The sequence below is a fragment of the Arachis stenosperma genome, chromosome 1, assembly GCF_014773155.1.
Source record: "Arachis stenosperma cultivar V10309 chromosome 1, arast.V10309.gnm1.PFL2, whole genome shotgun sequence".
In the NCBI taxonomy this organism is placed as follows: domain Eukaryota; kingdom Viridiplantae; phylum Streptophyta; class Magnoliopsida; order Fabales; family Fabaceae; genus Arachis; species Arachis stenosperma.
Window position 1 is genome coordinate 47,223,852 of NC_080377.1, and position 72,089 is coordinate 47,295,940.

General features: G+C 38.1%; 2 protein-coding genes across 4 annotated transcripts; one reads left to right on the top strand and one right to left on the bottom strand.

The window, feature by feature from the left end:
• The first annotated feature begins 10,605 nt into the window (after window positions 1–10,605).
• LOC130946823 (mitochondrial thiamine diphosphate carrier 2-like) lies at window positions 10,606–15,084 on the top strand. 3 transcript variants are annotated; one of them, XM_057875692.1, is made up of 8 exons: window positions 10,606–10,906; window positions 11,046–11,200; window positions 12,279–12,395; window positions 12,813–12,924; window positions 13,235–13,362; window positions 13,572–13,724; window positions 14,371–14,511; window positions 14,594–14,957. In XM_057875692.1, the coding sequence occupies exons 2-8, from the start codon at window positions 11,072–11,074 to the stop codon at window positions 14,597–14,599; spliced, it is 786 nt and encodes a 261-aa protein (XP_057731675.1). In that variant the 5' UTR covers window positions 10,606–10,906; window positions 11,046–11,071; the 3' UTR covers window positions 14,600–14,957. The 3 variants fall into 3 exon arrangements, with proteins under 3 accessions (XP_057731675.1, XP_057731667.1, XP_057731684.1); XM_057875684.1 differs by having other exon boundaries at window positions 10,607–10,906; window positions 11,046–11,193; window positions 14,717–15,084; XM_057875701.1 differs by having other exon boundaries at window positions 10,787–10,906; window positions 14,717–15,083.
• A 230-nt stretch (window positions 15,085–15,314) lies between these two features.
• Window positions 15,315–16,023, bottom strand: LOC130946838 (uncharacterized). The gene is made up of 3 exons (XM_057875714.1): window positions 15,985–16,023; window positions 15,536–15,781; window positions 15,315–15,427 (listed from the first exon to the last, which is right to left on the bottom strand). The coding sequence occupies exons 1-3, from the start codon at window positions 15,987–15,989 to the stop codon at window positions 15,349–15,351; spliced, it is 330 nt and encodes a 109-aa protein (XP_057731697.1). The 5' UTR covers window positions 15,990–16,023; the 3' UTR covers window positions 15,315–15,348.
• Window positions 16,024–72,089: the final 56,066 nt, after the last annotated feature.

The window sequence follows — 72,089 nt, forward strand, 5'->3', positions numbered from 1 at the left end:
ATTTTTATGTCATTTACTCATCTCTGTACACCCTAGGCTACTAGTTTTCTATAAGTAGGACCTTTTACTATTGTATTTTCATCTTTGGACATCTAGTTCTTAGATCAGATCTTGGTTCTTCTGGTTCCCTCTCTGGGGCCGAAACCAATGATCACTCTTGTTCTTATGTATTTTCAACGGTGGAGTTTCTACACACCATAGATTAAGGTGTGGAGCTCTGCTGTACCTCGAGTATTAATGCAATTACTATTGTTCTTCTATTCAATTCCGCTTGTTCTTTGTCCAAGATATCACTTGTTCTTCAACTTGATGAATGTGATGATCCGTGACACTCATCATCATTCTCACTTATGAACAAAGTGACTGACAACCACTCTTGTTCTACAAGCATACGAGGCTCTAGTGAATATCTCTTGGATTCTTTAACCGGAATCTTCGTGGTATAGGCGAGAACTGATGGCGGCATTCAAGAGAATCCGGAAGGTCTAACCTTGTCTGTGGTATTCTGAGTAGGATTCAATGATTGAATGACTGTGACGTGCTTCAAACTCCTAGCAGGCGGGGCGTTAGTGACAGACGCAAAAGAATCGATGGATTTTATTCCGGCCTGACCGAGAACCGACAGCTGATTACCCATGCTGTGACAGAGCATAGGCAACGTTTTCACTGAGAGGATGGGAGGTAGCCACTGACAACGGTGAAACCCTACATGAGCTTGCCATGGAAAGGAGTAAGAAGGATTGGATGAAGACAGTAGGAAAGCAGAGAGAGGAAGGGAAGGCATCTTCATACACTTATCTGAAGCTCTCACCAATGATATACATAAGTATCTCTATCTTTATCTTTATGCTTTATTCGTTTATCACTATACCCATTTGAGTCTGCCTGACTGAGATTTACAAGGTGACCATAGCTTGCTTCATACCAACAATCTCCGTGGGATCGACCCTTACTCGCGTAAGGTATTACTTGGACGACCCAGTGCACTTGCTGGTTAGTTGTGCGAAGTTGTGCTTATGCCATGGTATTGTGCACCAAGTCTTTGGAGCCATTACCGGGGATTGTTCTGTGTAAAAATAGTGATCACAATTTCGCGCACCAGTAACCCACCTAATAAAGTGGGACTCTTGCTAGTCCAAGAGTTCTATGTAAACCCTACAATGGATAGACAACTAGAATCCTCTTATATGAGCTATGTAAGAGGTAAACCTGTGGACTTTGGACTCAATGCGATATGAAGAGTTTTAAAACTGGGAGATCCATCTTCTTCTTCTTTTTCTATAATGAGCTGTGAGCAGAGACTAAGTAACTATCCAAGGTACGATGATATCATAAATGATATTTGCGTATTGGGACCCAATAAAAAATGATGTCGAAGGGAACCCAAACCAATTGAAAAGAAGTTATCTTGTTCTGGCAGCAAGAGCTTAGTTTGAGTTTGTGAGGAGGTTCATTATCCTTTCTTCTAACAACTCTAAAGTGGCTAAAGAAAGAGCCATTGTAATCAACTATATCATGACCAAAGAGGAGGTGAGTGTGGAGGAAATAATTTTCCCTCCAACGCATGGTTGAAAGTGTATTAAAGAAAGTAAAACATAGATCCCCAAACCTCATTCATAGACTCTATGAAGAAGCAGGGGTTGAGTTTGATGAAGATGTGTTCAATCAGATTGGATCACCCAATTACACACAAATGAAAAGAGTGATGCTCATCCCACGTATGCAAAGGCCAAGGCCACTAAGAAGGGAAGCTCAATAACTGCCTCCACCGCAACTAACTCAAGAAGCAGAATCCTCTATCCCTCAAGTCTTATCGCTACCACCTCCTAAATATTGGCAACAACTGACCATATCACTTGAGCAACTTAGGATGGAACAATTGAACCAAGGGAGACTCATCAATCATATCATACATGAAAAAGAAAATCAATGGGCTATACTCGAAAATTTCAAGCAAGTCATGGAGTGCAAAGTGAACTACCTAGCTATGTATGGAAATACAAGTATCTAATCTAGCAATGGCACCATATCCAAAGGTTGGTGATTGAATTCATAATTAACTCTTCCATGAGAATGTCAACATCAATTAGCAATCTCTTGACCCACAACAAGAGATGTGGAAAGCCAGAGAACCACACCAAAGTAATGATGATGAGGATGATGAAGATGATTAAGATGAAGATGATGATGAGAAAGATGATAGAGATGATAGCAATAACAATTAAGGTGGTTGAGTTCTATTCTATTTGCTATATGTGCTTCTTTCCTTTTAATTGTTTGCATGTATGTTATTTTATTTGTCTTATCTAATGCATTTGTGATTTCTTTCCTTCAATTACTTATTATGTCTTGTTTATTACCACCTATCAATGTAATTGTGCTTATTACATAAAGCAAGCAAAGATCATGTACCAAGAACGAAATAAAAAGAAAAAAGGGGTTGAACAAAAAGAGCATGACTATTTAAGTTTGGAAGGTCAAACTAACTCAGAATGTTCAACACAAACTGAGCAAAATTGCTTGAGACTTTAATCTAGAGGACTATTATAGAATCCTTACAATTGACAAAGCCTTGAAGAAGCAAAATATATTGAATAACACTTAATAAAAAAGAGGTTAAAAGAGAAGCCAAAGGCTCTGAGTACCACTAACTGGAATGTTGAAAAGAAACATAAGCTCAAAGAGCCTCCTAGTCAAGTGCTTGTGGTGTTTATGCATTAAGCAAAGTTTGAAATAAAGCATTTAGAAGTCACAGCTACACTCAAGATGCAAAGCACCCCCAAGAAAGAGAAGTCCAAGGTTCTGAGCACCACTGATTAAGGAAAGTAAAAGAAATATAAGCTCAAAGAGCCTCTCAGTCAAGTGTTTATGGGGCTTATGTATCAAGCAAAGCTTGAAAATAAAGCATTTAGATTCAAAGCTAAGCTCAAGGTACAAAGCTTGAAAACAAAGCATTTAGCCTCTCTTAGCTTTCGCTTCAGGGTCCTTTCAAGTTCAGGGTCAGCCTCAACAAGAATGCTTTTGTCTTTGCTCCTGCTCATATGAAAGAGAAGAGAACAAGAAAATATGGAATCCTCTATGTCACAGTATAGAGATTCCTTAAGGTGTCAGAGGAAAAGAAAAATAGAAGGAGGAGGTAGAAGAATTCGAACTTATCACCAAAGACAGAGTTCGAATTGTGCATTGAGGAGGAGTGTTAGTCCATAAATAGAAGGATGTGAGAAGAGGGGAAGAAATTTTTGAAAATTAAGTAAAAGATTTTAAAAACATGTAAAAAAAACTAATTGATTTTCGAAAACTAAGAGTGAAAAAGAAATCAAGTAATTTTTGAAAAAAATTTTGAAATTAGAAATAAAAAAGATATGATTGAAAACTATTTTAAAAAAGATGTGAGAAAAATATATGATTGAAAAGATATAGTTTTAAAAAGATATGGTTGAGAAGATATGATTTGAAAAACAATTTAAAAAGATTTGATTTTAAAAATTAATGACTTGGCTAACAAGAAAAGATATGATTCAAACATTAAACCTTTCTCAACAGAAAAGGCAACATACTTGAAATGTTGAATCAAATCATTAATTGATAGCAAGTATTTTTGAAAATGGAAAGAAATTGATTTTGAAAACATATGATTGAAAAGATATGATTTGAAAAAGATTTGATTTTGAAAAATTTTGAAAACTTGAAAAAAATTTGAGTTAAAAACAAAATCTTCCCTCTTGTGCCATCCTGGTGTTAAACGCCTAGAATGGTATCCATTCTGGCGTTTAACGCCCAAAACACTACCCTTTTGGGCGTTAAACGGCCAACCAGGCACCTTGGCTGGCGTTTAAACGCCAGTTTGCCTTCTTCACTAGGCGTTTTGAACGCCCAGCTTTTTCTGTGTAATTCCTCTGCTGTATATTCTGAATCTTCAATTCTCTGTATTATTGACTTGAAAAGACACAAATTAAAAAAAATTTGGATATTTAATAATCAAAATGTAACTAAAATCAAATAACAATGCATGCAAGACACCAAACTTAGCAGTTTGTATACCATTGACACTAACAAAATGAGAATGCATATGAGAAACAACAAAACACTCAGGTCAAGAGAATTTAAAGATCATAACAAGGAAATCATCAAGAACAACTTGAAGATCAATTAAGACACATGAATGAATTCGATAATGCAAGAAGAACAGAAACATGCAATTGACACCAAACTTAAAATGAGACACTAGACTCAAATAAGGAACATAAAAGTATTTTTGATTTTTATGATTTTGTGAATTTTTTGGATTTTTTCAAAAATTAAGTGGAAAAGAAAATAAAGGTATCAAAATTCTTAATGAGAATTCCAGGAATCATGCAATGTTAGTCTAAAGCTTCAGTCTAAAGAAATTAGACATGGCTAGCCAAGCTTTAGCAGGACATTGCATTCAAGAGCTAAATTGATGAAAATCAATCAGCTTTGGTGATGATAAGAACATCACCTTAAAATATTAGAATTCATTCTTAAGAACTCTGAAGAAAAATACCTAATCTAAGCAACAAGATGAACCGTCAGTTGTCCAAACTCAACAATCCCCGGCAACGGCGCCAAAAACTTGGTGCACGAAATTGTGATTCATTCTTTTCACAACTCAAACAGTCCCCGGTAATGGCTCCAAAAACTTGGTGCTCAATACCATGGTCTAAACATAGTTTCACAACTTCGCACAACTAACCAGCAAGTGCACTGGGTCGTCCAAGTAATAAACCTTACGCGAGTAAGGGTCGATCCCACGGAGATTGTTGGTATGAAGCAAGCTATGGTCACCTTGTAAATCTTAGTCAGGCAGATTCAAATGGTTATGGATGATATATGAATAAAGCATAAAGTAAAGATAGAGATACTTATGTAATTCATTGGTGAGAACTTCAGATAAGCGAATGGAGATGCTTTGTCCCTTCCGTCTCTCTGCTTTCCTACTATTTTCATTCAATCATTCTTACTCCTTTCCATGGCAAGCTGTATGTTGGGCATCACCGTTGTCGGTGGCTACAGTTCCGTCCTCTCAGTGAAAATGTTCAACGCACCCTGTCACGGCACGGCTAATTATCTGTCGGTTCTCAATCAGGTTGGAATAGAATCCATTGATTCTTTTGCGTCTGTCACTAACGCCCAGCCTTCAGGAGTTTGAAGCTCGTCACAGTCATTCAATCATTGAATCCTACTCAGAATACCACAGACAAGGTTTAGACCTTCCGGATTCTCTTGAATGCCGCCATCAATTCTAGCTTATACCACGAAGATCCTGATTAAGGAATCCAAGAGATAAACATTCAAGCCTTGTTTGCTTGTAAAACGGGAGTGGTTGTCAGGCATGCGTTCATAAGTGAGAATGATGATGAGCGTCACATAATCATCACATTCATCATGTTCTTGGGTACGAATGAATATCTTAGAATAAGAACAAGCTGAATTGAATAGAAGAACAATAGTAATTGCATTAATACTCGAGGTACAGCAGAGCTCCACACCTTAATCTATGGTGTGTAAAAACTCCACCATTGAAAATACATAAGAACAAAAGTGATCATTGGCTTCGGCCCCAAAGAGGGAACCAGAAGAACCAAGATGAAAATACAATAGCAAAAGGTCTTATTTATAAAGAACTAGTAGCCTAAGGTTTACAAAGATGAGTAAATGACATAAAAATCCACTTCCGGGCCCACTTGGTGTGTGCTTGGGCTGAGCATTGAAGCTTCTATGTGTAGAGACTTTTCTTGGAGTTAAACGCCAGCTTTGGTGCCAGTTTGGGCGTTTAACTCCCATTCTTGTGCCAGTTCCGGCGTTAAATGCCGGGCAGTTTTGAGCTTATTTGGAACACCGGTTTGGGCCATCAAATCTCGGGGAAAGTATGGACTATTATACATTTTTGGAAAGCCCAGGATTTCTACTTTCCAACGCAGTTGAGATTCCGCCAATTGGGCTTCTGTAGCTCCAGAAAATCCACTTCGAGTGCAGGGAGGTCAGAATCCAACAGCATCTGCAGTCCTTTTCAGCATCTGCAGTCCTTTTCAGCCTCTGAATCAGATTTTTGCTCAGGTCCCTCAATTTCAGCCAGAAAATACCTGAAATCACAGAAAAACACACAAACTCATAGTAAAGTCCAGAAAAGTAAATTTTAACTAAAAACTAATAAAAATATAATAAAAACTAACTAAAACATACTAAAAACAATGCCAAAAAGCGTATAAATTATCCGCTCATTAGCTCCCATGATTCAAGATTTGAGGTAGTGTGCAACACGCTAGCAAGAGGGCATGCCACACGCCGAAAGAAGAACCAAGGGAGAAGGTGGCATACCACATGCCATTGCAAGGGCATGGCATGTTTAACTAACTTTTCAGAGGCTCAATACAAGGCAGTTCAAGCAAGAAAGTGGTCATGCAACACGCGAAGGTTGGGAATGCTATATGCCTAAGGAAGGGCTCCCAGGCCAGGAAAGGAAGTGAGCATGCAACACACCAAGGCTAGGGCATGCCACACACCCAGGGATGGACCTCAAGGATGAACCAATTTATGGCGTGCCACACGCCAATCAACAAGGGTGTGACGTTTCTACACACCTTCGAAGCCTCATCCAATGTTAAAAATTGGCGTGCAACATGTCAAGAAGTGGGCGTGCCACATGCTCAAGATGGTTACTCCCAGGGACTTGAAGAAATTGGCGTGCAACATGTCAAAGAGCGGGTGTGCCACACGCCCAAGGAGCTGCTTCCTAGGGGCTTGAAAAGATTGGCGTGCAACACTTCAATGGGTGGGGGTGCCACACGCCCAAGGCCCAAGAATCCACAAGCACTTTAAGTATCACCCAAGCCTACATTGCATGCAAAAAGATTGAATCACTAAGTTTTGGACCTAAATCACAATGAGAACTGAAGATTAATTGTGAAAGATTTGATTTGATTCTGTTTTAATGAAGTTTGAATTTGAATTTTAGGTTTTGTTTTAGGTTTAGTATAAAATAAAGGCTTCTAAAAAACTTGGACAGGACCTTTTGGCCATTTTTTAGATATTGTTTTTTGTTTTGAAGCTTAATACGAGTAATCTCCTTGGTTAAGGTTAAGAGCTCTGTTGATTCTAATGACTAATGTTATAGCTTTTCTACTTTTGATTAATGCATTGATAATTTCTCAAGAAAGAGTCTTTCGTTCTTCATCACAAGGGTTTGAATCTATTGAAAAATAGTTCTAATCTTAAATAAATTCTAATGATCATATTGGAAAACTTAGTTTTTGGAATTAAGCTTGAAAACTCTTTCTCACAATTCTTTAAGTTTTTGAAACTAGACTTGATAAGTGATATCGAATCAACTAGGGTTAACTCTTGTGAATTGTGTGGTTTATAAATCAATGAACGTACTTCACCTTTTTTCATAATCAATTAATCAAAAAATTGGTAGTTTATTAAGTTAAGAGAAATTAAATTATCAAGGGATTGGGATTTGATTACTAATGATTTGCCATAGATACATCTTGCATGATTAAAGTAAAGAGTGAAAAGCATTCTTCCTGAAGTTCAACATTTCTGAAACGTTAACTCTTTTAATCATATTACTCTCTCAATCATTTATTATTTACTGTATTTTATTTACTGTTTTTTATGTTAAGGAATTCTAAAATCCTAAATTTTGATTGTCTGACTAGATTAATCAATTGACCGTTGTTTTCTTAGACCGTTAATCCTCGTAGGAACAATAACCCATTCCTGTAGTATTACTTGATACGAATTGGTGCACTTATCGATAGTAGTTTCCGAAAATCCGTATCAAAATGTCACCATATACTATTTCTAAAGGTGCAAAAACATTAAAAGAATCAATAAAGAAGGGAAGGAGATGCATTTTAGCATTGCAACAAAATTCACATACATTGGAAGGAACAATTTTAGAAGAAGAATTCACATTGTATTTATTCATTACATTGAGAATAGTCTTGGATGCACATTGTTCAAGTCTGTGATGCCAGTGTGTGTAAGAGTCAATTTTCGCTATTAAGTCCCTAGGAATTGCTAGAGTTGGAATCAAAGAAATAAAAATTATTATTTTTATCAGAAATAGGAGCAAGATTATAACAGGTAGAATTAGAAGATGTCACAGCCACACAATCAAAAACATAAATGCCTTGCTTAGGTGTGCTCCAAAGAAGCATTTTCTGAGTTTTCCAAAATTTTATAAGACAAGCATCATGATGAAATTCAAAGTAGCAATGATTATCAGCAGCAAATTTTTGAATACTCACAAGATTATATGTGATTTCAGGAGAGAGAAATAGTTTATCTAATAAGAAAGCTTTTTATGTATAAGGCTAACTAAAAATAATTTTTCATAATGTGAAATTCTACTACCTTTGCCATTACCTAGCAAGATTTGATTTGATCCATTATATGCAGATGATGTAAGCATATGATGTGCATCACCAGTGATATGGTGGTTTGCACTAGTATCTGGCAACCAAGAAGAATCAGTGAGAGTAGATGGAGTAGCCAAATATGCTCGAGGTGTATGAAAGATTGATAGAGGAGGTTAAGGTTGTCATGTTGTTGATGAGTTGAATACAAGAGGAGTATGTTGACAAGAAGAATCAAAGTGATGAAAGCATGTCATAGTTGTATGGCCAAATCTTTAGCAAACTTGACATTGAGGTCTAGCATCTATATTCGAGAACCTACCTTCTCTACCAAAGAATCTTTCACTGCGTCCATTCCACCAAAGGAGTTCTTGCAAGTTCCTCTACCAAATTGTGATGGAGCTTGAACATAATTTGCATGTATAGCCATTAGTCCCTAATTTTATTTTTTGGACTCTTTCTATGTGCAAGTAATATAGTAATATACCTTCAATCTCAATCAAAGACAATGAATCATATTTAGGCATGATGAAAGAAATATACATGGCATACTCTTCTGTTAAATCATCTATAATTACAGCAAATCTTTTTTCAGATATTCAGCTGCTTCGATACCTTGTTTGCGAATAAGTTTGAGTTGTGCTTTAAGTTGTTGTACCCGAATCTTGGAAATCTTTGTAAAATATTCTTGAATTATTACCCAAGCTTGATGTATATACTCACAATCAAGTATTTGATTTTTGAATGACAGATCCATAAAATTAAAAATTCATATCATTAAGTTGTGATCTTTAACCTTCCAATCAGTAAAAAAGTAGATTCAATACCTGCAGTTCGTGCAGCATCATTCTCAAATTGTGATGGAGTTTTTGAGGAATCAAGATGATTACCAAGTTTGTTGGCATGAATGACGTGAAATGCAAGCTTCTGCGATGTTCTATGATTGTCATCATTGAGCTTGTCAATGACGGGTACAGAAAGAGAGGTGGTGGAGGTAGAGGATGAAAAAGAAATGATAATTGATAGATGTCATGGATCTTTTTCCTAAACTCTGAATACCATGATGAAGTTTGAATGAGATAGAGAAGAATAATTTGAGATAAAATTTTGTATTGCATGAATTGTTATTAGTGTGTCTGTCATAATCAAAATTGCAACATTTATGCTCATGTACTAATGCATTAGGCAAAGTTAATTACACAAGAATAGATTACAATTTTATAAGAAAGAGAAACAACTTAACTAACTAACTGATTTTCTCTCTCTTTATCTAATTCAACATGATCATTAACAAATATTAATTTCTATTTTTTTAATCTTGCACAAAATATTTATCCTTAATAACAAAAGGCATATAATATTTAACAAAAAAAAGCATATAATTTATCATAAAAGAAAACTATTTTCTGAAAATGCATACAAGTTATCTAAATCTCTTATTAGTTATCACCATATCTCTCTACGTAGCTTTATAAGGAGGTGGTTACTTTAACAAAAATATTTTTATATAAAAGTAATATTATAAATTGTTAAATAATTTAAAAGTAATGCAATATTATCAGTAAATGTTATTATTTTTATTAGCACTGGACTATTAATAATTTGTACTTATATTTACAGAAATTTTATATACAAAAAGCATATAATTTTGACTTATATTTACTAAAATTTTACACATATAAATTAATACAGTTTGCACTCATAATTTACATCTATAAATTATATTTACTAAAGATAATTTAGTATTTGTATTAATCAAATATTAACAAAAAAATACTAAAAATTATTAACCTTTAAAAATTTTTCATAATTTAAAATATTTGACTAAATATATTTAACTGCATTATCTAACTATTTGTTATATCATTTTCATATAAAAATATTTTCATAAAAATATCACTACAATTTGTGCTAATGTATAAGTATACTAAATTATTAATTTATTTTGAAAAAATTTTAACCTTTATTATATTTTAAACTTAGTAGATTATTTATTCTGACCAAAATAGGGATTGTCTGTGTGCATGACAGGATGACTTTTGAATTTTGATTTTGACTAGTTTTAACAAATTTTTTTTTAATCTTCTTTTTTGGGTTTTGAGTTTTGACGCGTGATAAATTCTCTTGTTTAAACTTTGAAGTCTCTCTTGTTTTTCATGCAAGTATATTATTTTAAATTTTAGTTAAAAAAAAAACAGAAAAATAGAAAAGTATAGAAGATTGCAAAGTAGGAAAGAATCTTGACCCGTACCAAACAGCAAAAAGAAGAACAACTAAAAGCTTGACTTCATTCCCAGAATCACTCTCTCCATCACAACTCAACTCAACCCATAATTTATTTATTTTTTTAGTTATTACAACAAATAAATTAGTTTCTTTCTTCCTTGGACTCTTCTAAATTCCTTCAAACAAATCTCTTAGACAGTCTTCAATTCAATTCAACCAATCAAATACCGTTTTTCTTTCTCTCTCTAAATGCCTGCGTCCTTCTCCATTGCCTCCTTCCCCGTCCTCGATTGTCGGTGAGTTCCCCTCCAAAACGTTGCCGTTTTTACCCAATTAAGAAAGAAACCCTAATTTTCTCAATCCATGTCCTCGATTTTTTTATTTTTATTTTGTCAATGGGTCAAAAGAATGAACTGTTTTGACGATTTGTTGTAGGTGGTAGTTGGAAAAGGGAAGAGAGTATGGCAATGGAGGAGGAAGAGCCGAGCCAGCTGAAGAGAGCGTTGATTGATTCCTCTGCTGGAGCTATTTCTGGTGCTATATCAAGAACAGTTACCTCTCCCCTTGATGTTATTAAGATTAGGTTCCAGGTCAACTCTTTTTCTTATCATGATCATTTTTTTTGTCATATTCATACTTGTGTTTTATGCTGCATTTACAAAAGTAATCATAAGAAGATTATTGCTAATTTTGTATGATATATAGAGGGGTATGAAATAGTGGATAGAGTAATTAATAAGCAAGGGGAAGTACAAAAACCGGTACATTGAGAATTCAAACACTATTAAAACTTGCTTCTTCTAGGTTCTAGAACTATTGAGTATTGAAGATGGTGTCTCATATACAGTTTGGTAAGAGCTGCTGAAACTTCACTAAATAGAGACAGAATGGAACTTGGGGACAAACATTAGCCTGGCAATTTTTTTATATAGTTATTTTTTTAAAAAAATATTTTAGGGAGATGTATACTGCTTGGCAAAGACTCATGTCACTGTCAAAATTTTGCTGGAAACCAGTTTTTGATTTTGTAACTAATGAATAGCATATGGCAGAGAATCAATTTCCAGGGTGTGCCATTATATCATTTATGTCACAATGGGCTTTGTTTTGGTAATCTGTTCCACTTTTACTTTGATGTGATGCGGCTCACCTAAAGTTTAACTGGTTGGAATTTGGAAAGAGTATGGCTAAATGACTATGTAGTTCTTGTTGCAATCATGGGTGTGATATATACAATCTGGTGTGAAATGTATGGAGTATAATTTGCTTTGTTGTTGCTTGATTATAGATGTGTGGCTGGAAATTGAAAATATGGCTTCATGTAGTTATTTTCCTTTCAACATACCCTCAGCAAACAAAAAATGGTCTATTGACCATTTAGAGAATTATATTCATTCATGGCCATCAAAACATTTCCAATTACTTAGTTAATGTACCATGGATTTCTCAGTGGTTGCCATTATTGTTCTTAAAAAATCATGTGACGTTAGGATAATTGCGTTAACATGGGGTTTGGCATGTTTCAGTGTGATTTGTGTCTATGCACTATGTAATGTTTTTAACTTTTATGAGATATAGGATTCTGGAGAGTCATGGCTATTCATTATCTCCTGCTCCGTTATCATATCAAGTATTGAGCTGAAGAATGCTTTTCCCATTTATTTTCAGGTTCAACTCGAGCCCACATCTTCATGGGCTTTACTACGCAAGGAAATTTCTGCACCATCAAAATATACTGGCATGCTTCAAGCAAGCAAAGATATCTTTAGAGAAGAAGGCATACGGGTAAAATAACTAAGCTTTTATAATTATGGTTAAATTGCCTACTGCTCTTTCACTGTTAATTCTGGTGCTGCATTTGTAGTCCCCTTGAACTGTTACCAAATAGTTGTTGGTGAAATTATTTTATGTGATAGCGCTTGCTTGCATCGAGAGGAAGAGCTTTACTGTAACAAGGTTGCTGCCTTGTGGCCTATAAGTCATGGGTTGGAGTAATAGAATAGTTTGTCCATTAGTGGGGGTTAAGAATACACACTTATATTCTCCCCATATCACATTAGGTAGGAACCTTAAGCACTAGGCTACCCTTTCCCGATAATGCTTATTCTTAAAGTAGTTTCCTAGAGGTTTTTTGCCAACCATTTTTCGATGGAAAAAATGTGTAATTGTGTATTATCATTTTTTGTGTGCGACATGTTACAGGGTTTTTGGCGGGGCAATGTACCAGCTTTGCTCATGGTTATGCCATATACATCCATACAGTTCACAGTTTTGCACAAGTTAAAATCTTTTGCCTCTGGTTCTTCCAAATCAGGTATTCAGTTTTGTTTTCAACTGTTATTTCTTAGCCCAACATATTAGCCTGATGAGCAGTGTGAACCTATCTCCTAGATTTCTCACATTATTATCGATAATTTTTGAAAATGTAGGTCCGCATATTTTACCATAATGTCAAACTTCATTTGCTGAATTATTTTTGCAAGTCACTTTAGGGTAGGATGCTTTCTGTAGCATAAACTATATATGCAGACCAAAACCTGCGTCCCTGTGCAGTTTATAAATAATTATCATAAATTTCCTGTTGTAGGTGTATGTTGCTCATTGCTTGCTTTCTGTTTCTGCAGAGAATCACATTAATTTGAGCCCTTATCTATCCTATGTGAGTGGGGCATTAGCTGGGTGTACAGCTACTGTAGGATCATATCCTTTTGATCTCCTTCGAACCATATTAGCTTCTCAAGGTGAACCGAAGGTATCAACATTATTAAATGAGGATTTGAAATAAATTAATGTAATGTAATTTTGTGTTTCACCCTGCAGAGGTCAGAAAAACAGAAGAATTGAAAAGACTGAGCTCCTGGTCTTTGACAATAGAATTTTTAACCTTTTGAATGCATATAATGAGGTTATTCGTGATTTGAGTTAATAACTATGCTATGCTAATGTTTTCCCATCATCTAGGTTTATCCAAACATGAGGTCAGCATTCGTTGACATTGTTAAGACTCGTGGTTTCTCTGGCTTGTATGCCGGACTGTCACCAACGCTAGTTGAGATTATACCTTATGCAGGCCTACAATTTGGTACTTACGATACGTTTAAACGTTGGGCTATGGTAAAATCTCAGTCCTTTTTCTATTTGTTTTCTATTGACATGATTGTTCCCTGCATGCATTAAATGCCGCCAATCATGTTGAAAGTTGAAAACAGAGTAACTTAGTTTCATTTTTTTGGTTCTCTAATATTCAGCATTTTTGTCATTCTAGTATGTGTGTCTCTTCAGTGCTGTAATATTACAATCTTGGTTTAAGTGAAATGAATCTGTAAGATCTAGAATTATATGAAATGCATTGATAAGCTATTTGGAATCCTATGATGAGTTTATGCAGATATGAGGTTTACAGTTTTATGTCTCACTTTCCTAATGTCTACCTTCCACATGTTAGCACATTCCAGATATCTAGACATTTGATTCCGTCAGTTTTACATATGGAGGCCATTATAGAGCAATGCATCTAGGCATACCTTGTGTCAGGTGTATTTCAGCTTGTTTATAACAATTGTATGGAAATAGTAGAATAAGGTATATGTTAAAATGGGACTGTACAAAGTTGGGACTGTACAAATTTGGTTTATATAGTTGTAAAATTGAATTCCTTGACATGCAGCCAATAAATGTTTTGCTTTATAAGTATTCCTTATAGTGAGAGATTCTTTGATATCTCCTCATTTGTAATTGTCATATTATGTGAAAATTGTAGGCATGGAACCACACTCAATACTCAAATGCTATTGGAGAAGATAGCCTATCTAGCTTTCAACTTTTCCTGTGTGGGTTGGCTGCTGGTACATGCGCTAAGCTTGTTTGTCATCCACTTGATGTAGTCAAGAAAAGATTTCAGGTAGATTTTTAGAATCTGACAGACCCTCTTTCTTTCAGGGTAATTATGAATCTATTTTATTATTTCTTCCCTTCCCCTTTAGAACTAGATCCTGAGCTCATACCTACCCATTGAACGCATGCTGAACAAATGGCTTCTCATGCCCTATCGTTATGGACGTCCATCGAGTATGTAGTTATGGATCTTCATGCTTTCTTTCCTCCAGATTGAAGGTCTGCAAAGGCATCCAAGATATGGAGCTCGTGTGGAACACCGTGCGTACAGAAACATGTTTGACGCCATGAAACGGATATCACAGGCAGAAGGTTGGGCTGGTCTGTATAAGGGGATCATCCCATCAACTGTTAAAGCTGCACCAGCTGGTGCTGTAACATTTGTAGCATATGAATTGACATCAGATTGGCTCGAGTCAATTTTGACTTGATTTTTTAACACTTAAATTGAGGGGAGAAATTTTTTGTGATTTTGTTTTCTGGGATCTCATTCTTTTGTACTCAAATAATTCCCCTTTTAATATACAAGAAGCAGGTATATGCTAATATATTTTAACTATTGATCATGTTGATAATTGAGATTTAGAGATGTACAAATAACTTCAAACCTGACTAAACATTCGTATTTTTGGCAAAAAAAAGTTTTATTTTTGGTGGGTGGGGAGGATCCTTAGGGCAGTGTTTGGTTTTTGTAATTCTTGAGACAAAGATATAAACATTAAAGACATAGACACAAATTATATGTATTGTGTTTGGTAAAATATTTAAGTATTGAACAAGACACAATAAAATTAAAAAAAGTCCATATTATCCCTATAATAAATTTTGTTTTAAAACAAAAAAATTAACCACCATTGCTGCCACTACTATCCATCATTTCCACCACTAGATTTATCATCACACATAGTTCATCACAAATCAGCCTGCAAAAATTTCACAAGAATCAACAAAAATATTTACTTTTCAAAAGAAAAAAGAAAAACGAAAGGAGAGAAGGTGACTGAGGAGCAGATCTGTAAAAGGAGAAGAACCGAGGTAGAGAGAAAGGCGGCAATGGCAGACTAAAAGAGGAAGAGGGAGAGGCGGTCCTGGGTGCTGCGAAGGGGGGAGAGGCGACAATCGCAGATATGGACAAAGGAAGAGACGTAGCAGCGGCGGCAGATCTGGATGAAGGAGGAGATGCAGTGGCAGTAACGGTGGCAGAAAGAGTAATGATTGAGCGAGAGGTTAGTGGCGGAGGAAAGATGGAGGGAGGACGGAGGATGGTGAGCATCTCTCTGGATAGAGAAAAAAAATTAGGATTTGAGATAAAATAAAATTATTATTTTAAAAATTAATAAGGGATAAAGTGTAAAAAATTGTGTCCAATTAATTGTATATGTGTCTCAACATTTTGGAGAAACATTAAATACATGTATTTTATGGGCATTTGTATACTAATGTGTCCATAAATATGTGTTTCAACAAAGTCTCAGCTTACTCCATTAACCTTACAGATAGTGGCTTGAATAAAAGAATTGTTGTGGTACATTGGAAAATGAACAGATCAATTCCAAGTGCAAGCACTTATATTAGTACAATCCAACTACAAAAGTCAATAACTACTCACAGCCTTGCCTTCATGCAAGAGGATGATCTGCCGTAATTGCACACTTGCAGGAACTGGCCTCTCCCCATAACTGCCAGAATCTAGCTTCGTATTCCACAATCTCGGCATGGCCCTATGTACGTTTCAACCACAAAGGCCTGCAGCAGTATTGTCAAAAGTAACCCTTGGACGACCATCTTAAGCCAAGAACAATAACAGCACATCATATCCAAATAATTATCATAGTGGCATCAATAAATCCTCACACAAAAACCAGAATTACAAGCATTATCTATGCAGCAACCACATTTGCAAATGCAAGTTAAGACTGGCAAGCTTCACAGACAAAACAATAGCTACTAAAAAGACTAAAAAATGTAATGCCATTGTAATTATGGAAATAGGTTGAGTCCAAAATCACTGCTTCCAAAGTCTCTACCCACTAACATTTTCCGTTTTCTAATCCAGCAAAATACATAAAAGAGAGAATTTATCAGCATCAAGTGGTTCTCGTTCGAGGGGTGGCTTCAGCTTCAACAATGAAGATGATGAGGTCTGAGGTGTTTGGATTCTACCAGATGCTAGATGAAATGCGACTTTATATATTTTAAATGCTTAAAAAGCTTAAATATTGTTGTAAATATTGAATTTGGCATATTATACATAAATACTTTTTTAAAATAAATTAGTTTTCTAAATATTAAAAAAATGACCAGATCTTTTAACAAGTTTTAGAGACAGACTCAAACCATGTAACTGCATTGCAAGCCTAACCTATTAAGAGTGAGACACGGTCTAACTTTTCTCAACTTTTCAGTTTTCACCCTATTGAGAAGAGAAGGATGCTATAAATAAAACCTGGCACAGGATTCGGTGGTCCAGAAACCTTTGGACTACTTAGTGGTCCAAGTAAAAAACATGTTTTTAGAATTTTTTTATCAATTGTTACGTAGTCCTTGAACTAATTTTAATTACAAATCAACTCCATATATTTTATTTAATTATAAAAATAGTTTTTTATTTTATAAATTATTATTTTATCAATTATCTATTATATTTATTAACAATCAAATACAAAAATAACAACCAATTATATCCTCCATTCATCCTAATAATTTCAATTGATTAAAAAATTAACTTTGATCTCGTTACGTTCGTCCATGGCTTCCAAATCGTGTTTCTTTGAAATTCAATCGATTGGTTTTTCAAAACAATCGATTGAATGATAACTCAATCGATTGGTTTACACTATATCACAAAACAATCGATTGAAAGTTGTAAGGTAGAATGGTAAAAAGCTTATACCAATCGATTGTTTATACTTTTCCAATCGAATGAATGCCTCAAAACAATCGATTGAATTCACGAAAACAACATGGATTTGCCAAATACAATCGATTGGAAAGTGATGACATTGAAGTTTTAGCCAAATTCAATCGATTGGTAATGTAATCCAATCGATTGGAAGGTGATGAAGTTGAATGTTTTGCCAATTTCAATCGATTGGTAATGGTACATAAAATTAATTTATAGATTGGTAATTTATAAAATTAATTTTGCCGATCAATAGTACCTTTTGCTTTTATTCAAATAAGGCAGAGTAAAAAATACAAAAAGTATATAATATTGATAAGGTAGCAGCGTATCAAGTAGTAAGTATGCTTAATTTATTTATTTGTGTTATGCACAAATTTAGTTTCGTTAAAATATTAGTAATCAGTGCTCTAATTTTTGTAAATATGTTTGGGATAAGTGTTTGCAATTAGTTAAATGTTAGAATATATTGAGTAAATTCTTTTAATATATTTAGAGTTAATATAAAACTGAGGGTAAAAAACGTATTTAAGCCAAGGAGAGAAGTTTATTACGCATATAAGCCAAATAAGAATCTGATACAAGAATTCACCAAAGCACACTTTAATGTAATTCGAAACAACTTTATTCGAATTACATTCCTTAATAATTCGAATCAATACAGCTCCAATTATTCCCAACCATTGCATACAAGTAATTCGAATCAACTTAGAACGAATTATAAAAGCATAATTCGAATTGTATCAATTCGAATTAGTAGGAACGTGAGTAGGAAGAAGTTCGAATCAAATTGATTCGAATTACTCACATTTCGAATCAAATGGTAATTCGAATTACACATTGTACAATAAGATACTAGAAAAAATACTATAATATAAAAAAATATACTAAAAGAAGTATAAAACAAAATTATAGTAAATTAATTTTAGTATAAAATTATTAAATATAAATTAATTTTAACTCCTATTAGTACATTGAATTAAAAATAACATATAAAAATGTACTTGTATTTATTAAATTTTAATAACATATAAAAATTTAATGACTTTTTAAATATTTTTTTATAATAGGAGTACATTTTTAAATACTTTATATAAAAATGTACTTATATTTATCATACAAAAATAAAGTGTTGTGCCAATATAATAACATTATAATATTTTAAATCAATTTTTTCTAGGATTTTAGATTAAAAGCAGCACATGAAAAAGTATTATTGGTATTTTAAAGCTAACTTAATTAAAAAAGATAGAACTGTATTTTTTAGGATTTTATGTACATAATTAGGCTAATTTTTTTTTAATATTGATCAAAGATGTGTGTTACACTATGTTATTTGGTTTCAGCTAAGTTTTACTCTACTATAATTTTTTTTTTACTTTTCATAATACACAAATCTAAAAAATTTTATAAATTAATTTTAAAAAAATATCATTGACGTTTTATAAATTTTAAGTACCATTACCAATCGATTGAAATTGGCAAAACATTCAACTTCATCACCTTCCAATCGATTGGATTACATTACCAATCGATTGGATTACATTACCAATCGATTGAATTTGGCTAAAACTTCAATGTCATCACTTTCCAATCGATTGTATTTGGCAAATCCATGTTGTTTTCGTGAATTCAATCGATTGAGTAACAACAACAATCGATTGTTTTGAGGCATTCATTCGATTGGAAAGTATAAACAATCGATTGGTAGAAGCTTTTTACCATTCTACCTTACAACTTTCAATCGATTGTTTTGTGATATAGTGTAAACCAATCGATTGAGTTATCATTCAATCGATTGTTTTGAAAAACCAATCGATTGAATTTCAAGGAAACACGATTTGGATGCCATGGACGAACGTAACGAGATCAAAGTTAATTTTTTAATCAATTGGAATTATTAGGATGAATGGAGGATATAATTGGTTGTTATTTTGTATTTGATTGTTAATAAATATAATTGATAATTGATAAAATAATAATTTATAAAATAAAAAACTATTTTTATAATTAAATAAAATATATGGGGTTGATTTGTAATTAAAATTAGTTCAAGAACTACGTAGCAATTGATAAAAAAACTCTAAAAACATGTTTTCTACTTGAACCACTAAGTGGTCCAAAGGTTCCTGGACCACCGAATCCTGTGCCATAAAACCTGTTATTTGAAAATATTGGAAATGACTTTTGTCTTTGAAACCGATAATCAATATTTTTTAGGGAAAAAGACAGATATGTCCCTGACTTTTCAAACTTTTGACAAATACATCCCTGACAAAATTTAAATACAAAAAAGTCCCTGACTTTAACAAACGGAGGACAGTTTAGTCCTTCCGTCTATTTGTCTCTCATACACCTAACGGAACTGGCTGACGTGGCTGAAACGGTATACAGGTGTCCGTTACGGTGCCACGTTGGAAGGGGAAAAAAGTTCGAAGGACAAATAAGTCATTGACGTCATTTTACAAATAAAGTTCGAAGGACAAATAGGTCCTTGAGAATTTTTTTTTCATTATACTTCTATTATGCTTCTATTATGAGAATTTAGTTTATAAAATTAGGCTAATTTTTTTTTTTGTATGGAAAAAATATTGGTGTTTTTGTTGAAAATGGAATAATGTGGTGTAATTATAGATGGGTGGATTTTTTTTTAGGAAGTCAACACGTGGGGGACGTGGTGAACACGTGGCATCATTCTGGCCAACACGTGGGGGCGTGTTGAACACGTGGGGGCGTGTTGAACACGTGGCAGCATCTTAGCCAACACGTGGGGGCGTGTTGAATAATTTCCACAATACTGTAATACACTTCAAATGTCAATATTCAACCAAAACACCAAATTTCTTTCCATATTAAAAATAATTTCTGATAAAATTATGCTTGTATTTTGAAATATAGTTAACTTGTTTTATTCTACAATTTAAATTATTTGTATTAAAATTGTAGAAATTGGGCTTGTTATGTTTCTACTCTTTTCTTAAATTGCATTAGTTTAGTTTTAGTGCATTTGTGTATTATATTAGAATTTGTTAAATTGCATTAGTTTAGTTTTATCATACCAGTGGCATTAGTTAGCATCAGTTCATTTATGCATCAAGTTAGCATTAGTTCATTTGTGCATCATTCATGTATTAAGTTAGCATTAGTGCATTTGTGTATTATATTAGAACTAGTATTTTTATGCATAATAACATTACGAGAATATTTTTTTTAAAATTATAGTTCACTTTGTTCTAACAGTATAAATTATGCATGACACAAAAGATTTATAAAATCAAACTACTTTTACAAAAAAGTCGTAAGTTGACAAAAGTTTCTAACTAAGAAGACCAAGATATCTGCAGATAAAAAATTAAATAATAAGATTTTTAGTTATTATTTTTATATGAAAAAGTCTAATTTTTTATTAGTAATTAATTTTAACATTCGTTATCTAAAATTTAAAATAATTTAATGTGTATAATTTTATATTTAAAATATTTTAATTGTAAAAAAATATCAAATGACATATTTTGATTTGTCAAATTACTAATATAAAATATAATTATATATAGAGTAAAAATAGTAGAGAGAAATATAAAAATGGAGAGAGGTAGATGAGAGAATTTAGGAAATGAGTTTATTAATTTTGAAAAAAAAAATTATCAAGGACCTATTTGTCCTTTGAACTTTATTTGTAAAATGACGTCAAGGACTTATTTGTCCTTCGAACTTTTTTCCCCTTCCAACGTGGCACCGTAACGGACACCTGGACACCGTTTCAGCCACGTCAGCCAGTTCCGTTAGGTGTATGAGAGGCAAATAGACGGAATGACTAAATTGTCCTCCGTTTGTTAAAGTCAGGGACTTTTTTGTATTTAAATTTTGTCAAGGATGTATTTGTCAAAAGTTTGAAAAGTCAGGGACCTATTTGTCTTTTTCCCTATTTTTTATTTTCTATTTATCTTTTTTTCGACAAGATCATAAATCAATTTTTTTATTTTAAAATAAATAGAGAGTTTTATTTTTATATTTTTAATACATGTCTCCGGAACATTAGTTATCATTTTTTAATACATTGCAAGGGTTGACAATTAGTTTCCAATAATTAAAAGCAATGAATTCAGTTTTTGGTTTTGCACTTTGACACTTGACAATCAAATCAGTTCTTAAGGTAGCATATTATAAAACTTATGTAACTAAATTTGACTATATTTTTGTGACTAGGAGTTTTATTAGCATTCAACTGAAAGCTTTGTTAAATTAAATGTCAAAGAGAGTGACATTGCTGTCTAACCAATCACATTATGCTATTGTATCCAACGATTTCAAACTCCAAAGAACATGCTCATGTAGATGGTTTCTGAGACAGATTACTCATCATGTATAATACAGAAAGCTTAACTTATGACGTAAATTGAAATAATCAGGAGAATGCAAAAAGGCAAATTGGAATCAAAGTATCAAACTCATTCTATGATGATAGTAACTTATGCTCTATGTTATTCACATGATCATGCTGCAAATAAGAACATAACTTCTCTTACATATTGAAAAGAATTTTACTGAACACCTCTAGAGAGGAAAAAAATAAAAGAAATAAAACGGCGAAAGCAAGCTATGTTTCTTCAATATATATAAAATCTAGTGAGTGAACTTCAAAACTGAAAAGAAGAAAGATCTTGATCTGTAGTTAATATCTTATCTGCAACTAAACATAAAAAAGAACTGATGGATGAACAACTATCCAATCAATCAAACTTTGCTCTCACTTGGTCATTAAAGAGAACCTTGAAATTTCCAACTCCACAATCATTAAGAGAACCTTTGATATCTTCACCTATCTCGTTAGCACAATGAGCTAACCTGCACCTAAAATTGAGATTTAAGAAGAACTAAGCACTAAAGATCCTTGCACGGACAAAACACTAAACACGCATATTGCCCAGAATGGCAGCAACAACATAATGGTAGTGTCATCTAGGTTACAAACAAATATTTGGATACTAAAGAATCTGTAATAAACTTATAATGCATTAGTCATTTCTAAAGCATCAGGTAGTTGATAGTTGATATACATGACAAGTGCACGGGGAATTGAAGAATGCAACAATCAATCGTAATTTACGCAATGACATATCTAAGTTACCTACTAGGCAGTTATCATAAACATCTTTTTTTCTCATGGTATATCTTCAGTAGTTGAGACATATCTTCTGTAAAACTTTCCACAAATCTTTTAAGGAACATGTCTTCCGGAATAAAAAACGGCACACACAAATTGTCACTCTTGTTTCTCAAACCTTTTGCAAGTAAATACTGGAGAACAAAAGCCCTCGGAATGATCCTTCTCTCCAAATTATATCCAAAAAGCCATGGAATCACTACAACATTTTCAGGTTGAGACAACATTTAAAAAGTATTGCCTAAAGATTGACAAAAGGTTGCTTTTGATATATGACAACACTTTTAGACTTAAGGCAACATTTTTGGGTGGCATTGCATATGCAGCCGTTGCCTTAGATCAAGGTAACACTTTTTTGTTTTAAAAGCAACGCTTTTGAGGGTAACACCTAGTAAGTGTTGCCTTTGATTGAAAAACAACAACATTTCAAAGGTGTGTTTGAGACAACACTTTTGCAGTGTGTCTTTTCTCTCATATTCTGGCTACTACTAAAAAGTGTTGCCTATTTGTAATAAATGCAACCCTTTTAATTTACGCGTTGCTTATAAGTTTGAATTTGCAATACTTTGAAGTGTTACCTATTAGTTATGAATATGCAACCTTTTAAAGCATTGCCTTTCTTTTAGATATGCAACCTATACAAGTGTTGCCAATTCTTTTAGATATGCAACTTATACAAGTGTTGTCTAATATTCAAAATATACATCTAATAGAAGGGTTGCCTTTTTGACAAAAGTAAAAGTTGCTTTTGTAGTAAAACTACAAAAAAAATAATAAAAAATTCACAATAGAATTTTTTGTCATACATGTATAATCATTTTAATTAATAAGTAAATTTGTGTACAGTAGAAAAAATTTAAAAAAGAGACAAAACAACTAATAATAAAGTTCTAATTAAAATAGATATTAAAAGGTTCAATTAATATTTCAAATACATATTTGTCAATAATTCTCGACAAAATAATAAAATTTTTGTTTGACAATAATTATCATAACAAAATAGTAATTAATATTTGTCAAAAAAACATCAATCTACTTGCATATTTATATCCATGCTTGACTTGTTCCATATGCTAAATCTGCAAATAATACACAACAAAAATGAACAACTTATCATTAAAAAATGAATGAATGGCAAAAGATAACGGAAACAAAAGTGAAGAAACTGAAATTGAAATAATAGTGCAAGGAGTTCTTGTCAAAACTGAAACTGAAAATAATGATAGGGTTCAGTGTTTCTTAATTTGATTTTAGTTTCAACCAGTTTGACAAATTGAAGAACCAAACCAAAGTTCAAAACAAATAAATAACAAAATTGCACAGCAAAAATAGAAGCATACCAAACCGAAAAAGAAACCGTCTTTGCTTAGCTTCCCAAATTCTTTCTCTGTTCTATCCTTGCCTCCAGCATGAAGGAACTTAGAATTGTCAACAATAGAGACAAGCTTAGAGGCATTGCTTGAATCTGGTTCTTCAGGCATGATCATCTCAAAGATAATCACTTTTCCATTCTCTTCAAGTTCTTTATAACAGTTTTTCAGCACTGTTACCCACTTCTCATCTGACCAATTATGACAAGCAACCTGCCACAATTTTATCATTAGCATCACGATTTATCATTATATAAATTATAGTTGAAATATAGTCAAACAAAATTATCACTTTTCATGAATATATAGCATTCTTATTTTTCTTGTTGAAATATAGTGTTAGTTATAATTCTTATCAGATATATTTCAATAGTTGGTGAATATATAGCATTCTTATTTTTCTTGTTGCAAAATCTTGAAAACCAATTTATTAGTTGAAAAACAATTAGTTCTCTAACTTGTTCACTAAACAATTAGTTCTCTACTTGAACATAAAAATAATCACCAGATCTTCTTTGACAAAGATTGCAGGCAGTTCTGAAAAGGAAAACTTGTTTTGGTATTTTGACCTTGAAAATGGTAGCTAACTTATACTCTTATCCATTTTGCATATCATGATAGGAATATATGAACAAGTTATGAGGTATATAAAATAGCATAATCAAGTTTGAATATCAAATAGCAATGATCATTATGCTGACAACTGCATTTAAAACCTCATTGAAAGTCAAATTGCACCAACTGCTTTAATCCATCAGAAAGATAGATATAGTTGGGGCTATAGTTATAAGTTGTCCAAAATATACACTTGGAAGATTAAATTAGTTCACAACTCTCATAAATGTTACCGTAGCTTTACCAAATACTGATGACGTTTGAGGGCCTTGGTGGTTCATGAAGAGCTTACCGTTTCAAAATTTATAGGATCTATTTCCTGCAGCTTATGAACATGGCCTCTAGTGTCAGGATCAAAAATGCTTCCAATAAAGCTGTAAACTTCAGCAAAATCCGACAAACCTGTAATTTTAGTCAAGTTGAGCCGGTCACCCCTAGTTAAGTACCGATTTCAATATGATTAAAAATGTAAAACAAAAATCTAACATAAATAAGATCATTACCAGGAATTACACAAGCTTGTTTTCCATGATTTGGCATCTCAGTAGCCGCCAGCATTCTAATCCCCCTTGATCCAATATCATTTGAATCACTAATACAATAAGTGGTGAAAAATTCCAGTTAGCACTAAATTATAGACTATTAACATAAACCAAACAACAAAACAACAGAGGGAGTAATATATGCATGCCTTCATTTCCATTAAGATTTGTGATGAGTTCATCCTGGCAGGGCATGAGTTCATCCAACAAAAACTTAATCATTCAAGTGCTATACTGGGCAAGCCAATCACATTTATATTATTAGATTATTGTATCAACAAATATGTATGGCTTAACTTCACCAACACTACTTGTCTAAAAAAACTAACACATAAATTTTGGCTTACAAGGAGTAAATTTAATTGAGTTGTTGATCAAATTTGCAAAACTTTGGACTACTCTAGCAAAGTCACCGCAAATTAGCTTTGGCATATCATCTGCAAGGGCAACCAATTAACAAGATGCATCAGAATCATTGTTGAAGAGATTTCTAGTCACCAAAATTAGATTTTAGATTCATACTAAAATATAATTCATATTATACTAACCAGATAGGTCTAAGATAGTCTCTAGATTGTTGATGAGCGGATAATTTGTATGCTTTTTGGCATTGTTTTTAGTATGTTTTAGTATCTTTTAGTTAGTTTTTAGTATATTTTTATTAGTTTTTAATTAAAATTCACTTTTCTGGACTTTACTATGAGTTTGTGTGTTTTTCTGTGATTTCAGGTATTTTCTGACTGAAATTGAGGGTCCTGAGCAAAAATCTGATCCAGAGACTGAAAAGGACTGCAGATGCTGTTGGATTCTGACCTCCCTGCACTCAAAGTGGATTTTCTGGAGCTACAGAAGCCCAATTGACGCGCTCTCAACGGCATTGGAAAGTAGACATCCTGGGCTTTCCAGCAATATATAATAGTCCATACTTTGTCCAAGATTTGATGGCCCAAACCCGCGTAGCAATCCGGCCTCAGAAATTCCAGCGTTAAACGCCGGAACTGGAATAAAAGTTGGAGTTAAACGCCCAAACTGGCATGAGAACTGGCGTTTAACTCCAGAAAAGGTCTCTACACGAATTTCCTTCATTGCTCAGCCCAAGCACACACCAAGTGGGCCAGGAAGTGGATTTTTCTGTCATTTACTCATTTCTGTAATCCTTAGGATACTAGTTTACTACTTATAGGACCTTTTTACATTGTAATCAGTACCGGATGTGACCTTATGACATTGTACACATTTTCTTCCACAGCATGAGTTTCTAAACCCCATGGTTGGGGGTGAGGAGCTCTGCTGTGTCTTGATGGATTAATGCAATTACTACTGTTTCTTATTCAATCATGCTTGCTTCCATTCTAAGATAACACTTGTTCTTAATCCGGATGAATGTGATGATCCGTGACAATCATCATCATTCTCAACCATGAACACGTGCCTGACAACCACCTCTGTTCTACCTTAGATTGAGTAGTTATCTCTTGGGTTCTTTCATCGAAATCTTCGTGGTATAGGCAGGACCTGATGGCAGCATTCAAGAGAATCCGGAAGGTCTAAACCTTGTCTGTGGTATTCTGAGTAGGATTCAATGATTGAATGACTGTGACGTGCTTCAAACCTGTAACCTACTGGGCGTTAGTGACAGACGCAAAAGAGTGATTCTATTCCGGTAGGGGAGGGAACCAAACCGGTGATTGGCAGCACTGTGACAGAGTGTGTGCATTAGCTTTCACTGCGCGGATGGGAGGAGGTAGCTGCTGACAACAGTGAGACCCTACACGAGCTTGCCATGGAAGGAGACATGCGTGTTTGATGAAGAAGACAGTAGGAAAGCAGAGATTCGGAAGATGGAGCATCTCCAAACCTCAACCCATTCTCCATTACTGCAGTACAAGTAACCATTACATGTTCTTTTGCTTCTTACAATCAATCCTGATAATTTCTGATATCCTGACTAAGATTTACAAGATAACCATAGCTTGCTTCAAGCCGACAATCTCCGTGGGATCGACCCTTGCTCACGCAAGGTATTACTTGGACGACCCAGTGCACTTGCTGGTTAGTTGTGTGGGATTGCAAAAGTGTTATTGCAATTTCGTGCACCAAGTTTTTGGCGCCGTTGCCGGGGATTGTTCGAGTTTGGACAACTGACGGCTTATCTTGTTGCTTAGATTAGGACTGTTTTATTTTTGTTGGTTTAGAGTCCTTTAGTTGAGTCTAGTTTCATATTCTAAGTTTGGTGTTAATTGCATGCTTTTGTTTTTCTTTTAAATTTTTGTTTTTGCATAGTCTTAGTCCCTTTTTTGATTCATAAAAATTCTAAGTTTGGTGTCCTCTTTGTGTTTTTCTCTTAAAATTTTCGAAAAAATTAGTGTTTGATTTCTAAAAATTTTAAGTTTGGTGTCTTTTTGCTGTTTTTCTCTTTCCTCTTTTTAAAAATCAAATCTTTTTCATAAAAATTTTTCAATCATATCTTCTTAATTGCTGTTTTCAAAATCTTTTTCTTCACTAATTGATTCAGTTCTCGATTTGCTTTGATCTTATTTTATTTTAATTTTCGAATTTTCTTTTATTTTCCTTTTATTTTATTTATTGAATTTATTTTTTTCGGTTATTTCAAAAAAAAAAAATAAAAATAAACAAAATTTATCTCTTTGCAATTATTATCATTTCCCTTTTGTCCATCATGGACTTAAGTGGAATTAATCAGTCCAGAAGGACTCTGGGGTCTTATGCTAACCCCATTACAGCTGCATATGGGAGTAGCATCTGTATACCTCCCATCAAAGCAAGCAGCTTTGAGCTAAATCCTCAACTCATTATCATAGTGCAGCAAAATTGCCAGTATTCCGGTCTTCCACAGGAAGAACCTACTGAGTTTCTGGCACAGTTCTTACAAATTGCTGACACAGTACATGATAAAGAGGTGGATCAGGATGTCTACAGACTATTACTGTTTCCATTTGCTGTAAAAGATCAAGCTAAAAGGTGGTTGAATAACCAACCTACAGCAAGCATAAAGACATGGAAACAGTTATCAGACAAATTCCTGAATCATTTTTACCCTCCAAAAAGGATGACACAGCTAAGGCTGGACATCCAAGGCTTTAAACAAGAGGATCATGAATCCCTTTATAATGCCTGGGAGAGGTATAGAGGTATGCTAAGAAAATGTCCCTCTGAAATGTTTTCAGAGTGGGTACAGTTAGACATTTTCTACTATGGGCTTACAGAAAAAGCTCAGATGTCTTTAGACCACTCAGCTGGTGGATCTATACACATGAGGAAGACAATTGAAGAAGCTCAAGAGCTTATAGACACTGTTGCTAGGAACCAATATCTATACTCTAGCAATGAGTTCTCTCCAGAAGAGGAAGTCATGACAGTAGTCACTGACTCTAATCCTCAAGAACAGGTAATGGAGCTTAATCAACAACTACTCCTGATGACAGAACAGTTAGCAGAATTTAAAGAGATGCTCAATGAAACTAAAGTTGCTAATAAAAGCATAGAACTACAGTTGAGTCAAGCAAAACAGTAAATATCTAAACAGATAACAGAAGAGTGTCAAGCAGTTCAATTGAGGAGTGGAAAGACCTTGAATAACACTGTTCAAAAGAGCAAAAAGCCAAATAAGGAACAAATGACAGAGGACAACCAAACCACTGTTCAAAATCCCTCTGAGGACAGTAAGAGCCCAGAGAGGAATATTGGCGTTCAAACGCCAGAAAGGGAAGGAAAGTTGGCGTTAAACGCCCATTCCTTGCCCAGTTCTGGCGTTCAAACGCCAGAAAGGGAAGGAAAGCTGGCGTTAAACGCCCATTCCTTGCCCAGTTCTGGCGTTCAAACGCCAGAAAAGGAAGGGAAGTTGGCGTTTAACGCCCAAACTTCACCCATTCCTGGCGTTCAAACGCCAAGGGAGGATCAGACGCCTGAGAGTGCTGACAGTAATCCCTCTAACAAGGCTTCTTCAACCACTTCTGTAAGGAATAAACCTGCAGCATCTAAGGTTGAAGAATATCAAGCCAAGATGCCTTATCCTCAGAAACTCCGCAAAGCGGAACAGGATAAACAATTTGCCCGCTTTGCAGACTATTTAAGGACTCTTGAAATAAAGATTCCTTTTGCAGAGGCACTTGAGCAAATACCTTCTTATGCTAAGTTCATGAAAGAGATCTTAAGTCATAAGAAGGATTGGAGAGAAACTGAAAAAGTGTTCCTCACTGAAGAATGCAGTGCAGTCATTCTAAAAAGCTTACCAGAAAAGCTTCAAGATCCTGGAAGCTTTCTGATACCATGCACATTGGAAGGCACTTACACCAAGGTAGCCTTATGTGATCTTGGAGCAAGTATTAATTTAATACCTGCATCCACCATCAGAAAGCTTGGGTTGATTGGAGAAGTCAAACCAACCAGGATATGCCTCCAACTTGCTGATGGCTCCATTAAACACCCATCAGGCATAATAGAGGACATGATTGTCAAGGTTGGGCCGTTTGCCTTTCCAACTGACTTTGTGGTGCTGGAAATGGAGGAGCATAAAAATGCAACTCTCATTCTAGGAAGACCTTTCCTAGCAACTGGACGAACTCTCATTGATGTACAAAAGGGGGAAGTAACCTTGAGAGTCAATGAGGATGAGTTCAAGTTGAATGCTGTAAAAGCTATGCAGCATCCAGACACACCAGAGGACTGCATGGACGCTGACATTATTGACTCTCTGGTAGAAGAGATCAATATGGCTGAAAGCCTAGAATCAGAGCTTGAGGACATCTTCAAAGATGCTCAAACTGATCAGGAAGAGCCAGAGGAGGCAAAGGAATTTTCGAAAATTCCTCAGGAGGAGGATAAGCCTCCTAAGCCTGAACTCAAACCACTACATCATCCCTGAAATATGCATTTCTGGGAGAGGGTGACACTTTTCCAGTGATTATAAGCTCTGCTTTAAATCCACAGGAAGAGGAAGCACTGATTAAAGTGCTAAGGACACACAAGACAGCTCTTGGGTGGTCCATAAGTGATCTCAAGGGTATTAGCCCAGCTAGATGCATGCACAAGATCCTGTTGGAGGATAATGCCAAACCAGTGGTCCAACCAGAGGAGGCTAAATCCTGCCATGAAGGAGGTGGTGCAGAAAGAGGTCACTAAATTACTGGAGGCTGGGATTATTTATCCTATTTCTGATAGCCCCTGGGTGAGCCCTGTCCAAGTTGTTCCCAAAAAGGGAGGCATGACAGTGGTTCATAATGAAAAAAATGAACTGGTCCCTACAAGAACAGTCACAGGGTGGCGCATGTGTATTGACTACAGAAGACTCAATACAGCCACCAGAAAGGATCATTTTCCTTTACCATTCATAGACCAAATGCTAGAAAGACTAGCTGGCCATGATTACTACTGCTTTTTGGATGGCTATTCAGGCTATAACCAAATTGCAGTAGATCCCCAGGACCAAGAAAAAACAGCATTCACATGCCCTTCTGGCGTGTTTGCCTACAGGAGAATGCCTTTTGGTCTGTGCAATGCACCTGCAACCTTTCAGAGGTGCATGCTCTCTATCTTCTCAGATATGGTAGAGAAATTTCTGGAAGTCTTCATGGATGACTTTCAGTATATGGAGACTCATTCAGCTCCTGTCTTAACCACCTATCACTTGTCTTGAAAAGATGCCAAGAGACTAACCTGGTTTTAAACTAGGAGAAATGTCACTTTATGGTGACTGAAGGAATTGTCCTTGGGCACAAAATCTCAAGCAGGGGAATAGAGGTGGATAAGGCAAAGGTAGAGGTAATTGAAAAATTACCACCACCTGCCAATGTTAAGGCAATCAGAAGCTTTCTGGGGCATGCAGGATTCTACAGAAGGTTTATTAAGGACTTTTCAAAAATTGCTAAACCTCTGAGTAACCTGTTAGCTGCTGACACACCATTTGTGTTTGACACACAGTGTTTGCAGGCATTTGAGACCCTGAAAGCTAAACTGGTCACAGCACCAGTCATCTCTGCACCAGATTGGGCATTACCATTTGAATTAATGTGTGATGCCAGTGATCATGCCATTGGTGCAGTGTTGGGACAGAGGCATAACAAACTTCTGCATGTCATTTATTATGCTAGCCGTGTTCTAAATGATGCACAGAAGAATTACACAACCACAGAAAAAGAATTACTTGCAGTGGTCTATGCCATTGACAAGTTTAGATCCTACTTAGTGGGATCAAAGGTGATTGTGTACACTGACCATGCTGCTCTTAAATACTTACTCACAAAGCAGGATTCAAAACCCAGGCTTATCAGATGGGTGTTGCTTCTGCAAGAGTTTGATATAGAAATAAGAGACAGAAAAGGGACAGAGAACCAAGTAGCTGATCATCTGTCCAGAATAGAGCCAGTAGCTGGGGCGTCCCTCCCTTTACTGATCTCTGAGACCTTCCCAGATGAGCAACTCTTTGCCATTCAGGAAGCTCCATGGTTTGCAGATATTGCAAACTATAAAGCTGTGAGGTTCATACCCAAAGAGTACAGTTATGTGCAGAGAAAAGAAACTAATTTCAGATGCCAAGTACTACCTTTGGGATGAACCATATCTCTTTAAGAGATGTGCTGACGGAGTGATCCGCAGGTGTGTACCCAGAGAGGAAGCACGAAGGATCCTATGGCACTGCCATGGATCACAGTATGGAGGACATTTTGGAAGTGAGCGAACAGCCACTAAAGTTCTCCAGTGCGGCTTCTACTGGCCTACTCTCTATAAAGACTCCCGAGAGTTTGTGCGTAACTGTGACAGTTGCCAAAGAGCTGGTAACCTGCCTCACGGATATGCCATGCCTCAACAAGGAATATTAGAGATAGAATTGTTTGATGTATGGGGAATTGATTTCATGGGACCATTCCCACCATCATACTCAAACACTTACATTCTGGTGGCAGTGGACTATGTATCTAAGTGGGTAGAAGCAATTGCCACACCCACTAATGATACCAAGACTGTGCTGAAATTCCTCCAGAAAAACATTTTCAGCAGGTTTGGCATCCCCAGAGTACTAATCAGTGATGGGGGCACTCATTTCTGCAATAAACAACTATACTCTGCTATGGTTAGATATGGAATCAGCTATAAAGTGGCAACTCCGTATCATCCACAGACAAATGGGCAAGCTGAAGTCTCTAACAGAGAGCTAAAAAGAATCTTGGAACGGACTGTAATGGCCCGAAGAAAGGATTGGGCAAAGAGCTTGGATGATGCTCTGTGGGCATACAGAACAGCATTCAAGACTCCTATAGGAACCTCTCCATACCAATTGGTGTATGGGAAGGCCTGTCATTTGCCTGTGGAACTGGAACATAAAGCCTACTGGGCAACCAGATTCCTAAACATGGATGCACAGTTAGCTGGTGAGAAAAGACTGCTCCAGCTAAATGAGCTAGAGGAGTTCAGACTCAATGCCTTTGAAAATGCAAAAATTTATAAGGAAAAGGCAAAGAAGTGGCATGACAAGAGATTGTCAACCAGAGTCTTTGAGCCGGGACAGAAAGTTCTGCTCTTCAACTCCAGGCTCAAACTGTTTCCAGGAAAACTCAAGTCCCGGTGGAGGGGTCCGTATGTGATTACAGGAGTATCACCATATGGATATGTTGAGCTTCAGGATATTGATTCTGACAAGAAGTTCATTGTTAATGGACAGAGATCAAGCACTATCTTGAAGGAAATTTTGAGCAGGAATGCTCAAAACTGAGACTTGAGTGATTCTCAGAGAAGTCCAGCTAAAGACAGTAAAGAAGCGCTTGCTGGGAGGCAACCCAGCCATTAGGAAGTTGTATGATTAGTTCTTACAGAGGCAAGTATCAAAATGAAGGAATTCACAGAGTTACAGAAGGATTCAGCTCAAAAGCAGAGAAAATGAGCTTACTGGCGAAAAAACGCCAGTAAGGGGCATTTTGGGCGTTAAACGCCAGAATGGGTACCATTCTGGGCGTTTAACGCCAGGAATGGTGCCATTTTGGGCGTTAAACGCCAGAATGGGCACCATTCTGGGCGTTTAACGCCAGGTGTGCAGCATCCTGGGCGTTTTGGAAAAACGCCCAGTGAGGAAGGATTTCTGGCGTTTAACGCCAGCCAGGGTACCTGGCTGGGCGTTAAACGCCCAAAAGGGGCAGCAAATGGGCGTTAAACGCCAGAATGGGTGCCATTCTGGGCGTTTAACGCCAGCTTGGTGGGGGGACCACAATTTTGTTTTCAAATCAGATTTTTTCAAACTTTCCTTTTCTCACCCATACTTTTCTACAAAATCACACTTCATCATTCATCATTCACTTTCAAATCTTCAAAAATCAAAACCATTCTTCAATCTATTTCAAAATAATCTCAAATCTTCTTCAAAAACTCACCCTTTTCTCAATATTTTTCATATCTTTTCAAATTTCCTTTCAAATCTCTCTTTTGTTTTCGAAATTCTCCTCCCCCCACTCTATAAATGAACGTTCCTCGCCTCCTTCCTCACACCATTCGATTTTCCCCCCTCTCTCTCTCTCTTATCTTCTTTCTTTTCTTTTTGCTTGAGGACAAGCAAAACCTCTAAGTTTGGTGTGCTTTTCCGTGATCACTAAGCCAATATTCATCAATATCATGGCTCCCAAGGGAAAACAAACCAACTCAAGAGGAAAGAAAGAGACTAATCCAAAGAATCTTTGGAATGAAGAGAAGTTCTTAACCAAAGAACATGAAGACCATTATCACAAAATAATGGGTCTGAGGTCAGTGATCCCGGAAGTTAAATTTGATCTGAAAGAAGATGAATATCTGGAGATCCAAGAGCAAATTCGAAACAGAGGTTGGGAAGTTCTGACCAATCCTGAGACAAAGGTTGGAAGGAACATGGTTCAGGAATTCTATTCAAATCTGTGGCTAACAGATAAGCAAAGAATGACTGGAACTGCTTACCATACCCATAGAACCATGGTCAGAGGGAAAGTTATATACTTCCATCTGGACAAAATAAGAGAAATCTTCAAGTTGCCTCAACTACAAGATGATCCTGATTCCTTTAATAGGAGGATGGTGAGAGTAGATAAGGGGTTGGATCAGGTTCTAGAGGACATATGCCTCCCTGGAACTAAGTGGATAACCAATTCAAAGGGTGTCCCAAACCAACTCAAGAGGGGAGACCTCAAGCCAATTGCAAGAGGTTGGCTAGACTTTATTGGGCGTTCCATATTGCCCACTAGCAACCGTTCTGAGGTCACCATCAAGAGAGCAGTGATGATTCATTGCATTATGCTTGGAAAAGAAGTGGAGGTTCATCATGTGATTGCTTGTGAGATCTACACCATTGCAAATAAGAATTCCACTGAGGCCAAACTGGCTTACCCAAGCTTGATTTCCTTGCTCTGTAAAGAGGCTGGGGTGAAGATGGGAGTAGATGAGTTCATACCCATTGAACATCCAATCACTAAGAAGTCAATGGAAGGACAAGTGCAAGACAACTCTATCAAGAGGAGGGCGCATGAGTTCCTCCCTGAATTCCCTGAAATTGGCTACTGGGCCAGCCTAGAAGCATCCATCAACAAGCTGCAAGAGACTATGGAGCAACTGAAGGAAGAACAACAGAATCAGAACTGCATGATCTGCAAATTGCTGAAGGAACAAGAGAAGCAGGGGCGTGAAATCAAAGAACTGAAGCGCCAAAAGCTCTCCTCTCAAGCTGAGGGAGCATCCACTTCTCAAAATCAAGGTTGTTGAGTCCTAACTCTGTGAAAACCTCTATCATTAGGAGCCTCTGTTTTTCGTTTTTTTTTTCCTTTATTTTGTTTTTATTATTATTTTTTTTAGTCTCATCTTATATCTATATTTGAGTCTTGTTCTTAGTTCATGATTAATAAAATTGAAATTTTATGCCTTAAAGTTATGAATGTCCTATGAATCCATCACCTCTCTTAAAAGAAAAATGCTTTAATCACAAAAGAACAAGAAGTACAGGGTTTCGAAATTTATCTCTGAAACTAGTTGAATTAGTTTGATGTGGTGACAATACTTTTTGTTTTCTGAATGAATGCTTGAACAGTGCATATGTCTTTTGAATTTGTTGTTTTAAGAATGTTAAAATTGTTGGCTCTTGAAAGAATGAGGAGAAAGAGAACTGTTATTGAGGATCTGAAAAACCATCAAATTGATTCTTGAAGCAAGAAAAGCAGTGAAAAAAAAAATTTTCGAAAAAAAAAAGAAGAAAGAAAAAAAAGAGAAGGAAATAAAGTTGTGATCCAAGGCAACAAGAGTGTGCTTAAGAACCCTGGACACCTCTAATTGGGGACTTTAGCAAAGCTAAGTCACAATCTAAAAAGGTTCACCCAATTATGTGTCTGTGGCATGTATGTATCCGGTGGTAATACTGGAAGACAGAGTGCTTTGGGCCACAGCCAAGACTCATACACTGGCTATGTTCAAGAATCAATATACTTAACTAGGAGAATCAATAACACTATCTGAGTTCTGAGTTCTTATAGATGCCAATCATTCTGAACTTCAAAGGATAGAGTGAGATGCCAAAACTGTTCGGAGGCAAAAAGCCACTAGTCCCGCTCATCTAATTGGAGCTGTGTTTCTTTGATATTTTGGAGTCTATAGTATATTCTCTTCTTTTATCCTATTTTGATTTTCAGTTGCTTGGGGACAAGCAACAATTTAAGTTTGGTGTTGTGATGAGCGGATAATTTGTATGCTTTTTGGCATTGTTTTTAGTATGTTTTTAGTATCTTTTAGTTAGTTTTTAGTATATTTTTATTAGTTTTTAATTAAAATTCACATTTCTGGACTTTACTATGAGTTTGTGTGTTTTTTCTGTGATTTCAGGTATTTTCTGACTGAAATTGAGGGTCCTGAGCAAAAATCTGATCCAGAGACTGAAAAGGACTGCAGATGCTGTTGGATTCTGACCTCCCTGCACTCAAAGTGGATTTTCGGGAGCTACAGAAGCCCAATTGGCGCGCTCTCAACGGCATTGGAAAGTAGACATCCTGGGCTTTCCAGCAATATATAATAGTCCATACTTTGCCCAAGATTTGATGGCCCAAACCGGCGCTCAAAGTCACCTACAGAAATTCCAGCGTTAAACGCCGGAACTGGAATAAAAGTTGGAGTTAAACGCCCAAACTGGCATGAGAACTGGCGTTTAACTCCAGAAAAGGTCTCTACACGAATTTCCTTCATTGCTCAGCCCAAGCACACACCAAGTGGGCCAGGAAGTGGATTTTTCTGTCATTTACTCATTTCTGTAATCCTTAGGATACTAGTTTACTACTTATAGGACCTTTTTACATGGTAATCAGTACCGGATGTGACCTTATGACATTGTACACATTTTCTTCCACAGCATGAGTTTCTAAACCCCATGGTTGGGGGTGAGGAGCTCTGCTGTGTCTTGATGGATTAATGCAATTACTACTGTTTCTTATTCAATCATGCTTGCTTCCATTCTAAGATAACACTTGTTCTTAATCCGGATGAATGTGATGATCCGTGACAATCATCATCATTCTCAACCATGAATACGTGCCTGACAACCACCTCTGTTCTATCTTAGATTGAGTAGTTATCTCTTGGATTCTTTCATCGGAATCTTCGTGGTATAGGCAGGACCTGATGGCAGCATTCAAGAGAATCCGGAAGGTCTAAACCTTGTCTGTGGTATTCTGAGTAGGATTCAATGATTGAATGACTGTGACGTGCTTCAAACCTGTAACCTACTGGGCGTTAGTGACAGACGCAAAAGAGTGATTCTATTCCGGTAGGGGAGGGAACCAAACCGGTGATTGGCAGCACTGTGACAGAGTGTGTGCATTAGCTTTCACTGCGCGGATGGGAGGTAGCTGCTGACAACAGTGAGACCCTACACGAGCTTGCCATGGAAGGAGACATGCGTGTTTGATGAAGAAGACAGTAGGAAAGCAGAGATTCGGAAGATGGAGCATCTCCAAACCTCAACCCATTCTCCATTACTGCAGTACAAGTAACCATTACATGTTCTTTTGCTTCTTACAATCAATCCTGATAATTTCTGATATCCTGACTAAGATTTACAAGATAACCATAGCTTGCTTCAAGCCGACAATCTCCGTGGGATCGACCCTTGCTCACGCAAGGTATTACTTGGACGACCCAGTGCACTTGCTGGTTAGTTGTGTGGGATTGCAAAAGTGTTATTGCAATTTCGTGCACCACTTGGGGACAAGCAACAATTTAAGTTTGGTGTTGTAATGAGCGGATAATTTATATGCTTTTTGGCATTGTTTTTAGTATGTTTTAGTTAGTTTTTATTATATTTTTAGTAGTTTTTAGTTAAAATTCACTTTTCTAGACTTTACTATGAGTTTGTGTGTTTTTCTGTGATTTCAGGTATTTTCTGGCTGAAATTGAGGGACCTGAGCAAAAATCTGATTCAGAGACTAAAAAGGACTGCAGATGCTGTTGGATTCTGACCTCCCTGCACTCGAAGTGGATTTTCTGGAGCTGCAGAAGCCCAATTGGCGCGTTCTCAACGGCGTTGGAAAGTAGACATTCTGGGCTTTTCAGCAATGTATAATAGTTCATACTTTGCCCGAGATTTGATGGCCCAAACCGGCGTTCCAAATCAGCTCAAAACTGTCCGGCGTTAAACGCCGGAACTGGCACAAGAATGGGAGTTAAACGCCCAAACTGGCACAAAAGCTGGCGTTTAACTCCAAGAGAAATCTCTACACGAAAATGCTTCAATGCTCAGCCCAAGCACACACCAAGTGGGCCCGAAAGTGGATTTTTATGTCATTTTCTCATTTCTGTAAACCCTAGGCTACTAGTTCTCTACATATAGGACCTTTTGCTATTGTATTTGACATCTTTTGATCATTTTTCGATCTTAGGATCATCTTTGGACGTCTAGTTCTTAGAACATGGGGGCTGGCCATTCGGCCATGCCTAGACCTTGTTCTTATGTATTTTCAACGGTGGAGTTTCTACACACCATAGATTAAGGTGTGGAGTGATGAGCGGATAATTTATACGCTTTTTGGCATTGTTTTTAGGTAGTTTTTAGTAAGTTCAAGCTACTTTTAGGGATGTTTTCATTAGTTTTTATGCTAAATTCACATTTCTGGACTTTACTATGAGTTTGTGTGTCTTTCTGTGATTTTAGGTAATTTCTGGCTGAAATTGAGGGACTTGAGCAAAACTCTGAAAAAGGCTGACAAAAAGGACTGCTGATGCTGTTGGAATCTGACCTCCCTGCACTCGAAATGGATTTTCTGGAGCTACAGAACTCCAATTGGCGCGCTCTCAACGGCGTTGGAAAGTAGACATCCAGGGCTTTCTAGCAATATATAATAGTTCATACTTTATTCGGAAATTGACGACGTAACTTGGCGTTGAACGCCAAGTTCATGCTGCTGTCTGGAGTTAAACGCCAGAAAAACGTCATGATCCGGAGTTGAACGCTCAAAACACGTGGACCTGTGGACCCCACAGGATCACCTCAGGATCTGTGGACCCCACAGGATCCCCACCTACCATATTCCCACCTTACCTCCTAATCCTAGTTTTTGTGATTACTCTTCCCCATGTCACACTTCCCAACAACTTTCACCAATCACCTCAATTCCTCTTCCCAATCAACCCATTCACCACTCACATCCATCCACCCTTCCCCATACACCCCACCTACCTTCAAAAATTCAAAAACATTTTCCCACCCATTCCCACCCTAAATGGCCGAATCCACATTACCCCCTCTCCCTATAAATACCCTTCCATTCTACTTCATTTTCACACAACACAACCCCCTCTTCTCCCACATGGCCGAACTTACATCTCTCCATCTCTACCATATTCTCCTCTTCTTCTTCTTCTCTTCTTTCTTCTATTGCTCGAGGACGAGCAATATTTTAAGTTTGGTGTGGTAAAAAGCATAAGCTTTTTTTGTTTTTCCATTACCAATGGCACCTAAGGCCGGAGTATCCTCTAGAAAAGGAAAAGGGAAGACAAAAGCTTCCACCTCCGAGTCATGGGAGATGGAAAGATTCATCTCTAAGAGCCATCAAGACCACTTCTATGATGTTGTGGCAAAGAAGAAGGTGATCCCCGAGGTCCCTTTCAAGCTCAAAAAGAATGAGTATCCGGAGATCCGACATGAAATCCAAAGAAGAGGTTGGGAAGTCCTAGCCAACCCCATGCAACAAGTCAGAATCTTAATGGTTCAAGAGTTCTATGCCAATGCATGGATCACTAGGAACCATGATCAAAGTATGAACCCGAGTCCAAAGAATTATCTCACAATGGTTCGGGGGAAATACTTAGATTTTAGTCCGGAAAATGTGAGGTTGGCGTTTCACTTGCCCATGATGCAAGGAGATGAACGTCCCTACACTAGAAGGGTCAACTTTAATCAAAGGTTGGACCAAGTCCTTATGGACATATGTGTGGAAGGAGCTCAGTGGAAGAGAGACTCTAAAGGCAAGCCAGTCCAACTAAGAAGACTGGACCTCAAGCCTGTGGCTAGAGGATGGTTGGAGTTCATTCAACGCTCCATCATTCCTACTAGCAACCGATCCGAAGTTACTGTGGATCGGGCCATCATGATTCATGGCATCATGATTGGAGAGGAAGTAGAAGTTCATGAGGTCATCTCCAATGAAATCTACAAAATAGCCGATAAGCCCTCCAATATGGCACGGCTAGCTTTTCCTCACCTTATTTGCCATCTATGTTACTCAGCTGGAGTTATCATAGAAGGAGACATCCTCATTGAAGAGGATAAGCCCATCACCAAGAAGAGGATGGAGCAAGCAAGAGAAGCCCTTCACGGTTCTCAAGAGATGCATGAGGAAGCTCATCATCAAGAAATCCCTGAGATGCCTCAAGGGATGCACTTTCCTCCAAACAACTATTGGGAGCAACTCAACACTTCCTTAGAAGGTTTGAGCAATAATGTGGAACAATTAAGGGTGGAACATCATGAGCACTCCATCATTCTCCAAGAAATAAGAGAAGATCAAAGAGCAATGAGGGAGGAGCAACAAAGGCAAGGAAGGGACATAGAAGAGCTTAAGAACATCATTGGTCCTTCAAGAAGAAGACGCCACTAGAGGTGGATTCATTCCTTGTTCTTTATTTCTTTCTGTTTTTCGGTTTTTAATATTGTGTTTATCTATGTTTTGTGTCTTTATTTCATGATCATTAGTATGTAACCATGCCTTAAAGTTATGAATAAAATCCATTAATCCTTCACCTCTCTTAAATGAAAAATGTTTTAATTCAAAAGAACAAGAAGTACATGAATTTCGAATTTATCCTTGAATTTAATTTAATTATATTGATGTGGTGACAATACTTTTTGTTTTCTGAATGAATGCTTAAACAGTGCATATGTCTTTTTATCTTGTTGTTTATGAATGTTAAAATTGTTGGCTCTTGAAAGAATGATGAACCAAGAGAAATGTTATTGATGATCTGAAAAATCATGAAATTGATTCTTGAAGCAAGAAAAAGCAGTGAATGGCGAAAAAGATAGAAAAAAAAAGAAGGAGCAATAGAAAAAGCCAATAGCCCTTAAAACCAAAAGGCAAGGGTAAAAAAGGATCCAAGGCTTTGAGCATCAATGGATAGGAGGGCCCAAGGAAATAAAATCCAGGCCTAAGCGGCTAAATCAAGCTGTTCCTAACCATGTGCTTGTGTCATGCAGGTCCAAGTGAAAAGCTTGAGACTGAGTGGTTAAAGTCGTGATCCAAAGTAAAAAGAGTGTGCTTAAGAGCTCTGGACACCACTAACTGGGGACTCTAGCAAAGCTGAGTCACAATCTGAAAAGGTTCACCCAGTTATGTGTCTGTGGCATTTATGTATCCGGTGGTAATACTGGAAAACAAATTGCTTAGGGCCACGGCCAAGACTCATTAGTAGCTGTGTTCAAGAATCAACATGCTTAACTAGGAAAGTCAATAACACCATCCGAAATTCTAAGTTCCTAGAGAAGCCAATCATTCTAAATTTCAAAGGAAAAAGTGAGATGCCAAAACTGTTCAGAAGCAAAAAGCTACAAGTCCCGCTCATTTAATTATAATTAATATTCATGATATTCTGGAATTTATAGTATATTCTCTTCTTTTTATCCTATTTGATTTTCAGTTGCTTGGGGACAAGCAACAATTTAAGTTTGGTGTTGTGATGAGCGGATAATTTATACGCTTTTTGGCATTGTTTTTAGGTAGTTTTTAGTAAGTTCAAGCTACTTTTAGGGATGTTTTCATTAGTTTTTATGCTAAATTCACATTTCTGGACTTTACTATGAGTTTGTGTGTTTTTCTGTGATTTCAGGTAATTTCTGGCTGAAATTGAGGGACTTGAGCAAAACTCTGAAAAAGGCTGACAAAAAGGACTGCTGATGCTGTTGGAATCTGACCTCCCTGCACTCAAAATGGATTTTCTGGAGCTACAGAACTCCAATTGGCGCGCTCTCAACGGCGTTGGAAAGTAGACATCCAGGGCTTTCCAGCAATATATAATAGTTCATACTTTATTCGGAAATTGATGACGTAACTTGGCGTTGAACGCCAAGTTCATGCTGCTGTCTGGAGTTAAACGCCAGAAAAACGTCATGATCCGGAGTTGAACGCCCAAAACACGTCATAACTCGGAGTTCAACTCCAAGAGAAGCCTCAGCTCGTGGATTGACCAAGCTCAGCCCAAGCATACACCAAGTGGGCCCCGGAAGTGGATTTATGCATCAATTACTTACTCATGTAAACCCTAGTAGCTAGTCTAGTATATATAGGACCTCTTACTATTGTATTAGACATCTTTGGTCTCAGTTTTGTTTTATTCTTCATCCTAAGAGGCTATTGATCACGTTTTAGGGGGCTGGCCATTCGGCCATGCCTGAACCTTTTACTTATGTATTTTCAACGGTGGAGTTTCTGCACACCATAGATTAAGGGTGTGGAGCTCTGTTGTACCTCAAGTATTAATGCAATTCTATTTTCTTTTATTCAAATCTCTCTTATTCTTATTCCAAGATATTCATTCGCACCCAAGAACATGATGAATGTGATGATTATATGACCCTCATTATCATTCCAAGATACCACTTCCGTTCTACATGCAACAGAGCTTGAATGTGTATCTCTTAGATTCCCCAACAGAATCTTCGTGGTATAAGCTAGATAGATGGCGGCATTTATGAGGATCCGAAAGGTCTCACCTTGTCTGTGGTATTCCGAGTAGGATCCTGGGAATCCGGAAAGTCTAACCTTGTCTGTGGTATTCCGAGTAGGATTCCGGTAATGAATGACTGTGACGTGCTTCAGACTTGCAAGTGCTGGGCGTTAGTGACAAACGCAAAAGAATCAAGGGATTCTATTCCAGTAGGCGCAGGAACCAACCAGTGATTAGCCGTGCTGTGACAGAGCGCGTGAGCCTAGTTTTCACTGCGAGGATGGGATGTAGCCTTCGGCCAGGTGATGCCTCCAGACGATTAGCCATGCGAGTGACAGCCGCAGAGGACCATTTTCCCGAGAGGATTGAAAGTAGCCATCGTCGAACGGTGAACCCCTATAAACAGCTTGCCATGGAAAGGATTAAGAAGGATTGAGTTGAAGCAGGAGAATAGCAGGCGTCCTTGAGCATACAGTATCTCCATTCGCTTGTCTGAAATTCCCACCAATGAATCTGCATAAGTATTCTATCCCTTTTATTATTTCTATTTTATTATTTCTATTTTCGAAACCATAAACCAATTTAATCTGCCTGACTGAGATTTACAAGGTGACCATAGCTTGCTTCATACCAACAATCTCTGTGGGATCGACCCTTACTCACGTAAGGTTTATTACTTGGACGACCCAGTACACTTGCTGGTTAGTTGAACGGAGTTGTGAAGTCAACCAGTGCCATAATAATGATTTCATACAAAATAGTTAGAACATGGATCACAATTTCGTCCACCATGGAGCTCTGCTGTACCTCGAGTATTAATGCAGTTACTATTGTTCTTCTATTCAATTCATCCTATTCTTGTTCTAAGATATTCATTTGCACCCAAGAACATGATGAATGTGATGATTATGTGACGCTCATCATTATTCTCACTTATGAACGCGTGCCTAACAACCACTTCTGTTCTACAAGCAAACAAGGCTTGAATGTTTATCTCTTGGATTCCTTAATCAGAATCTTCGTGGTATAAGCTAGAATTGATGGCGGCATTCAAGAGAATCCGGAAGGTCTAAGCCTTGTCTGTGGTATTCTGAGTAGGATTCAATGATTGAATGACTGTGACAAGCTTCAAACTCCTGAAGGCTGGGCGTTAGTGATAGACGCAAAAGAATCAATGGATTCTATTCCAACCTAATTGAGAACCGACAGATGATTAGCCGTGCTGTGATAGAGCGCGTTGAACATTTTCACTGAGAGGACGGGACTGTAGCCACTGACAACGGTGATGCCCAACATACAGCTTGCCATAGAAAGGAGTAAGAAGGATTGGATGAAGACAGTAGGAGAGCAGAGAGACGGAAGGGACAAAGCATCTCCATACGCTTATCTGAAATTCTCACCAATGAATTACATAAGTATCTCTATCTTTATGCTTTATTCATATATATCATTCATGACCATTTGAATCTGCCTGACTAAGATTTACAAGGTGACCATAGCTTGCTTCATACCAACAATCTCCGTGGGATCGACCCTTACTCGCGTAAGGTTTATTACTTAGACGACCCAGTGCACTTGCTGGTTAGTTGTGCAAACTTGTGATAAAGAGTTGAGATTGCAATTGAGCGTACCATGTTGATGGCGCCATTGATGATCACAATTTCGTGCACCACACTCCGTGTAACCTTACAATCTCCTTGATGTACAACCTCGCTAATTCCTCCATTGAATAGTTCATTGGATAGGCAAAAAGTGACCAGATTTGGTTAAGCAATCCACGATCACCCAAATCGCATTAAATCCTAACCTAGTCCTCGGTAAATCGGTCACAAAATCCATTGTGATTCCTTCCTAATTCCACTAAGGAATCTCAAGTGGCTGTAACATTCCCAACAGTCTCTGGTGTTCTATCCTCACCTTCTGACACGTCAGACACTTAGATACAACTGCAGCTACATCACTCTTCATCCCAGGCCACTAGAACATCTTCTTTAGATTATAGTACATTTTCGTACTTCCTGGATGAATAAAAAACCTACTGTTATGAGCTTCCGACAATAACTCTTGTCTCAAACTTCCAACATCCGGCACACAAATTCTCTCCTTATACCTCCACAGCCCTTCATCATCCTTAGTAAACTCTCCATGCCTCTTCTTGCCAATCGGTTGAAATAATCTCTGAAGTTCTTGCTCATTTTGTTGAGTCCTCTGAATTTTTGACTTAAAAGTACTTGAAATTTGCAACTGGTTCAAACAAGCAATTCTGACAACTTCACCAATGTCCAACTTAAGATCTACAAATTTATCCACTAACTCCTCTTCTTTAATCCTCATCCAAGCTATCGTAAAGATTTTCTACTCAATACATCAGCCACAACATTCGCCTTTCCCGGGTGATAACTCAATTCAAAATTAAATCTTTCAGCAGCTCCGTCCACCTCCTCTGACGCATATTGAGCTCTTTCTTATTAAAGATGTACTTGAGACTTTTGTGATAAAAAATGACTCTAAACCTTACCTCGTACAAGTGGTGCCTCCAAATCTTTAATACAAACATAATCACCGTCAATTCCAAGTCATGAGTTGGATAATTTACCCCATTTGGTCTCAGCTGGCACGATGCGTAAGCCACCACGTTCCGGTGTTGCATCAACACGCAATCCAAACCCTTCAACGAAGCATCACAGTACACTTCAAACGGTTCGTGCAGTTCAGGTAGAATTAAAATTGGTGCTAAACTCAACTTTTGTTTCAAAGTTTGAAAATTCTCCCCACACTTCGACATCCACACAAACGGTATCTCCTTCCGGGTTAACTTAGTCATCGGTAATGTAATTCGAGAAAATCCCTCGATGAATCTTCGGTAATATCTGACAAAACTCAAGAAACTCCTAACCTCAGTCACTGTAGTCAGTCTCTCCCATTCCATCATTGCCTCCACTTTCAAAGGATCCACCGTTATTCCTTCCTTACTCACCACGTGACCTAAGAACTTCATTTCTTCTTTCCAAAACTCACACTTCGACAATTTGGCATATAATTTCCAATCCTTCAGGATTTGCAACACAATCCTCAGGTGCTCTTCATGTTATTCTACCATCTTTGAGTAAACTAAAATGTCATCTATGAAAACCACCACGAATTTGATCAAGAAGAGACAAAATACTCTATTCATGTAATCCATGAACACAGCGGGTTCATTCATCAACCCAAAGAACATCACCGCAAATTCGTAGTATCCATGGCTGGTGCACGAAATTGTGATCATCAATGGCGCCATCAACATGGTATGCTCAATTGCAATCTCAACTCTTTATGGTCATCTTGTAAATCTTAGTCAGGCGGATTCAAATGGTTATGGAGGATTAATGACTAAAATATGAATAAAACATAAAATAAAGATAGAGATACTTATGTAGTTCATTGGTGAGAATTTCAGATAAGCGTATGGAGATGCTTTGTCCCTTCCGTCTCTCTGCTTTCCTACTGTCTTCATCCAATCCTTCTTACTCCTTTCCATGGCAAGCTGTATGTTGGGCATCACCGTTGTCAATGGCTACAGTCCCTTCCTCTCAGTGAAAATGTTCAACGCGCTCTGTCACAGCACGGCTAATCAGCTGTCGGTTCTCGATCATGTCGAAATAGAATCCAGTGATTCTTTTGCGTCTGTCACTAACGCCCCACAATCGCGAGTTTGAAGCTCGTCACAGTCATTCAATCCTTGAATCCTACTCAGAATACCACAGACAAGGTTTAGACCTTCCGGATTCTCTTGAATGCCGCCATCAATTCTAGCTTATACCACGAAGATTCCGATTAAGGGATCCAAGAGATATCCACTCAATCTAGGGTAGAACGGAGGTGGTTGTCAGGCACACGTTCATAGGTGAGAATGATGATGAATGTCACGGATCATCACATTCATCAAGTTGAGGAACAAGTGATATCTTAGAACAAGAATAAGCCGAATTGAATAGAAGAACAATAGTAATTGGATTGATACTCGAGGTACAGCAGAGCTCTACACCTTAATCTATGGTGTGTAGAAACTCCACGGTTGAAAATACATAAGAACAAGGTCTAGGCATGGCCGAGAGGTCAGCCCCCAATGATCTAAGAACTAGACGTCCAAAGATGATCCTAAGATCTAAAGTGATCAAAAGATGACTAATACAATAGCAAAAGGTCCTATTTGTAGAGAACTAGTAGCTTAGGGTTTACAAAGATGAGTAAATGACATAAAAATCCACTTTCGGGCCCACTTGGTGTGTGCTTGGGCTGAGCATTGAAGCTTTCATGTGTAGAGATTTTTCTTGGAGTTAAACGCCAGCTTTTGTGCTAGTTTGGGCATTTAACTCCCATTCTTGTGCCAGTTCCGGCGTTTAACGCCAGAATTCTTGAGCTGACTTGGAACGCCTGTTTGGGCCATCAAATCTCGGGCAAAGTATGCCAAAAAGCGTATAAATTATCCGCTCATCACAACACCAAACTTAAATTGTTGCTTGTCCCCAAGCAACTGAAAATCAAATAAGATAAAAAGAAGAGAATATGCAATGAATTCCAAAAACATCTATGAAGATCAGTATTAATTAGATGAGCGGGGCTTTTAGCTTTTTGTCTCTGAACAGTTTTGGCATCTCACTCTATCCTTTGAAATTCAGAATGATTGGCTTCTAGTTAAGTATGATGATTCTTGAACACAGCTACTTTATGAGTCTTGGCCGTGGCCCAAAGCACTCTGTCTTCCAGTATTACCACCGGATACATACATGCCACAGACACATAACTGGGTGAACCTTTTCAGATTGTGACTCAGCTTTGCTAGAGTCCCCAATTAGAGGTGTCCAGGGTTCTTAAGCACACTCTTTTTGCCTTGGATCACGACTTTATTTTTACCCTTGCCTTTTGGTTTAAATGGCTATTGGCTTTTTCTGCTTGCTTTCTCTCTCTTTTTTTTTCGAACATAATCTCTCTTTTTTTTTTGTATTCACTGCTTTTTCTTGCTTCAAGAATCATTTTTATGATTTTTCAGATCCTCAGTAACATGTCTCCTTTTTTCATCATTCTTTCAAGAGCCAACATTCATGAACAACAAATTCAAAAGACATATGCACTATTCAAGCATACATTTAGAAGTCAAAGTATTGCCACCACATCAAAATAATTAATCTGTTATAAAATTCAAAATTCATGCAATTCTTCTCTTTTTTAATTAAGAACATTTTTCATTTAAGAAAGGTGATGGATTCATAGGACATTCATGACTTTAAGGCATAGACACTAAGACACTAATGATCATAAGACACAAACATAAATAAAACATAAAGCATAATTTTCAAAAAAAACAGAAAAATAAAGAACAAGGAGATTAAAGAACGGGTCTACCTTAGTGATGGCGGCTTGTTCTTCCTCTTGAAGATCTTATGGAGTGCTTGAGCTCCTCAATGTCTCTTCCTTGCCTTTGTTGCTCCTCTCTCATGATTCTTTGATCTTCTCTAATTTCATGGAGGAGGATGGAATGTTCTTGGTGCTCCACCCTTAGTTGTCCCATGTTGGAACTCAATTCTCCTAGGGAGGTGTTGATTTGATCCCAATAGTTTTGTGGAGGAAAGTGCATCCCTTGAGGCATCTCAGGGATTTCATGATGAGTGGGATCTCTTGTTTGCTCTATCCTTTTCTTAGTGATGGGATTGTCCTCATCAATGAGGATGTCTCCCTCTATGTTAACTCCAACTGAATTACAGAGGTGACAAATGAGATGAGGGAAGGCTAACCTTGCCAAGGTAGAGGACTTGTCTGCCACCTTATAAAGTTCTTGGGATATAACCTCATGAACTTCTACTTCCTCTCCAATCATGATGCTATGAATCATGATAGTCCGGTTTATAGTAACTTCGGACCGGTTGCTAGTGGGAATAATTGAGCGTTGGATAAACTCCAACCATCCCCTAGCCACGGGCTTGAGGTCATGCCTTCTTAGTTGAACCGGCTTCCCTCTTGAATCTCTCTTCCATTGAGCGCCCTCTTCACAAATGTCTATGAGGACTTGGTCCAACCTTTGATCAAAGTTGACCCTTCTAGTGTAAGGGTGTTCATCTCCTTGCATCATGGGCAAGTTGAATGCCAACTGGTGGACGAAATCGTGATCACTACAATTTCGCACAACTAACCAGCAAGTGTACTGGGTCGTCGAAGTAATAAACCTTACGCGAGTAAGGGTCGATCCCACAGAGATTGTTGGTATGAAGCAAGCTATGGTCACCTTGTAAATCTTAGTTAGGCAAACTCAAATGGTTATGGGTGATATGCGAATAAAACATAAAGATAAAGATAAAGGTACTTATGCAATTCATTGGTAAGAACTTCAGATAAGCGAATGGAAATGCTTTGTCCCTTCCGTCTCTCTGCTTTCCTGCTGTCTTCATCCAATCCTTCTTACTCCTTTCCATGGCAAGCTGTATGCAAGGGTTTCACCATTGTCAGTGGCTACCTCCCATCCTCTCAGTGGAAATGTTCAACGCACCCTGTCACGGCACGGCTATCCATCTGTCGGTTCTCAATCAGGCCGGAATAGAATCCAGTGATTCTTTTGCGTCTGTCACTAACGCCCCGCCCTCAGGAGTTTGAAGCTCGTCACAGTCATTCAATCATTGAATCCTACTCAGAATACCACAGACAAGGTTTAGACCTTCCGGATTCTCTTGAATGCCGCCATCAGTTCTAGCTTATACCACGAAGATTCCGGTTAAAGAATCCAAGAGATATCCACCCAATCTAAGGTAGAACGGAGGTGGTTGTCAGGCACACGTTCATAGGTGAGAATGATGATGAGTGTCACGGATCATCACGTTCATCAAGTTGAAGAACAAGTGATATCCTGGAACAAGAACAAGCGGAATTGAATAGAAGAACAATAGTAATTGCATTAATACTCGAGGTACAGCAGAGCTCCACACCTTAATCTATGGTGTGTAGAAACTCCACCGTTGAAAATACATAAGAACAAGAGTGATCATTGGCTTCGGTCCCAAAGAGGGAACCAGAAGAACCAAGATCTGATCTAAGAACTAGATGTCTAAAGATGAAAAATACAATAGTAAAGGGTCCTATATATAGAGAACTAGTAGCCTAGGGTGTACAGAGATGAGTAAATGACATAAAAATCCACTTCCGGGCCCACTTGGTGTGTGCTTGGGCTGAGCATTGAAGCATTTTCGTGTAGAGACTCTTCTTGGAGTTAAACGCCAGCTTTTGTGCCAGTTTGGGCGTTTAACTCCCATTTTGGTGCCAGTTCCGGCGTTTAACGCTGGGAATTCTGAGGTTGACTTTGAACGCCGGTTTGGGACATCAAATCTTGGGAAAAGTATGAACTATCATATATTGCTGGAAAGCCCAGGATGTCTACTTTCCAACGCCGTTGAGAGCGCGCCAATTGGGCTTCTGTAGCTCCAGAAAATCCACTTCGAGTGCAGGGAGGTCAAAATCCAACAACATCTGCAGTCCTTTTCAGTCTCTGAATCAGATTTTTGCTCAGGTCCCTCAATTTCAGCCAGAAAATACCTGAAATCACAGAAAAATACACAAACTCATAGTAAAGTCCAGAAAAGTGAATTTTGACTAAAAACTAATAAAAATATACTAAAAACTAACTGGATCATACTAAAAACATACTAAAAACAATGCCAAAAAGCGTATAAATTATCCGCTCATCACAACACCAAACTTAAATTGTTGCTTGTCCCCAAGCAACTGAAAATCAAATAAGATAAAAAGAAGAGAATATGCAATGAATTCCAAAAACATCTATGAAGATCAGTATTAATTAGATGAGCGGGGCTTTTAGCTTTTTGCCTCTGAATAGTTTTGGCATCTCACTTTATCCTTTGAAATTCAGAATGATTGGCTTCTTTAGGAACTCAGAATCCAGATAGTGTCATTGATTCTCCTAGTTAAGTATGATGATTCTTGAACACAGCTACTTATTGAGTCTTGGCCGTGGCCCAAAGCACTCTGTCTTCCAGTATTACCACCGGATACATACATGCCACAGACACATAATTGGGTGAACCTTTTCAGATTGTGACTCAGCTTTGCTAGAGTCCCCAATTAGAGGTGTCCAGGGTTCTTAAGCACACTCTTTTTGCCTTGGATCACAACTTTATTTTTTTTCGTTTTCTTTTCTCCCTTTTTTTTTGTATTCACTGCTTTTTCTTGCTTCAAGAATCATTTTAATGATTTTTCAGATCCTCAGTAACATGTCTCCTTTTTCATCATTCTTTCAAGAGCCAACATTCATGAACCACAAATTCAAAAGACATATGCACTGTTCAAGCATACATTTAGAAAACAAAAAGTATTGCCACCACATCAAAATAATTAAACTGTTATAAAATTCAAAATTCATGCAATTCTTTTCTTTTTCAATTAAGAACAATTTTTTATTTAAGAGAGGTGATGGATTCATAGGACATTCATAACTTTAAGGCATAGACACTAAGACACTAATGATCATAAGACACAAACATGGATAAACATAAGCATGAAAATTCGAAAAACAGAAAAATAAAGAACAAGGAAATTAAAGAACGGGTCCACCTTAATGATGGCAGCTTGTTCTTCCTCTTGAAGATCCTATGGAGTGCTTGAGCTCCTCAATGTCTCTTCCTTGTCTTTGTTGCTCCTCTCTCATGATTCTTTGATCTTCTCTAATTTCATGGAGGAGGATGGAATGTTCTTGGTGCTCCACCCTTAGTTGTCCCATGTTGGAACTCAATTCTCCTAGGGAGGAGTTAATTTGCTCCCAATAGTCTTGTGGAGGAAAGTGCATCCCTTGAGGCATCTCAGGGATCTCATGATGAGAGGGATCTCTTGTTTGCTCCATCCTTTTCTTAGTGATGGGCTTGTCCTCATCAATGAGGATGTCTCCTTCTATGTCAACTCCTACTCATGAACTTCTACTTCTTCTCCAATCATGATGCTATGGATCATGATGGCCCGGTCTAGAGTAACTTCAGAAAAGTGAATTTTGACTAAAAACTAATAAAAATATACTAAAAACTAACTGGATCATACTAAAAACATACTAAAAACAATGCCAAAAAGCGTATAAATTATCCGCTCATCACCAACCTTATATTTTTCGGACTAAAATCTAAGCATTTCCCCCGAACCATTGTAAGCCAATTCTTTGGGTCCAGGTTCACACTTTGATCATGGTTCTTGGTGATCCATGCATTGGCATAAAACTCTTGAACCATTAAGATTCCGACTTGTTGAATGGGGTTGGTAAAAACTTTCCAACCTCTTCTTTAGATCTCATGTCGGATCTCCGGATATTCACTCTTTTTGAGTTTGAAAGGGACCTCGGGGATCACCTTCTTCACGGCCACAACTTCATAGAAGTGGTCTTGATGCACCCTTGAGATGAATCTCTCCATCTCCCATGACTCAGAGGTGGAAGCTTTTGCCTTCTCTTTCCTCTTTCTAGAGGTTTCTCCGACCTTAGATGCCATAAATGGTTATGGAAAAATAAAAAGCAATGCTTTTACCACACCAAACTTAGAAGGTATGCTCGTCCTCGAGCAAAAGAAGAAAGAAGAGAGTAGAAGAAGAAGAAATAGAGGAGATGGAGGGGGCTTTGTGTTTCGGCCAAGAGGGAGAAGTAGTGTTTAGGTTGTGTGAAAATGAAGGAGTGAAGATGGGTTTATATAGGGGTGGAGAGAGGGGGTAGGGTTCGGCCATTATGGGTGGGTTTGGGAGGGAAAGTGGTTTGAATTTGAATGGTGAGGTAGGTGGGGTTTTATGAAGGATGGATGTGAGTGGTGAAGAGAATGGTGGGATTTGTAGGTGATGGGCTTTTGGAAAAGATGTGTTGAGGTGATTGGTGAATGGGTGAAGAAGAGAGAGAGTGGTGGGGTAGGTGGGGATCCTGTGGGGTCCACAGATCCTGAGGTGTCAAGGATAATTCATCCCTGCACCAGGTGGCGAGCAAAAATGCTCCTTCTGCCAATCCTGGCGTTAAACGCCGGGCTGGTGCCCATTTCTGGCATTTAACGCCAGCTTCTTGCCCATTCCTGGCGTTAAACGCCAGTGTGGTGCCCCTTTCTGGCGTTAAACACCCAGAATGGTGCCAGACTGGGCGTTAAACGCCCATTTGCTACCCTTACTGGCATTTAAACGCCAGCAAGTTTTTCCTCCAGAGTGTGCTGTTTTTCTTTCTGTTTTTCCTGCTGTTTTTGCTTTTTCAATTGATTTTGTGACTTCCCATGATCATCAACCTATAAAAGACATAAAATAACAAAGGGAAATAGATAAATATAACATTGGGTTGCCTCCCAACAAGCGCTTCTTTAATGTCAGTAGCTTGACAGTGGGCTCTCATGGAGCTTCACAGATACTCAGAGCAATGTTGGAACCTCCCAACACCAAACTTAGAGTTTGAATGTGGGGGTTCAACACCAAACTTAAAAGTTGGTTGTGGCCTCCCAACACCAAACTTAGAGTTTGACTATGGGGGTTCTGTTTGACTCTGTTTTGAGGGAAGCTCTTCATGCTTCCTCTCCATGGTTACAGAGGGGTATCCTTGAGCCTTAAACACAAAGGATTCTTCATTCACTTGAATGATCAATTCTCCTCTGTCAACATCAATCACAGCCTTTGCTGTGGCTAGGAAGGGTCTGCCAAGGATGATGGATTCATCCATGCACTTCCCAGTCTCTAGGACTATGAAATTAGCAGGGATGTAATGGTCTTCAACCTTTACCAGAATATCCTCTACAAGTCCATAAGCTTGTTTTCTTGAATTGTCTGCCATCTCTAGTGAGATTCTTGCAGCTTGTACCTCAAAGATCCCTAGCTTCTCCATTATAGAGAGAGGCATGAGGTTTATGCTTGACCCTAGGTCACACAGAGCCTTCTCAAAGGTCATGGTGCCTATGGTACAAGGTATTGAGAACTTCCTAGGGTCCCGTCTCTTTTGAGATAATCTCTGCCTAGTCAAGTCATCCAGTTCTTTGGTAAGCAAAGGGGGTTCATCCTCCCAAGTCTCATTACCAAATAACTTGTCATTTAGCTTCATGATTGCTCCAAGGTACTTAGCAACTTGCTCTTTAGTGACATCTTCATCCTCTTCAGAGGAAGAATATTCATCAGAGCTCATGAATGGTAGAAGTAAATCCAATGGAATCTCTATGGTCTCAGTGTGAGCCTCAGATTCCCATGGTTCCTCATTAGGGAGCTCATTAGAGGCCAGTGGATGTCCGTTGAGGTCTTCCTCAGTGGCGCTCACTGCCTCTTCCTCCTCTCCAAATTCGGCCATGTTGATGGCCTTACACTCTCCTTTTGGATTCTCTTCTGTATTGCTTGGAAGAGTGCTAGGAGGGGGTTCAGGAACTTTCTTACTCAGCTGACCCACTTGTGCCTCCAAGTTTCTAATGGAGGACCTTGTTTCGGTTATGAAACTTTGAGTGATTTTGATTAGATCAGAGACCATGTTCGCTAAGTCAGAGTGGCTCTGCTTAGAATTCTCTATCTGTTGCTGAGAAGATGATGGAAAAGGCTTGCCATTGCCAAACCTGTTTCTTCTACCATTATTGTTGTTGAAACCTTGTTGAGGTCTCTGTTGATCCTTCCAATAGAGATTTGGATGATTTCTCCATGAAGGATTATAGGTGTTTCCATAGGGTTCTCCCATGTAATTTACCTCTTCCATTGAAGTATTCTCAGGATCATAAGCTTCTTCTTCAGATGAAGCGTCCTTAGTACTGCCTAGTGCAGCTTGTATTCCAGACAGACTTTGAGAAATCATATTGACTTGTTGAGTCAATATTTTGTTCTGAGCCAATATGGCATTCAGAGTATCAATCTCAAGAACTCCTTTCTTCTGATTCGTCCCATTGTTCACAGGATTCCTTTTAGAAGTGTACATGAATTGGTTATTTGCAACCATTTCAATGAGTTCTTGAGCTTCTGCAGGTGTCTTCTTCAGATGAAGAGATCTTCCAGCAGAGCTGTCCAATGACATCTTGGACAGTTTAGACAGACCATCATAGAAGATACCTATGATGCTCCATTCAGAAAGCATGTCAGAAGGACACTTTCTGATCAATTATTTGTATCTTTCCCAAGCTTCATAGAGGGATTCACCTTCCTTCTATCTGAAGGTTTGGACTTCCACTCTAAGCTTACTCAATTTTTGAGGTGGAAAAAACTTTGCCAAGAAGGCATTGACTAGTTTTTCCCAAGAGTTCAGTCTTTCTTTAGGTTGTGAGTCCAACCATATCCTAGCTCTGTTTCTTACAGCAAAAGGGAATAGCATAAGTCTGTAGACCTCAGGGTCAACTCCATTGGTCTTGACAGTGTCACAAATTTGCAAGAATTCAGTTAAAAACTGATGAGGATTTTCCAATGGAAGTCCATGGAACTTGCAATTCTGTTGCATTAGAGAAACTAATTGAGGCTTAAGCTCAAAGTTGTTTGCTCCAATGGCAGGGATAGAGATGTTTCTCCCATAGAAGTCGGGAGTAGGTGCAGTAAAGTCACCCAGCACCTTCATTGCATTGTTGGCATTGTTGTTGTTTTCGGCTGCCATGTCTTCTTGTTTGAAGATTTCTGTTAGGTCATCTACAGAGAGTAGTGCTTTAGCTTCTCTTAGTTTTCGTTTCAAGGTCCTTTCAGGTTCAGGGTCAGCCTCAACAAGAATGCTTTTGTCTTTGCTCCTGCTCATATGAAAGAGAAGAGAACAAGAAAGTATGGAATCCTCTATGTCACAGGATAGAGATTCCTTGAGGTGTCAAAGGAAAAGAAGAATAGAAGGAGGAGGTAGAAGAATTCGAACTTATCAAGAGTGATAGAGTTCGAATTGTGCATTGAGGAGGAGTGTTAGTCCATAAATAGAAGGATGTGAGAAGAGGGGAAGAATTTTTGAAATTAAAGTAAAAGATTTTAAAATAATTAAAAGAAATTTTGAAAATTTGATTGATGATTTTCAAAAATCAAGATTGAGAAAGCATTAAAGTGATTTTTGAAAAAGATTTTTGAAAGTGGAAATCAAAAAGATATGATTGAAGACTATTTTGAAAAAGATGTGATTCAAAAGATATGATTGAAAAGTTATGGTTTTAAAAAGATATGATTGAAAAAATATGATTGAAAAACAATTTAAAAAGATTTGATTTTTAAAATTAATGACTTGGCTAACAAGAAATTTAAAAGATATGATTCAGGCATTAAACCTTTCTCAACAGAAAAGGCAACATACTTGAAATGTCGAATCAAATCATTAATTGTTAGCAAGTAATTTTTGAAAAATGGAAAGAAATTAATTTTGAAAATATATGATTGAAAAGATATGGTTTGAAAAGATTTGATTTTGAAAAATTATGAAAACTTGAAAAAAATTTGAATTAAAAACAAAATCTTCCCTCTTGTGCCATCCTGGCGTTAAACGCCCAGAATGGTATACATTCTGGCGTTTAACGCCCAAAATGCTACCCTTTTGGGCGTTAAACGCCCAGCCAGGTACCCTAGCTGGCGTTTAAATGCCAGTTTTCCTTCTTCACTGGGCGTTTTGAACGCCCAGCTTTTTCTGTGTAATTCCTCTACTGAACGTTCTAAATCTTCAATTCTCTGTATTATTGACTTAAAAAGACACAAATTAAAAATTTTTTTGGATTTTTAATAATGAGGAATAATCAAAATGAAACTAAGATCAAATAAACAATACATGCAAGACACCAAACTTAGAAGTTTGTATACTATTGACACTAACAAATTGAGAATGCATATGAGAAACAACAAAACACTCAAGACAAGAGAATTTAAAGATCAGAGTAAGGAAATCATCAAAAACAACTTGAAGATCAATAAAGAACATAATGCATGTAATTTTCAAAAATTAGAAGAATAAAGACATGCAATTGGCACCAAACTTAAAATTAGACACTAGACTCAAACAAGAAACATAAAAATATTTTTGATTTTAAGATTTTATAATTTTTTTGGATTTTTCGAAAATTATATGGAGAAGAAAATAAAGAGATTCAAAATTTTTAATAAGAATTCCAGGAATCATGCAATGTTAGTCTAAAGCTTTAGTCTAAAGAAATTAGACATGGCTAGCCAAGCTTCAGCAGGACATTGCATTCAAGAACTAAATTGATGAGAATCAATCAGCTTTGGTGATGATGAAAACATCACCTTGAAACTCTAGAATTCATTCTTAAAAATTCTGAAGAAAAATACCTAATCTAAGCAACAAGATGAACCGTCAGTTGTCCAAACTCAAACAATCCCCGGCAACGGCGCCAAAAACTTGGTGCACAAAATTGTGATCATCAATGGCGCCATCAACATGGTACGCTCAATTGCAATCTCGAGAAATTGGGAGCACGCCAATTGGGCTTCTGTAGCTCCAGAAAATCCACTTAGAGTTCAAGAAGGTCAGAATCCAACAGCATTTGCAGTCCTTTTCAGCCTCTGAATCAGATTTTTGCTCAGGTCCCTCAATTTCAGCCAGAAAATACCTGAAATCATAGAAAAATACACAAACTCATAGTAAAGTCCAGAAAAGTGAATTTTAACTAAAAACTAATAAAAATATAATAAAACTAAATAAAACATACTAAAAACATACTAAAAACAATGCCAAAAAGCGTATAAATTATCCACTCATCAATGGCGCATTCTGAAAGTAGTTTTTGGAATGTTATCCTCCTTCACTCTTATCTGATGGTATCTGATGAGCGGATAATTTGTATGCTTTTTGGCATTGTTTTTAGTATGTTTTTAGTATCTTTTAGTTAGTTTTTAGTATATTTCTATTAGTTTTTAATTAAAATTCACTTTTCTGGACTTTACTATGAGTTTGTGTGTTTTTCTGTGATTTCAGGTATTTTCTGACTGAAATTGAGGGTCCTGAGCAAAAATCTGATCCAGAGACTGAAAAGGACTGCAGATGCTGTTGGATTCTGACCTCCCTGCACTCGAAGTGGATTTTCTGGAGCTACAGAAGCCCAATTGGCGCGCTCTCAACGGCATTGGAAAGTAGACATCCTGGGCTTTCCAGCAATATATAATAGTTTATACTTTGCCCAAGATTTGATGGCCCAAACCGGCGCTCAAAGTCACCTACAGAAATTCCAGCGTTAAACGCCGGAACTGGCATAAAATTTGGAGTTAAACGCCCAAACTGGCATGAAAGCTGGCGTTTAACTCCAGAAAAGGTCTCTACACGAAATTCCTTCATTGCTCAGCCCAAGCACACACCAAGTGGGCCCGGAAGTGGATTTTTCTGTCATTTACTCATTTCTGTAAACCTTAGGATACTAGCTTTTACTACTTATAGGATCTTTTGACATTGTATCCGAATCTTATGACCTCATAACATTTTGTACACGTTTCTTTCCACAGTATGAGCCTCTAAACCCCATGGTTGGGGGTGAGGAGCTCTGCTGTGTCTTGATGGATTAATGCAATTACTACTGTTTCTTATTCAATCATGCTTGCTTCGATTCCAAGATAACACTTGTTCCTAATCCGGATGAATGTGATGATCCGTGACAATCATCATCATTCTCAACTATGAACACGTGCCTGACAACCACCTCTGTTCTATCTTAGATTGAGTAGTTATCTCTTGGGTTCTTTAATCGGAATCTTCGTGGTATAGGCAGGACCTGATGGCAGCATTCAAGAGAATCCGGAAGGTCTAAACCTTGTCTGTGGTATTCTGAGTAGGATTCAATGATTGAATGACTGTGACGTGCTTCAAACCTGTAACCTACTGGGCGTTAGTGACAGACGCAAAAGAGGGATTCTATTCCGGTAGGGGAGGGAACCAAACCGGTGATTGGCAGTACTGTGACAGAGTGCGTGCATTAGCTTTCACTGCGAGGATGGGAGGTAGCCATTGACAACGGTGAAACCCTACATGAGCTTGCCATGGAAGGAGACTTGCGTGTTTGATGAAGAAGACAGTAGGAAAGCAGAGATTCAGAAGATGGAGCATCTCCAAACCTCAACCTATTCTCCATTACTGCAATACAAGTAACCATTTCATGTTCTTTTACTTTTTACAATCAATCCTGATAATTTCTGATATCCTGACTAAGATTTACAAGATAACCATAGCTTGCTTCAGGCCGACAATCTCCGTGGGATCGACCCTTGCTCACGCAAGGTATTACTTGGACGACCCAGTGCACTTGCTGGTTAGTTGTGCGGGATTGCAAAAGTGTTATTGCAATTTCGTGCACCAGTATCCAGACGTCAAATTAATCTTCGAAAACACCCCAGCTCCTTGCAGTTGGTCCATTAAGTAGTCAATTCTAGGCAACCGGTACTTGTTTTTCACAGTCACTTTGTTTAACTGCCGGCAGTCCACGCAAAGTCGCATTCCTCCATCCTTCTTCTTCACCAATAAAACTGGCGCTTCCCAAGGAGACACACTCGGTCGAATGAACCTCTTCTTCATAAGCTCTTCCAACTCAGTCTTAAGTTTAACCAGCTCTATCGGAGCCATTCGATATGGTGCAATCGACACTGGTCCAGCTCCCAGCACCAAGTCAATCGCGAATTCAATCTCCCTTTGAGGCGGAAATTCAGGAATATCTTCTGGGAATACTTCAGGAAAGTCTCTAACTACCGAAATTTGGTCTAACCTCTGATCATCACCTAACGAATTTGTAGCCAATAATATATAACACTAACACTCCTCTCCACTACAGTTCACCAATACAGAGTTCAACTAATAGCCCTCAACTACCACTGCTCTACCTTCTCCTTCCGGTATAAACCGAATAGATCGCTCAAAGCAATCCAATAAAACCCAATTTTTGGCATACAGTCAAATCCCAAAATCATCTCCAACCCAAGCATTGACAAATAAATTAAGTTCATGAATAAATTCTCTATCCTTAAGCTTGAAAGGTACTTGCCTACAACCTAACTTTGTCACAACCGTCTGATACGGAGTATGCACATGTAGATCGAAAGCTAATTCTGACATTTTCAACCCTAGTTCCTCAACCTTATCAAATGCAATGAAAGAATGCAAAGCCCCATTATCATACAATGCAACCAACATTTTATCACCAAATAAACAGTTACCTCTCATCAGAGGATCTGCCTTTGCAACATCATTGGCATTCAAAGCAAATACTCGCCCTTGGTGCTGATTCCGACCCACATTCGAATTTCTCCCATGAGTACAATCCTTCACCATGTGACCAGACAATTCACAATTGAAGCAACCACCTATACCCAACTTGCACGAGTCATTCGGATAAAATCGCCCACAACAATCACAAGTTAAATCTGGGAAAGCCTTACTCTGATTACCTCTCCCTCTCGCCGGGTGGTACTGACCATGGTTGTCCCTCCTAAAGCTTCCTTGACCTTGAGGCACATGTCCTCCTCTCTTGAAGTTCTGACCCCTCGGCTGAAAGTACTTGCCTCGGCCTCTAGCATTTTTTCCTCCTCAGTTATCTCTCGCCAATGTCACCTTTTTAGCACAATACTCCACCACCATTGCTTTGTTCACAAGCTCAGAAAACACTTGAATCTCCAAAGGAGCTACAGCCATCATGATGTTGTCCCTCAAGCCCCCTTGGTACTTAATATATTTCCAGCTCTCATAGGACTCCGGGGCACCTTGACATACCCTAGCTAGAGAACCTACAAAGCTTCCCAAACCAACTTGTGTAATCCGCCACAGATAGTGAACCTTGCTTCAGCTGCATAAGTTCCAACTTCTTTGCATCTGGTGGACGAAATTGTGATCATCAATGTTGTATTCTTTGTTGTTGTATGGAATAATTATAATGGCTCTTTGCTATGTGTGGACACAACTCCGTTCAACTAACCAGCAAGTGTACTGGGTCATCCAAGTAATAAACCTTACGTGAGTAAGGGTCGATCCCACAGAGATTGTTGATATGAAGCAAGCTATGGTTATCTTGTAAATCCTAGTCAGGTAGAGTCAAATGTAATTGGATTAGATATTTAAAAGATAAATAAAATAAAGGGATAGAAATACTTATGTAAATTAATAGTGGGAATTTCATATAAGCGTATGGAGATACTGTGCCCTTTCTTTTTCTACTTTCCTACTTCTTCCTTCAATCCTTCTTACTCCTTTCCATGGCAAGCTGTATGTAGGGCATCACCATTGTCAATGGCTACATCCCATCCTCTTAGTGAAAAAGGTCCAAATGCTCTGTCACAGTACGGCTAATCATCTGTCGGTTCTCAATCAGGTTGGAGTAAAATCCCTTGATTCTTTTGCGTCTGTCACTAACGCCCAGCCTTCAGGAGTTTGAAGCTCGTCACAGTAAGTAATTGATGCATAAATCCATTTCCGGGGCCCACTTGGTGTGTGTTTGGGCTGAACTTGATCTATCCACGAGTTAAGGCTTCTTTTGGAGTTGAACGCCAAGTTGTAACATGTTTCGGGCATTCAACTCCGGGTCGTGACGTGTTTCTGGCGTTTTACTCCAGACAGCAACATGGAACTGGCGTTGAGCGCCAGTTTACATCGTCAATTCCCAAATAAAGTATGGACTATTATATATTTCTGGAAAGCTCTGGATGTCTACTTTCCAACGCCATTAAGAGCGCTCCCCTAGGAGTTTTGTAGCTCCAGAAAATTCATTTCGAGTGCAGGGCGGTTAGATTCCAACAGCATCAGCAGTCCTTTGTCAGCCTCCTATCAGAGTTTTGCTCAAGTCCCTCAATTTCAGCCAGAAATTACCTGAAATCACAGAAAAACACACAAACTCATAGTAAAGTCCAGAAATGTGAATTTAACATAAAAACTAATGAAAACATCCCTAAAAGTAGCTTGAACTTACTAAAAACTTCTTAAAAACAATGCCAAAAAGCGTATAAATTATCCGCTCATCACAACACCAAACTTAAATTGTTGCTTGTCCCCAAGCAACTGAAAATCAAATAGGATAAAAAGAAGAAAAAATACTATAAATTCCAAAATATCAATGAATATTAATTCTAATTAGATGAGCTGGACTTGTAGCTTTTTGCTTCTGAACAGTTTTGGCATATCACTTTTTCCTTTGAAGTTCAGAATGATTGGCTTCTCTAGGAACTTAGAATTTTGGATAGTGTTATTGATTCTCCTAGTTAAGTATGTTGATTCTTGAACACAGCTACTTTTATGAGTCTTGGCCGTGGCCCTAAGCATTTTGTTTTCCAGTATTACCACCGGATACATAAATGCAACAGACACATAACTGGGTGAACCTTTTCAAATTGTGACTCAGCTTTGCTAGAGTCCCCAGTTAGAGGTGTCCAAAGCTCTTAAGCACACTCTTTTGCTTTGGATCACGACTTTAACCACTCAGTCTCAAGCTTTTCACTTGGACCTGCATGCCACAAGCACATGGTTAGGGACAGCTTGAATTAGCCGCTTAGGCCTGGATTTTATTTCCTTGGGCCCTCCTATCCATTGATGCTCAAAGTCTTGGATCCTTTTTACCCTTGCCTTTTGGTTTTAAGGGCTATTGGCTTTTTCTGCTTGCTTTTTCTTTTTCTTTCTAAAATTTTTTTTTTCGCAAGCTTTTGCTTTTTCACTGCTTTTTCTTGCTTCAAGAATCAATTTTATGATTTTTCAGATCATCAATAACATTTCTCTTTGTTCATCATTCTTTCAAGAGCCAACAGTTTTAACATTCATAAACAACAAGATCAAAAATATGCACTGTTTAAGCATTCATTCAGAAAACAAAAAGTATTGTCACCACATCAATATAATTAAACTAAATTCAAGGATAAATTCGAAATTCATGTACTTCTTGTTCTTTTGAATTAAAAACATTTTTCATTTAAGAAAGGTGAAGGATTAATGGAATTATTCATAGCTTTAAGACATAGTTACTAAATACTAATGATCATGAAGTAGAGACAGAAAACATAGATGAACATATAACATAAATAAAAATGAAAAACAGAAAAATAAGAACAAGGAAGGAGTCCACCTTAGTGGCGTCTTCTTCTTGAAGGACCAACAATGTCCTTAAGTTCCTCTATGTCCCTTCCTTGCCTTTGTTGCTCCTCCCTCATTGCTCTTTGATCTTCTCTTATTTCATGGAGAATGACGGATTGCTCATGATGTTCCACCCTTAATTGTTCCACATTGTAACTCAAATCTTCTAGGGAAGTGTTGAGTTGTTCCCAATATTTGTTGGGAGGAAAGTGCATCCCTTGAGGCATCTCAGGAATTTATTGATGATGAGCTTCCTCATGCATCTCTTGAGATCCGTGGGGGGTCTCTCTTGCTTGCTCCATCCTCTTCTTAGTGACGGGCTTATCCTCTTCAATGAGGATGGCTCCTTCTATGATAACTCCAGCTGAGTAACATAGATGGCAAATAAGATGAGGAAAAGCTAGCCTTGCCATGGTGGAGGGCTTTTCAGCTATTTTGTAGAATTCATGGGAGATGACTTCATGAACTTCTACTTCCTCTCCAATCATGATGCTATGAATCATGATGGCCCAATCCACAGTAACTTCAGATCGGTTGCTAGTGGGGATGATGGAGCGTTGAATGAACTCTAACCATCCTCTAGCCACAGGCTTGAGGTCCAGTCTTCTTAGTTGAACCGACTTGCCTTTGGAGTCTCTTTTCCATTAAGCTCCTTCCACACATATGTCCATAAGGACTTGGTCCAACCTTTGATTAAAGTTGACCCTTCTAGTGTAGGGGCGTTCATCTCCTTGCACCATGGGCAAGTGGAATGCCAACCTCACATTTTCTGGACTAAAATCTAAGTATTTCCCACGAACCATTGTGATATAATTCTTTGGACTCGGATTCACACTTTGATCATGGTTCTTAGTGATCCATGCATTGGCATAGAACTCTTGAACCATTAAGATTCCGACTTGTTGCATGGGGTTGGTTAGGACTTCCCAACCTCTTCTTCGGATTTCATGTCGGATCTCCGGATACTCATTTTTCTTGAGTTTGAAAGGGACCTCAGGGATCACCTTCTTCTTTGCCACAACATCATAGAAGTGGTCTTGATGGCTTTTGGAGATGAATCTTTCCATCTCCCATGACTCGGAGGTGGAAGCTTTTGTCTTCCCTTTTCCTTTTCTAGAGGATTCTCCGGCCTTAGGTGCCATTGATGGTAATGGAAAAACAAAAAGATTATGCTTTGACCACACCAAACTTAAAATATTGCTCGCCCTCGAGCAAGAGAAGAAAGAAGAGAAGAAGAATATGGAGGAGAGTGAGGGATGGTGTTTCGGCCAAGGTGTAGAAGAGGGGGTTTGTGTTGTGTGAAAATGAAGTAGAATGGAAGGGTATATATAGGGAGGGGGGGTGTAGTTTCGGTCATTTAGGGTGGGTTTGGGTGGGAAAGTTTTTTGAATTTTGAAGGTCGGTGGGGTTTATGGGGAAGAGTGGATGGATGTGAGTGGTGAAGGGGGTAATTGGGAAGAGAGATTGAAGTTGTTGGGAAGTGTGTTTTGGGGAAGAGTGTTATAGGATTAGGAGGTAAGGTGGGAATATGTTAGGTGGGGATCCTGTGGGGTCCACAGATCCTGAGGTAATCCTGTAGGGTCCATAGATCCTGAGGTGTCAAGGATTTACATCCCTGCACCAATTAGGCATGTAAAATGCCTTTGCACACCATTTTGGCGTTTAAACGCCGAGATGATGCACACTCTGGGCGTTCAATGCCCATGTGTAGCATGTTTCTGGCGTTGAACGCCAGTTCCATGCTTGTTACTGGCGTTCAGCGCCAGCTTTCCTCAAGGCACATTCTTGGCGTTCAAACGCCAGGATGTTGCTTATTTCTGGCATTCAGCGCCAAATTCATGCTCTGTTCTGGCATTGAACGCCAGTATGTCCCCCCTCCAGGGTGTGATTTTTCTTCTGCTGTTTTTGATTCTGTTTTTAATTTTTCTATTTTTTTCGTGACTCCACATGATCATGCACCTAATAAAACATAAAAGACCAATAAAGAAAAAAAAATAAAATTAGATAAAAATTGGGTTGCCTCCCAATAAGCGCTTCTTTAATGTCAATAGTTTGACAGTAGGCTCTCATGGAGCCACACAGGTGATCAGGTCAATGTTGTAAACTCCCAACACCAAACTTAGAGTTTGGACATGGGGTCTTAACACCAAACTTAGTGTTTGGTTGTGGCCTCCCAACACCAAACTTAGAGTTTGACTGTGGGGGCTCTATTTGACTCTGTACTGAGAGAAGCTCTTCATGCTTAGTCTCCTTTGTTACAGAGGGATGGCCGTGTGCCTTAAACACAAGGTAATCCCCATTCAATTGAAGGACTAATTCACCTCTGTTAACATCTATCACAGCTCCTGCTGTGGCTAGGAAAGGTCTTCCAAGGATGATGCACTCATCCTCTTCCTTCCTAGTGTCTAAGATTATGAAATCAGCAGGAATGCAAAGGCCTTCAACCTTTACTAACACGTCCTCCACTAATCCATAAGCTTGTCTTAATGACTTGTCTGCTAATTGTAATGAAAACAAGGCAGGTTGTACCTCAATGATCCCCAGCTTCTCCATTACAGAGAGTGGCATAAGATTTATCCCTGACCCCAGATCACATAGAGCTTTTTCAAAGGTCATGGTGCCTATTGTACAAGGTATTAAGAATTTGCCAGGATCTTGTCTCTTTTGAGGTAAAATTTGCTGAATCCAGGTATCTAGTTCACTAATGAGCAAGGGAGGTTCACTTTCCCAAGTCTCATTACCAAACAACTTGGCATTCAGCTTCATGATAGCTCCTAAATATTGAGCAACTTGCTCTCCAGTCACATCTTCATCCCCTTCAGAGGAAGAATAGTCTTCAGAGCTCATGAATGGCAGAAGGAGATTTAATGGAATCTCTATGGTCTCGATATGAGCCTCAGATTCCTTTGGATCCTTAATAGGAAACTCCTTCTTGCTTGAGAGACGTCCCAGGAGGTCCTCCTCACTAGGATTTTCGTCCTTCTCCTCCTTTGTGCATTCGGCCATATTGATCACATCAATGGCCTTGCACTCTCCTTTTGGATTCTCTTCTGTATTGCCTGGGAGAATACTGGGAGGAGTTTCAATGACTTTCTTACTCAGCTAGCCCACTTGTGCCTCCAGATTTCTGATGGAGGATCTTGTTTCACTCATGAAACTTAAAGTGGCTTTTGACAGATCAGAGACTAAGTTTGCTAAATTAGAGGAGCTTTGTTCAGAATTCTCTGTCTGTTGCTGAGAAGATGATGGAAAAGGCTTGTTATTACTGAGCCTATTTCTTCCACCATTATTAAAGCCTTGTTGAGGCTTTTGTTGATCCTTCCATGAGAAATTTGGATGATTTCTCCATGATGAGTTATAGGTGTTTCCATAAGGTTCACCCATGTAATTAACCTCTGCCATTACAGGGTTCTCAGGATCATAAGCTTCTTCAGAAGCTGCCTCTTTAGTACTGTTGGATGCATTTTGCCATCCATTCAGACTTTGAGAGATCATGTTGACTTGCTGAGTCAACACTTTGTTCTGAGCCAATATGGCATTCAGAGCATCAATTTCAAGAACTCCCTTCCTCTGAGGCATCCCATTATTCACAGAATTCCTCTCAGAAGTGTACATGAATTGGTTATTTACAACCATGTCAATAAGTTCTTGAGCTTCTGCATGCGTTTTCTTTAGGTGAATGGATCCACCTGCAGAATGGTCCAGTGACATTTTCGAAAACTCAGATAGACCATAATAGAATATATCTAATATGGTCCATTCTAAAAACATGTCAGATGGACACCTTTTGGTCAGCTGCTTGTATCTTTTCCAAGCTTCATAGAGGGATTCACCATCCTTTTGTTTGAAGGTCTGAACATCCACTCTAAGCTTGCTCAGCTTTTGAGGAGGAAAGAATTTATCCAAGAAAGCCGTGACCAGCTTTTCCCAGGAGTCCAGGCTATCTTTAGGTTGTGAGTCCAACTATGTTCTAGCTCTGTCTCTTACAGCAAAAGGGAAAAGCATGAGCCTGTAGACTTCAGGATCTACTCCATTTGTCTTAACAGTCTCACAAATCTGCAAAACTCAGTTAAAAACTGGTAAGGATCTTCAGATGAAAGTCCATAAAATTTGCAGTTCTGTTGCATTAAAGCAACTAGTTGAGGTTTAAGCTCAAAATTATTTGCTCCAATGGCAGGAATAGAGATGCTTCTTCCATCAAATTTGGACGTTGGTTTTGTGAAGTCACCAAGCATTCTCCTTGCATTATTGTTGTTGGGTTCGGCTGCCATCTCCTTCTCTTGTTCGAAAATTTCTGAAAGGTTGTTTCTAGATTGTTGTAATTTAGCTTCTCTTAGTTTCCTCTTCAGAGTTCTTTCAGGTTCTGGATCAGCTTCAACAAGAGTGTCTTTTTCCTTGTTCCTGCTCATATAGGGAAGAAGAGAACAAGAAAATAAAGAGGAATCCTCTATGTCACAGTAAAGAGGATCCTTGTTGTAAGTAGAAGAGGGGAGGGAAGAAGAGTGAAGAAGAATGGGTAAGTGGTGCGCGAAATTGTGATCACTACAACTACGCACAACTAACCAGCAAGTGCACTGGGTCGTCCAAGTAATACCTTACGTGAGTAAGGGTCGATCCCACGGAGATTGTTGGTATGAAGCAAGCTATGGTCACCTTGTAAATCTCAGTCAGGCAGACTCAAATGGGTATAGATGATGAATAAAACATAAAGATAAAGATAGAGATACTTATGTATATCATTGGTGAGAGCTTCAGATAAGCGTATGAAGATGCCTTCCCTTCCGTCTCTCTGCTTTCCTACTGTCTTCATCCAATCCTTCTTACTCCTTTCCATGGCAAGCTCATGTAGGGTTTCACCGTTGTCAATGGCTACCTCCCATCCTCGCAGTGAAAGCTAATGCACGCACTCTGTCACAGTACTGCCAATTACCGGTATGGTTCCCTCCCCTACCGGAATAGAATCCAGTGATTCTTTTGCGTCTGTCACTAACGCCCAGCAGGTTACAGGTTTGAAGCACGTCACAGTCATTCAATCATTGAATCCTACTCAGAATACCACAGACAAGGTTAAACCTTCCGGATTCTCTTGAATGCCGCCATCAGTTCTTGCCTATACCACGAAGACTCCGGTTAAAGAATCCAAGAGATATTCACCAAGCCTCGAATGCTTGTAGAACAAGAATGGTTGTCAGTCACCTTGTTCATAGGTGAGAATGATGATGAGTGTCAATCATCACCTTCATCAAGTTGAAGAACAAGTGATATCTTGGTAAAAGAACAAGCGGAATTGAATAGAAGAACAATAGTAATTGCATTAATACTCGAGGTACAGCAGAGCTCCACACCTTAATCTATGGTGTGTAGAAACTCCACCGTTGAAAATACATAAGAACAAAAGTGATCATTGGTTTCGGCCCCAGAGAGGGAACCAGAAGAACCAAGATGAAAATACAATAGTAAAAGGTCCTACTTATAGAAAACTAGTAGCCTAAAGTTTACAGAGATGAGTAAATGACATAAAAATCCACTTCCGAGCCCACTTGGTGTGTGCTTGGGCTGAGCAATGAAGCATTTTCGTGTAGAGACGTTTTCTGGAGTTAAACGCCAGCTTTCATGCCAGTTTGGGCGTTTAACTCCAAGTTTTATGCCAGTTTGGGCGTTTAACGCTGGGATTTCTGAGGGTGACTTTGAACGCCGGTTTGGGCCATCAAATCTTGGGCAAAGTATGGACTATCATATATTGCTGGAAAGCCCAGGATGTCTACTTTCCAACGCCGTTGAGAGCGCGCCAATTGGGCTTCTGTAGCTCCAGAAAATCCACTTCGAGTGCAGGGAGGTCAGAATCCAACAGCATCTGCAGTCCTTTTCAGTCTCTGAATCAGATTTTTGCTCAGGTCCCTCAATTTCAGCCAGAAAATACCTGAAATCACAGAAAAACACACAAACTCATAGTAAAGTCCAGAAAAGTGAATTTTAACTAAAAACTAATAAAAATATACTAAGAACTCAACTAAAACTACCAAAAACATACTAAAATAATGCCAAAAGCGTACAAATTATCCGCTCATCACAACACCAAACTTAAATTGTTGCTTGTCCCCAAGCAACTGAAAATCAAATAAGATAAAAAGAAGAGAATATACTATAGACTCCAAATTATCAATGAAACTAAGCTCCAAATTAGATGAGCGGGACTAGTAGCTTTTTGCCTCCGAACAGTTTTGGCATCTCACTTTATCCTTTGAAATTCAGAATGATTGGCTTCTTTAGGAACTCAGAATCTAGATAGTGTTATTGATTCTCCTAGTTAAGTATGATGATTCTTGAACACAGCTACTTATTGAGTCTTGGCTGTGGCCCAAAGCACTCTGTCTTCCAGTATTACCACCGGATACATACATGCCACAGACACATAATTGGGTGAACCTTTTCAGATTGTGACTCAGCTTTGCTAGAGTCCCCAATTAGAGGTGTCCAGGGTTCTTAAGCACACTCTTTTTGCCTTGGATCACAACTTTATTTCTTTCTTTTTCTTTTCTTTTTCTTTCTCCCCTTTTTTTTTCTTTTTTGTTTTTCTCTTTCTCTTTCCCTTTTTTTTTTTGTATTCACTGCTTTTTCTTGCTTCAAGAATCATTTTTATGATTTTTCAGATCCTCAGTAACATGTCTCCTTTTTCATCATTCTTTCAAGAGCCAACAATTTTTAACATTCATGAACAACAAATTCAAAAGACATATGCACTGTTCAAGCATACATTCAGAAAACAAAAAGTATTGTCACCACATCAAACTAATTAAGCTAGTTTTAAAGATGAATTTGAAATCCTGTACTTCTTGTTCTTTTGTGATAAAAACAGTTTTCATTTAAGAAAGGTGATGGATTCATATTCATAGCTTTAAGGCATAGACACTAAGACACTAATGATCACAAGACACAAACATAGATAACCATAAGCATAAAAATTCGAAAAACAGAAAAATAAAGAACAAGGAGATTAAAGAACGGGTCCACCTCAGTGATGGCGGCTTGTTCTTCCTCTTGAAGGTCTTATGGAGTGCTTGAGCTCCTCAATGTCTCTTCCTTGTCTTTGTTGCTCATCTCTCATGATTCTTTGATCTTCTCTAATTTCATGGAGGAGAATGGAGTGTTCTTGGTGCTCCACCCTTAGTTGTCCCATGTTGGAACTCAATTCTCCTAGGGAGGTGTTGATTTGCTCCCAATAGTCTTGTGGAGGAAAGTGCATCCCTTGAGGTATCTTAGGGATCTCTTGATGAGAGGGGTCTCTTGTTTGCTCCATCCTTCTCTTAGTGATGGGCTTGAGGTCATGCCTTCTCAGTTGAACCGGCTTTGGATGCCATAAATGGTTATGGAAAAACAAAAAGCAATGCTTTTACCAGACCAAACTTAAAAGGTTTGCTCGTCCTCGAGCAAAAGAAGAAAGAAGAGAGTAGAAGAAGAAGAAATGAGGAAGAAGGGAGTGGCTTTGTGTTTCGGCCATAGAGGGGGAGGAGTGGTGTTTAGGTGGTGTGAAAATGAAGGAGTGAAGAAGGGTTTATGGGGAAGAGGTATTGAGGTGATTGGTGAATGGGTGAAGAAGAAGAGAGAGAGTGGTGGTGGGTTGGTGGGGATCCTGTGGGGTCCACAGATCCTAAGGTGTCAAGGAAAAGTCATCCCTGCACCAAATGGTAATCAAAATCACGTTTTGTGCCAATTCTGGCGTTAAACGCCGGGCTGGTGCCCATTTCTGGCGTTTAACGCCAGATTCTAGCCCTTTCCTGGCGTTTAACGCCAGTCTGGTGCCCCTTTCTGGCGTTAAACGCCCAGAATGGTGCCAGACTGGGCGTTAAACGCCCAACTGCTAGCCTCACTGGCGTTTAAACGCCAGTGAGTTCTTCCTCCAGGGTGTGCTGTTTTTCTTCCTGTTTTTCATTCTGTTTTTGCTTTTTCAATGGATTTTGTGACTTCTTATGATCATCAACCTACAAAAAACATAAAATAACAAAAGAAAATATATAAAATATAATCATTGGGTTGCCTCCCAACAAGCGCTTCTTTAATGTCAGTAGCTTGACAGAGGGCTCTCATGGAGCCTCACAGATACTCAGAGCAATGTTGGAACCTCCCAACACCAAACTTAGAGTTTGAATGTGGGGGTTCAAAACCAAACTTAGAGTTTGGTTGTGGCCTCCCAACACCAAACTTAGAGTTTGACTGTGGGGGCTCTGTTTGTCTCTGATTTGAGAGAAGCTCTTCACGCTTCTTCTCCATGGTGACAGAGGGATATCCTTGAGCCTTAAACACATAGGATTCTTCATTCACTTGAATGATCAGTTCACCTCCATCAACATCAATCACAGCCTTTGCTGTGGCTAGGAAGGGTCTGCCAAGGATGATGGATTCATCCATGCTCTTCCCAGTCTCTAGGACTATGAAATCAGTAGGGATGTAGTGGTCTTCAACTTTCACCAAAACATTCTCTACAAGTCCATGAGCTTGTTTTCTTGAGTTGTCTGCCATCTCTAGTGAGATTCTTGCAGCTTGTACCTCAAAGATCCCTAGCTTCTCTATTACAGAGAGAGGCATGAGGTTTACACTTGACCCTAAGTCACACAGAGCCTTCTTGAAGGTCATGGTACCTATGGCACAAGGTATGGAAAACTTCCCAGGGTCTTGTCTCTTTTGAGGTAATTTCTGCCTAGACAAGTCATCCAGTTCTTTGGTGAGCAAAGGGGGTTCATCCTCCCAAGTCTCATTTCCAAATAACTTGTCATTTAGCTTCATGATTGCTCCAAGGTATTTAGTAACTTGCTCTTCAGTGACATACTCATCCTCTTCAGAGGAAGAATACTCATCAGAGCTCATGAAAGGCAGAAGTAAGTCCAATGGAATCTCTATGGTCTCATTTTGAGTCTCAGATTCCCATGGTTCCTCATTGGGGAACTCAGTGGAGGCCAGTGGACGTCCATTGAGGTCTTCCTCAGTGGCGTTCACTGCTTCTCCATCCTCTCCAAATTCGGCCATATTGATGGCTTTGCACTCTCCTTTTGGATTTTCTTCTGTGTTGCTTGGGAGAGTACTTGGAGGGAGTTCAGTAACTTTCTTGCTCAGCTGTCCCACTTGTGCCTCCAAATTCTTAATGGAGGACCTTGTTTCAGTCATGAAACTTTGAGTGGTTTTGATTAGATCAGAGACCATTGTTGCTAAGTCAAGGGGTTCTGCTTAGAATTCTCTGTCTGTTGCTGAGAAGATGATGGAAAAGGCTTGCCATTGCTAAACCTGTTTCTTCCACCATTGTTGTTATTGAAACCTTGTTGAGGTCTCTCTTGATTCTTCCATGAGAAATTTGGGTGATTTCTCCATGAAGAATTACAGGTGTTTCCATAGGGTTCTCCTAGGTAATTCACCTCTTCTATTGAGGGGTTCTCAGGATCATAAGCTTCTTCTTCAGATGAAGCATCCTTAGTACTGCTTGGTGCATTTTGCATTCCAGATAGACTTTGAGAAATCAAATTGACTTGTTGAGTCAATATTTTTCTGAGCCAAAATGGCATTCAGAGTATCAATTTCAAGAACTCCTTTCTTCTGACTTGTCCCATTGTTTACAGGATTTCTTTCAGAAGTGTACATGAATTGGTTATTTGCAACCATTTCAATGAGCTCTTGAGCCTCTGTAGGCGTCTTCTTCAAATGAAGAGATCCTCCAGCAGAGCTATCCAAAGACATCTTGGATAGTTCAGAGAGACCATCATAGAAAATACCTATGATGCTCCATTCAGAAAGCATGTCAGATGGACATTTTCTGATCAATTGTTTGTATCTTTCCCAAGCTT

Excerpts from the sequence above, each read along its gene's own strand:
- LOC130946838 (XM_057875714.1), bottom strand. Across the intron at positions 15,428-15,535 it reads CCGCCTTTCTCTCTACCTCG|GCTGATTTGTGATGAACTAT; the intron begins GTTCTTCTCCTT and ends AAATTTTTGCAG.
- LOC130946823 (XM_057875701.1), top strand. The coding sequence starts at position 11,072 with ATGGCAATGGAGGAGGAAGAGCCGAGCCAGCTGAAGAGAGCGTTGATT. Across the intron at positions 13,363-13,571 it reads CTTCTCAAGGTGAACCGAAG|GTTTATCCAAACATGAGGTC; the intron begins GTATCAACATTA and ends CCCATCATCTAG. Across the intron at positions 13,725-14,370 it reads CGTTTAAACGTTGGGCTATG|GCATGGAACCACACTCAATA; the intron begins GTAAAATCTCAG and ends TGAAAATTGTAG.